This window comes from Diadema setosum, chromosome 2, assembly GCF_964275005.1.
Source record: "Diadema setosum chromosome 2, eeDiaSeto1, whole genome shotgun sequence".
NCBI lineage: Eukaryota > Metazoa > Echinodermata > Echinoidea > Diadematoida > Diadematidae > Diadema > Diadema setosum.
In genome coordinates this window covers 5,779,572-5,851,660 of record NC_092686.1, presented here as the reverse complement: position 1 = coordinate 5,851,660, position 72,089 = coordinate 5,779,572, and the positions used below count along the sequence as shown (strand labels likewise).

The 72,089-nt window shown below is 38.4% G+C and overlaps 2 protein-coding genes across 2 annotated transcripts; one reads left to right on the top strand and one right to left on the bottom strand.

The window, feature by feature from the left end:
- Positions 1-30,184: 30,184 nt before the first annotated feature.
- LOC140239255 (uncharacterized) lies at positions 30,185-61,613 on the top strand. Its single transcript, XM_072319134.1, has 31 exons — positions 30,185-30,348; positions 31,055-31,171; positions 32,031-32,172; positions 33,560-33,701; positions 34,453-34,652; positions 35,112-35,403; positions 36,135-36,446; positions 37,039-37,271; positions 38,293-38,319; positions 41,170-41,661; positions 42,544-42,707; positions 43,124-43,237; positions 44,517-44,658; positions 45,250-45,513; positions 45,843-46,134; positions 46,611-46,968; positions 47,271-47,457; positions 47,668-47,971; positions 48,652-48,716; positions 49,474-49,634; positions 50,561-50,671; positions 51,457-51,598; positions 52,245-52,505; positions 53,243-53,531; positions 54,103-54,353; positions 54,818-55,108; positions 55,622-55,791; positions 56,705-56,886; positions 58,254-58,352; positions 59,244-59,618; positions 60,784-61,613. The coding sequence occupies exons 1-31, from the start codon at positions 30,200-30,202 to the stop codon at positions 61,035-61,037; spliced, it is 6,582 nt and encodes a 2,193-aa protein (XP_072175235.1). The 5' UTR covers positions 30,185-30,199; the 3' UTR covers positions 61,038-61,613.
- Positions 61,614-63,413: 1,800 nt separating this feature from the next.
- LOC140237925 (uncharacterized) lies at positions 63,414-65,416 on the bottom strand. The gene is made up of 2 exons (XM_072317858.1): positions 64,989-65,416; positions 63,414-63,900 (listed from the first exon to the last, which is right to left on the bottom strand). Exons 1-2 carry the CDS (start codon positions 65,414-65,416, stop codon positions 63,414-63,416), a joined length of 915 nt encoding a protein of 304 aa, XP_072173959.1.
- Positions 65,417-72,089: the final 6,673 nt, after the last annotated feature.

Genomic DNA, 72,089 nt, shown 5'->3' with positions numbered 1-72,089 from the left:
CTGGAATGCATTCTACATGTACTAGTATTGTGTTACTTAATTTTTCTGCATTGCGTTGTATTGTGTTTCTCTTCCATGTCATTGAAGAATTATACATAAAAAAGATAATGTTTAATGTTATGTGAACAAAACGGTTTAAACTGTTCGACATCGCCATAAAAACTACAACATGATTATGAAAGGAATAAGTGCAATGAAATATAATAATAATGATGATGAAAAGTGATTATAATATTAATGATGATCATACACTCATGACATATAATATTATGCAACCACACTATTTACATGTATATCTGTAATGCTTCGTTACAGTGCACAACTATATTATGCACTAAGACCACGATGACCATGAATTCTTCCACAAGATATTCCAAGTTAACAAGTAATCAATGTTGTCAATGGCACTGCAGAATGGGATATTATGCACACTCTGTCTAACGCAATTTACAAAACTCAACCATGCTTTAATTCAATCTTCTTCTTCTTCTTTGTTACTGTCCCAACACCTCTAGTATGTAGTTGCCAACGGGATGCACAGGGGTGCGCTGATGTCGGCAGTGCAGAGAGAGAAGCTTAAAGGGATCGTACAGTATTGGTGGATATGAGAGCTGGATTTTTAATTTTTTGGGAAGTAACAAGAAAACACTTATGATATAGTACAGAGCATACCATTTTAAGAGGAATGCAAAGTTTATTTGATGAAAATCGGGTTTGGAATGATTGAAACTTCCAAAAACAAAGTAAAACAAAGCGATCGTAATAAAGTGTGAGTCCCACACTTTATTAGAATCGCCGTTTTTTTTTTCCCAGCCATTTCAAAACCAATTTTCATCAAATAAACGTTGAATCCCTCATAGAATTACATGCTCTTTCATATTTCATAAGAGGTTTCTCATTATCGCACCAAAAAATGTTAGAAACCTGAAATTAGGTCTCAACCAAAACTATACGATCCCTTTAAAAAGTAGTTGCTTTGCTCTTGGATGTAGTGGAGGGTTGCTGTTTTGAAGGAGTCTTCGTTTCTGATGCCAGAGACTATTGGTGGTAGTGCCATCAATCATTCATTTGGTCAGGCATATTATCATCCTATCTAGTGCATTCAAGTTCATGCAAGCTTGGAATGATATATCACAAGTTTACAATAAGTATCGCATGAAATGCATTTTACTAACTTGAACACCTGTAGTGCATACGTAAATAATGAGATTTCAAACCACAATACAGTAAATGACGTCGACTTACCGTATGAGGACTGCACGAACAGAGTGACAGCGAACATGCAGAGAAGCAATACCACGAACTTCTTCATCTGAAATTTAAAATGAAATACGATATGAAGATATCAGTAAGCAATGCATGTGATATGATAAGATAATCATCTCATCATATTATGGGTGCTAAACAGATATACATGTTACATTATAACTTACTTAAAACCGTGTGGGCGAAAATGTGTTAGATATTAGTCTATAGCAGAGATTGAGTCTTACGAAAGCTCCGAGCAGAAAACACAGTTTGCTTTAGTGTACGATATAAAGTATTTATTATTATCATCATTACTATTATTGTTATTATCATCATCATCATCATTATCATTGAATTTGTTTCTAACATTTCATGGAAAAATATATTTCATTGGACAAAAAAAAATAATCAGAATAAGATTCAAAACATTAAAAAAATTGTATCATCATCATTATCAACGTGATCAATGCATCTTTTTCTAACATTTCATGGAAAAAATGCATTTCACTGGACAAAAAAAAAAATGATCGGAATAAGATGCAAAATATTAAAAAAAAAATGTATTGCTGCTACCAAACTAAATGCCAGGATATCAGGGCATATCGAAAAGAAAATTAAACAAGGCCATAATTCTGAAAGTAGATGACGGATCTGACTATAAGCATAGCTGATGGTCAGTTCCTGAAGTTGAATGTATTTCACATATATAATAGCAGACAAATAGACATGAGGATGAAGATGCTCATATTTTTCCTGATATTTCTAATAAACCATTAAAAAAATTAAAAAGGAAAGAATTTAATGATATCGTTATCATAATAATGATTAGTATCATTACTATCATATAACAAAAATACATAGCAAGTATACTGAAAGGACAGGGCACTATTTGAAAAATGCAGTGACTCAAGTTCTGTGCTGAGACTGTTTCTCTGCGTTTTAATTCAGAAGGGCCCTGTTTGACATATGAACGCAGTAAAGAGCTTGGGTTAGAATAAACATTGTGAGTGAATAAATTTATGTCGATTTACCTTGAGACATCGTACACTATTTTTTCCCAACTGTGGACACCTGAGATTCTAAACACCACTCTCTGCGAGATGTCATGACAGATTTTTATCGCTAATGTTCTGCTTTCCTCGTAGTCGATATAAAATAGTTTGCATCGCACGATAGATTTCATTGATTTGATCTGATTTGATTTGATTTGGTTTGATTTCTGCTTACCTTTTTCATAAAAAAGTAATAGATTTTCAATTGAACAATTATTGAATGATAAACAGGGTAATAAATGAACAGTGGAAATACATGGAAAGAGGTGAATAATGTTATTGACTTAGATGTACAATGCTGTTTTTCTTCATAATACAAAATAAATGAATACAAGGAGGTGTCATTTACGTAGTTAAAAAAAAATGATAACTGTAATAGAAATTCCGGACACCAGCATCATTATAGAATAGTGGATATCGCATCAAGACTGAATGGGCTTTACAGTCGCACACTGGTGTTAAGCACCCGAGGAAACAATGGGGAGGAAGGTAGCTGGTATTTATGCTGCAAACGAAATGTAAATAGTGTTGACCGATGAGGTTAGACAAGACGTGTAATCCCAATTTCCCTCCAATATGTTAAACATGTATATATATATATATATATATATATATATATATATATACACATGTATCGGTTTCTCCTCCACTCACCTTGGCTTAGTTTGGAGTGTAGCGACGTCGACAAAATATTACGTGACGTAGCAGCGGCGGACGGTTCAAGAGCTTGGAGCAGGCTACAGATATAGATGAAGTTCGGGTCCCCTGTGACTAGACCTGATGTGCACCTGGGACTTATATAGTACACATACTCCTACGCAAAAAGAGAAAAGGTGAGGGTGGACGTGATAGGAGACCTTCAAAATTATAGTCACGTGATCACTTTCGATACAATCGAACCAGCCCGCAAATTTTGTTGTCGTTTGTTTTTTCATTACTTCTTTTGACAGGGTGCTATCGGAAATGGAGGAGGTATTGTTACCCTCATTTAGACGCAACGCCTGAAAACGATTAGGTTCGATATGACTCTTACTGGTAGATAGTACAATGACCAAAGCTTGTAAACGCGGGGGGGGGGGGGGGCTGGCATGATTGATTCTGATCTGGTACAGGTGAGTGGGCAGTTTAACAAACTGAGGTATCATCGAGGACCCCCCTAGTCGAGACAGCAGCTCAGGCAGATTTCATCTTTTTTAAGGCAAATTCGATTTGCCACTTGTTTATTGAACTGACTTGTCTTACCTGTGCCAATCAAACAGCTACTGCGTGATAATATTTCGCGTTTATTCCAGCAAGAGGAAAGTTATGCTAGAGAATATTAAGTAGAAGGGTCAAAGTTGAAGTAGTTGACAGGTTCGAGTCCCGTGGTTCATTTTTTCCCGACATGTTTGCTAAATTACAGATCAGCAGTTAGCCATCCTACAAACTTCATTTGTTAGAGGGAGACAAATTGAAGAAATTCAAACCTCAAGAGGAAAATTAATCATACATCTCGGCTAAACTAAGTAAAATGGTAAACTCAAACAAAAGTAGAACAGTATAAAAGCCACATCAAAACTAAAAACAAATTTAAAGGTACGAATCAGCGTGAGTTATCACTCATATGCACCAAATGGCGATCTATATGCGGTGACGATGTTATTGTCATTCAACACTCTCAATAATATGTATTCAAATAATCACACACTAATGCCTACGGGCAACCGCAAAATAGTTACTTTTGTGAGCCCTAGCCCATATGTCACTTCCCTGTACATTCTATTATTTACAAACGTCAACTGTGCCATTCCCATGTGAATGTACGTTACATGACTGTTATTGTCATTTTCATTTGGCTGAATAAAAAAAAATAATGATGATCTTCAGATTTCTCTCCATTAATGAAAATAGAATAAAATAAGGAGCACCCTTGGAGTTGACTTCATTAGGCATACAAGGGTGGATTTCTAATGGGGAATTGTTGTGATTGCTATATTACACACAAAAACATTTTTTTTTTATACCCTTTATGTAAACCGAAGGCTGAACTCTGAGGCGATGTCGTTATCACCTTATCAAATCATTCATTATATCTGATAGTGAGCGATTTTCAAAATAAAAAGACAATAAATCAAACAAATCTAGACGACGGTTGGTCTAAACCTTGCGAAAAATCTTGCATGGCATGCAACCCTTAGAATTCTGTACGACGGGATTTAAATTCTCTTCAAACCCTTGAAGATATTTTGAAAGGTCTGTTGAGGAACGCCATCCGTTGATTGGTTTATTGCGATACCTTTCAAAGGAAAAAAATGATATGTCATGCAAAAGTAAAGATTGAATGGTTCCAAAACCTTCATATCAAGTTCAGCATAACAAACAAACAAACGGAATGATGTGCAATCGCAGAAACAGCTAGGTGAAAGTTGTCACAGCCTTAAGTGGTTTTACGTTGCAATGCAACTCAGAGGCCGCGATAGAACCGCAAACGCTAAAAAAGGAAAGAAACCAAAAAACAAGAAACCGCAGGGTTTGGGCAGCATGTACCCATCTTGCGTAACTATAATACTTATCTTCATATCTAACTTTCATACGACAGGTAGGATACAAGATGTTGCCGTTTATTTGGAGGACTTCATTTGTTAAGAATGACATTAGCAACTTTTCAACAGAAACTACAAGCCTTCTAACACGATCACTTTGCGTAACTGGACTAGTAAACGAACAAGCTAAACGTATCGATAGATCAACAAAAACTGTAATAGAAATGCAATCGAAAGTACAGCAGATTCGATAAACACCATAATAAAGGAGTGACAACCAATTAAACAAGAGTCAGAGGAAATCAAAACTTGGTGACCTCATTCACAGTTTCATGGCAACGTAGCCTTCGTTCAAGATCATGTACTTTTTACCTTGACTGAACCGCCATGATGTCTCCAGCAGGTAAACATCAACTTTGCTCGTATCGTTCGACCTTCTCCTGACGTCACTGCAAAATGATTTGACGATGGGGATGCGCTGTATCTATGGAAACTCATAAGCTTGTATATCATACACTTAACACAACACAAATCAGATGACCTAGACGTTGTTGATGAAATTTTTGACTGCCAAACCAGGAGCTTGTCGAGCCTGTGTGCACTGGCGGTGTGAAACTGAAGTTTGGGCGAGTATAGAACTGAGACTTAATCTGTGCTCGATTTGTTTACAATCCTGTGACTACTTATAAATAAAAAAACCAATAAGAAATGATTTACAATCCAGTGAACGCAGAACTAAGTTACAATGAAAGGATTGCTCAAGTTAGTTTGATTTGAATGTCACTTTATTCTTTTACCGTGTAACTTCTAAACAGTACGTGGTAAAGGGACGCAGAAAGGCTTGTTTTTTTTTTTCTCTCTTCACACATGTCTCATGTATGTTTATGATTCACGAATACTGTATGCAAAATGTGTTTGGTTTTGTTTTTAAAGAAGAACATTATGAGAAATCTTGAAGGACACGAATATCTCGCAGTGTTACGGCACTTCAGATAAAATTAAGATTTTCTGGCTTAAAATGATGTGAAAAAAAAACATTGGCACTTAAAAAAAAAAGAATGATTAAAGAATGAAATTTTGGCTAATTAGATTCCCTTTGGGGAAAGTATTTTTTTTTTTTTTGTCAACGATTAAAGTGACAGGTTGTTGCACTTCTCACGTTGTTTTCCTGCCGCTTTACAAATAAGGGAGTCTACCACATTGGTTGAATGTATCGCCAGCGAGAATGAGAATTGCACAAAGTGAGAGTCTGTATACTTCCGTTTGAATGTTTTGTCGTACAGGGTACATATGACTGTAGTCAGTCTGTATCATTTCGCTTGAATGTATCACCACAGGAAATTTCCTTTTATTGCATGTTATTCTGATGAATGGTGTTTACTTTCCTTCTTTCTACAGAAAATGACAATAAAAAAAAACTCAAAAACAAACACACACACACCACAAAGCTGCAGAACGCAAGTAATGTATCGCTGCACCTTCCTTGAGTTGTTATAACAGAAATCTTCCATCACCTGCTTTGTGTGTGTGTGTGTGTGTGTGTGTGTGTGTGTGTGTGTGTGGGTGTGTGTGTGTGTGCGTGTTCTTTCTCACTTCTAATTTCGACTGGCAACCGTCCTTACAGCGGAAAGGAAATCTATTAAAATGATGAAAAGCTTGGTCTGTTCTTTAAATTCTAATGATGCATGCGCTGCTATTACAAACAGTTGGGCGTTAACAGTGTAAGCTAGAAGCACTTCATTGACTATACATTTTGAAATCATTTTGATGAACAATTTAACATACTGTAATTCCTACATGGGTTATATAAGTGTCGAGTTGCATTAATTTTATTCAGTAAATACAGAATATAACGCATTTTCATTGCCGATACAACAGGTCAAATACATATACCTGCATGTATTACTGTAATCGACAACAGCCAGGAAGGAGCTGGTTCATCGTTACGTAAAAGTGGCCCTGGCTACAATATGGTTTAAACATTTTTTTCACCATTCAGATGAAGGGAGGACAATACCCCATAAGATAATACATTCAAACCTATTCTCGGATATTTGATCTCACTTTCATTGTTGTCAAGAACAGTGCTTCTCGGTCTCGAAGGTGGACCGCAATGTCTTCCCAAAATAAAAACGAAAAAGATTTGTGTTCGATCTTCACCAAGTAACACGGCCGAAAAAAAAGTTGAAAAGGTATACAGACTGTAGCAATAGACTGCCATATTCGTTTATTTCAGAGGAAGGATGCTCAGAAACCTACCCTTTAAAGACCATTGGGCCTTATTAAATGCAGTGACGTCAGAATAGCTGGCAAATTAGAATTGCTTGTATTATTGTTATTATAAACTTACACATTACTGATACGTGTAAAAAAAAAAAAACTACGAGGAATGTCCGGGAGAATGTTGTTTAAGCACAAGTTCACGAATATACCACTCTGTAATACCACAACTATGTGCTTTTATGCGACGAAATGAATAATTGATAAGGTGTGGGTAAGAAAACTAACAATGTGAATCAATGTAAGACAATTTAATGTTTTTGTTGTTTAATCTTTATGCAACGAACACCTATATGAACCAGAAAAAAACAACAACTATAATGTATAGAAGCTGTCGAGGGTTTCAGTCTTAAAGGGTAACCCAATTCAAATATCCTGGTATTGTATGGTTTCTTTTTGTTTTTGTTTTCACGTTTACATTTTAATTATTGTTAGTTAAGTACGTTTTAGATGGATTTAAAGGAAACCAAAACCCGAAACCCAAATCCCACAAAAATTCACTTTTCTAGCATAATGAAAGAGCACTTGACTAACCGTTTTCAGAAAACAGTGGGAATAATTGTTACCCTTAACTGGACTATGTCGGTATCAATCTGATTGAAAGTGTAATTTTCATGAAAAATGTTTTTTTTTTTTTTTTTTTTTTTTTGGTGTGTGTGTGGAATTCCCGTTATATTTCTTTATATTGTTATCCACACATGACCTCATAACCTCTAGTAGTCTCCTCATCTAGAGGTTCCAACACCAAAATTGTAAAAATTCATAACTTTTGTATCGACTGTCCGATTTTCCTCAAACTTTCACTGATGTGTTCTACTAATGTTGCTGCTTTCACTCAATCCACATTTCTCTTTGGGTTTTGGTTTCCTTTAAAGCTGCACCTCTGCTATTTTTTTCAGCCTTTCTAATAGGAAATGCTATGTAATTGCCCAGGGTAATCAAGAAATTACCTAACAATTGTATTTGCATCGTCATCTCGTGGAGTAACGTTAACAATAAATATAATATTGTGTGTGCGCGTCTGTGTGTTATATCTCAAATTTCCTGTTTTGCTCAAGTTCCCCTGGATAAAATATTGCTTTGCAACTTTCACCATGGTGCTCACTGTGTGACATTTTCATACATTATCTTATGTATGTGCCATTAACTTATAAGATTTAAATCTTAATTTATTACATGTACGTTGCATATGCTAATTCTTATCTTTACAGTAAACCCATGTTAGCCAAGGTTTGCCTTTAGCCTTAGGTCAATTCTTACGTTTTTATGTTTCATCGAAGACGATTATAGAGATAATGCAATTATGCTTATTCAACACTCTTAAAACATCCGAGTCAGAACTGACCCGGAACTGGGTCTGTTGGCGTCATACACCGTTCCGGGTCAGAAATGACAGGGAATGTGGTCAGATATGACCCATTCAGAGTCATGAATCGGGTCAGGATGACCCCATTCGGGGTCTTCATGACCAAATTCCAAGTCATTTCTGACCCGGAACGGTGTATGACCCCAACGGACCCAGTTCCGGGTCAGTTCTGACTCGGGTCTTTTTAGAGTGAATCTTTACAGGAAATCATCATAACTCTAATCAGCGTCAATCTTGGACAAAACACCACTATTGCACTATACGTGGACCATTTTTGCTGAGTGTTGACTGTTTTTTCTGTATGGCTAATTGTTAAGAAAAATATCAATTTTAACATGATAAACAGATGCTTAATGAAACAGTGCGTTTTTCACATGACTCATCAGTATAAGTCTTCATTTGACGGCGCCATCTTTTATAATCTACCATTTTAGTTCTAGTCCTTATTTGCAACTATTTTTGGGGGGAGCTATAGGCTCGTACACAAGAAACATTAATACAAAAACTGAATACACATCTACTTTCATTTTCACTGCACTTGTATCATCTTTTTTTTTTTTCGTTTATGTGGAACAGTGCTGATGAATCTAGTTGGCGGCGTCGGACTGAAAACGCAAGAGATTTCTGTTATATAATTTACTTCCATATAAGGCGTACGCACAAGGATTGTCTGCTCCGAAAGGATCCTAGTGTTTTGGACCCCGTTGAGAGTCGGGTATTGTGCTTGCACTCTGTACGATAATCTCCTCCCGGGAAGTCCTTCAGAATCGCCCCTATCTTTCCGCCCTAATCTCACTCGAAAACCCTTGTTTGTGCTGATGTACCGAGCGGCTGTTCAAGTGTGTGGGTTGCGGGTTAGTTTTTAATCGGCAATCTACAATGTGAAAATCAAAATTAAAAAAAGTTCGAGCTCCCTTTTTGGTTTAACCATGACTTTTCCATCACCTTCTCTCACTCTCATAATGATATAACAAAAGAGAACGAAACTGGCTTTTAGTTGACCCTGTTTTTTATATCTACAAACAGGAAGTTTAATCCTTACCTGGTTATGTCATTAGTTAGTTCTTGTTTTGTTTTTATGTAATAGTCGACCAGGCTATAAAAAAAAAACAAAAACAAAAACAAAAAAAAAACAAAAAAAAACACCAAATTAATCTTCTTATTATCCAATTAGGTATAGATTAGGTTTTATGTATAGGTGTGTTTCATGGCTTTAAAAAGTTTTATTCTGTGCTACTGACACGTATAGAAACGGGTATTTTTTTTTGTTTTTTTTGTATAAAAGACTAACGATAGAAATTGAGCGGCTGCTAAATAGCAGTCCCCTCACTTATGGTACATTACTACAACACAATTACGCAAAAACTTATACAAAATAGCAAAAAGTGTAAATTAACAAAAGATGTAAAAATACACTTGTTATTACATCACTTGTAACATGACGCATAAATACACACATTGGCACACACTCTTACACAACACAAAATAACATTCACTGACAAGCTTCTTCTCATCTCCAGAATCCCCTCTTTTCTTTTGTTTTTAAGGTCTCACTCTCTAACTCTCCGACAAAGTAATTGTAAAGATCCTTTCCACCCACATCTTAGTTCATATCTGGTAGAAACCATTCCGAAGCACCCAGAACAGGAAGGGAAAAGTGAAAGACAATGAGTTATACAGAAGAACAACACTTATGTGTTGAATTACGGTCCGTATACAAAATGCCGCAGATTAGACTTATCGGAATCCAAAGTTTCTAGAATGAAGGAACGAAAGTGAACTCGTAGGAGATGGTATAGTATTTGTGGAGACGAGGATTGGGCTTTTAACTTTTTGTAAGATACCAAGAAATCACTTATGAAATAGTGCAGAGCATACCATTCTTAGAGGACTTCAAAGTTTATTTGATGAAAATCGGTTTTTGGAATGAGACATCCAAAAACAAAGTAAAACAAAGCGATCATGATAAAAGGTGGGTCCCACCTTTTATCAGCATAGCTCTGTTCTGAATATCTCGGCCATTTCAAAACCAATTTTCGTCAAATAAACGTTGAAAATTTCTTGAAATTACATGCATGCTCTTTCCACATTTTGGTAAGAGGTTTCTCATTATCTCACCGAAAAAATGTTAGAAACCTGAAGTAAGGTCTCAACCAAATTATATGCGATCCTTGTAACATATACGACAGTGCATCAGCTGAGAGGGTTCGCTCCCGAAGGGAAGTTGTATCTCACTCCGTATACATCCATGTGTTACGTCATAATATGGGTTAGTTTTGATACGACTCACAAGTATACTGAACGTATAATGATTAATCAATAGACTCGTCGTGGCAATCAGTGAGTCAGTTGGCAAAATATAAATGCCTGCTTGTTTTTCTCGAATCGAATCTATCTTCCTCTCTCCTCTTTAACCGTTTCTGTGCCGATGAGTCAAAGAGGCACAAAATAATCTCATACATAAAACTACACTGCAAAAAGTCCGGTGTTAAATAGTGAACACCGAGCTGGTGTTAAATTTTCGGTGCTCATTTATGGTGTTAAATTAATACCTCCGGGTGTCATTTTCAAATTTTAAACTGTTTTTTGAAGAGTTTCTTAGTAACTGCACTTCTTGTTGATTTTTAATTTAAACAAGACGATCAAGAATTTTACATTAAAATACTAGATTTTTGAAAAAATGTGAAAATAAATTTACACCAAAGTAACACCAGCTGGTGTGGTCTCTTATTGAAGATGGACGGGTGTTAAACCATTGATATTAAAACCAACAAATATCAAATCAACACCATGTGGTGTCATTTTTTAGATAACACCAGTACAGTGTCAAAATAACACCAGGTACAGTGTCAAATTAACACCACGAAGTGTCAGGTGAACACTTTTCAACACCATCACAGTGCATTTTTAACACCTGTGGGTGTGGTCCTTTATTGAAGTTTGATCGGTGTTAGATTTAACACCCGTGGTGTTAAATCTAACACCGATGTTTTTACAGTGTATAATGGGCAGGTAATAATAATGTGGCACGTAGAGGGTTAATACGTGTTTTGAATGCTGATAATGATATTCTTTGTGATTTACCACACTTGTGCAATAGTAGAATAGTAAGTACCATCGTTATGGTTTGTTTGTTTGTTTTTTTGTTTGGTTATTTCATCACGGCAAAGTATCCTGGCTTCAAATGTGAATCTTCTTCGAATAAAAATAAATCATTATCTTTACTATAACAATATTATCCTACTCAATGAGGGTCAATGATGAACAGAGAGGAGATGCACCTTTAAAAAAACAAAAAGAGATGTGATCACTTCTGGTCCTTTTATTTCCCCTGTAGATGTTCACTTTCATAAACCGATCCAGTGGTATTGGAAAATACAATTTTCGTAATGGATTTCAACGCAAATGAATGCCTGGGACCTTTCCATTTTTTTTTTTTTTTTACATTTTTCAATTAAATTCACGCTGTTTGTACCACATCGTCCCCACCCCATCATTTTTTTTTTTTATCAAATGTAATGTTGGACAACTTCAAGTAATGCAGTGGAGAAAGGACATAAGTGTACTCAATTTGGGAAAGGGCTTTGAAGACAGGGGGATGAAACATGTAAGGGAGGGAGGGGTGCATTGCTACACCACGACAAATCAGTCTTTTTTTTTCTTTTTTTTCTCTCTATCTCTTCTTTTTGAAAAGTCGATCCGATGTGATTGTACTATATTTGGGGTAATCCAGAGAGTGAGATTTATTGCAAGGCCTGAGATGAACTCGGTGTCACGTGACCGCGAAGTGCACAGCGAATCGCTTCCTTTGAGGGGAAAGTGTAGATGAATCATTAGTCTCCACAAAAGGCTGTTCAGTTGTTTCTTTTAAAAATCACCACCGATGTGCTGGCTGTATAGTCTCTTTATATTTTGCCGGGGCGGGGGGCTGGTAGTAAAGGGATGCAGGGGGGTTTGACATTTGCGCTTTGTGTGTGACTGCGTCTGTGGTTTTTTTTTTCTGTTTTTCTGTCTGTCTGTTTTCACGTAAGACAGTGTCTGCTTGCCGATGCGTTTATTTCCTTTTAATTTCCTTTATGTTGAGGCCTTCTCTAAAATCTCTTCATACACTAATAATAAAAAAAAAATGTAATACTGTTACCGAGGGAGACTATTAAACATCAATGTCAATCGACATTTCAAAACTAAGCAGTCATGTTTAAAAACCACGAATCTTCATGCTTCCTCTGAAGATCAAAACTAAAAGCCAAACTGAGAAACCAACAAAAAACAGCGGAAACTTGAGACAATGGCATTGGTGGTATATAACCAGAAAACATAGCCATGTCATGTTTCCGTGCAATACTTTCTCTACTAATAGGAAACATATAAAAACAACACTCTCACGTTTCACGACACTAACACGCCTACTATTAACCCTTTGAGCTCTGGTAAGTGCCGCTGGGCACATAAGACACCATAAACACTTTATACATTGCATAATGTCCCTGACACAGAAATGGTTTCACATATTATGCGTTAAAAAAAAAAAAGAAATCGCTCGCTTTGTATAATCATAAAATCCTTTCATATTTCCACTGACTGGGTTGATTTCTTTTTAAAATGAAATGTAATAAATTCAAACTGGTAGACTTAATGATGTCATCACTGTTGTTTTTATTATCATTATTGTAATTAACATCATCATCATCTGCTAATCTTTGTCTTTGTACTGGCACTACTATATTGAAAGCGATTATTGTTTTTTTTTTCTTCATAATAACGACATAGAGTGTAATATACTGGCGGTAAATTCAGCAAACCATCATTACTAAACATGAAACCAACTGCAACAGCGCAACTTCCCATTCGCATCGATAAGCATCTACTTCTATTCTATTGTGACAGTCCCTCCATTTGACTGTTTATCATTCGACATTATCTCTGTGGATGGGTGAAAGGGAAAATGAAATACTGCCCTCATCGATCATTTTTCACAGGTCTAATGACCGAGCTGACCCACCTGACCATGAACTTTTGTTCTATACCAGGTCGAAAGTAAAGTAGAGTGTACTTGTTCCGTTATATTTTATTCATTTTATTTTTAATTCTCTGGGTTTGTTTAGCTTGATTGCTATTTTGTTTTGGTTTTGTTTTGTTTTTTTCTCAAACGTAAAAAGCGGTCATTCTCACAATTAACCTTGACACTGTTTCAATTATCGATCGTACAGAACGGATAATTGTACTGAATTCGATGTAAATTATCCTTATAGGTAAATGTTACGCGGAGATTAGCCTCTTTTAAACACCCCTCCGGGAACCGATACAGAGTTCTGTGTTGTATATCCACAGGTGGATCATAACAGGGATCATGTTGACTATGTAATTTAAGTACATTGGACGCTCTCGGTTCAGCACCGATGAACTGCAGTGCAAGCAATTTAGTATTGGAAAGAATATGAAATTGTTTTGGAGCGCCCAGGGAATTTGCAAGAACGAAATCTAATATAATTTCTATTCAGAGCTATTGCAGACCTCTCTCCCAATCCGTCATACCGTCCTTTAGACCCTGTCACATCCACACACACACACACACACACACACACACAAAACACAAGCAAACAAACAAACAAAAAACATTGTGCGAAATAGAAATGAAAGCGGTTTGGAACACTTTTCGACAATGGTTCTGAAAGGGGTTAACCGCATCTCTTTCGCCGCCTCCTCTTTCTCCTCCTCCTTCCCCTCTCCTCTTCCCCACCAAGTTGCCCACACGTACTTCTCCTAAACCTTCACCGAATCTCTCCATCTCTCTCTCTCTCTTGCTCTCTCTGTACCTTGTGTCTATATATGTGTGTGTGTGTGTGTGTGTGTGTGTGTGCGTGTGTGTATGTATGTGGGTGGGAGTGGGGTGGAAGTGAAGATTCTGCGGACGTATAAAATGTCCAAGTCTTCACCTAATTGCTGCTACTTCCCGTTTAAAACATAAACAAACAAACACACACACACACACACACACACACACACACACGCACACACAAAGAAATATATAAATAAAATGATCATAAACCCTGACCATCTGTTGCTCTCAGACCCTTCGTGGGTGCATTCATTTGGCACTAGCTATCGAATAGTTTGGTTTCTGTGGTTACCTTTACATAATATCTCTGCAACAAAAAAATTAATAACAAAATAAAAACCAACGCTCTCGTTCGAGACAACAATAGGATTAACATGAAAGGTCAATAACAAATAAAGAATCCAAGTCAAATCCAGTAAAGGCTAAAGCAAACGTTTTATATGTAATGTCTTCTTAATCATAAGATTGCCGTACTACTAATCCATTTCCAATGACTGACATTTATTGCCCAAAGCGAATTTTGTATAAATACTGCTAAAATCCACTGCGCAAGTATTGTGACGTACATTCGTTCACAAAGACTGTGTCATAACTCAAGACCTGACCACTACCTTAACAGTCTACCTATCGTCTGGCAAAGGTAATTATTCTTCTGTAGGTTCGTTTTTATAGATCGTAGCATGAATCTGAAATGTTAGAAATAGATATATGCTCTGTATGATGTTATATAAAAGTATTTATCTATTGTGACACTATGTCTTGCCACATCACTTCAACATGCATTTTTTATTATGATTGAGACGTTATGTGTAGAAAGTAAGTCTGCACTCAAAGAATGCAAGCATAAACTCGATTTCATAAGCACCTATACATTACAAGCTCTACTTTTTAGTAGGTCTCCCGCATTTCATGTTTGTAAAATTGTCTTCTCTTGTATTCTTTGTAATTACGACGCTATATGTCCAGTCTCATGTTCAATTGATTATATCATGTTATTTGTGTTTGAGATGTTGAGTGCATTAAGATACATGCAAGAGACGAACTTCGCTCTTAAGTCAGTTGAAAGATACAAAAACTGGAATTTTGGTCACGTAGGTCAATGCATTTTTAGAAAATTTTTGAAGATGTTTAGACAACATTTTAATTTCAATCTTGTCAAATTTTATTCAAATAGCAACTGCTTATAAACCTGTTATTATCATTATAATTTTACAAAGGACAATCGTAACAAATTAGCAATTCTTTAAAGAGCATTCAATCTTTTTTTTTCCTGATTTTTTTTTTTTACCATTACTCTTCACCTAAGTTTGTGTGAGAGATGAAGAAAAAAAAAACATGAGTAAAGCAAATCTTTATAATTAGAAATTAGATTATACATTCGTAATTACAAGTTATTATATTAACTGGAATATTTTTTTTTTCCATTCCTTCATTCAGATGAAATCTTCAATCCTACTGGCACTCTGTCTCATTGCCTGCATGGCTTTGATCGTCCCTGCACAAGGTAAGTTATGATTATGATTCCACGTCTAGCGAAATGATTGATATTTAAGATATTGCTTGCCCTTGATAATAAATGCATACTTAGTTGCTGCTTAAGAAGACGATGACCCAAACGCGACAATTATGTTGATATTAATGGTAAGGATGACACTAACATTAATGATAATAATTACAGTACTACTACTTCTAACGCTATGAATAAAAATGGTAATGTCAACGATAATGATGATGATAATGATAATAATAATAACAATAGTAATGAGAAAGTAAAATGCGCCGGTTCCAACCAGTGAAATACTCAGGGAGCAGAGGAAATACTATAATGTACTGTAAAATGATCAGTAACAGAATGATTAAACATAAAACCCCCTTTTTATTGGTGTACGTTGCCGAGTTATTTCAAGTAGTTTCAAATGATGATATATAAACTTTTACTATTTACTTTGGAAAACGTACTGGAAAATATAATCGACTGGTGTTGTAGAATAGTGTATTTCACAAACTACCGTTGGTTGCATATTACGTCATTCACTCATGATTTCTGTTAATCAGTTGTGACTAGTTTCGAGCATTCTTGGGCAGTTGTCTATGGAAAGTGCGTGCTATAGGAATATCTGCTCGTCTTCAATGAGTTAAGATTTTTTTTTATGTTGTCACTAGATCGTAACTTTTTCTGTATTCCCCTCACTGTCTCTGTTTCTCTCTTTTCTCTCCTTATCTAATTACAATATTTTTCTCTATTGACATCAAATATCAATTCAATTCAATTCAATTCAAATCTTATCCAATTTATTAAACAAAATTTCATAAAAAGATGATGCCTATATAAAAAAATGATCACAGGGCAGCACTGAGTTGTCAGTCTTCTCTAACCTTGCTGCCTCTTCGGGCATGCAAAAAGTGTCAAGCTGTTAGAGAGACGAAAGTATGATAAACAATAATGAGAAATACTTTCAGGACTGAAAACTAGCGTTTTGTTCATGGAGAAGTGAACAAAATAAATGCGACTTACGGAGTAAGTCTCTATTTTGCTAGTTTGTTTAGGTTGTGTTTGTGTAACTTTTGTGTAATGCAAAATGCAACAGATATTTGTAATCAAAGCAAACCTAAGAGGATAGTCACAGGGAATAAATGTGTGCCCTTCGTCAATTGACACGCTTTAAAAGCTATTTGTCTTTTGCCGTTGGTGGGGTGCTACCTCAAGTACGGTTCGAGTGACTGGAACTTTGGTTCACAGCGTTTCTCACAAGTCTGATAATATTACGAAGTCACTACATCGCCTTTGTACGAAACCATGAAAGCAATTGACTCAGACGCCGGCATCGACATAGTTACTACATCATATGTATAGTTATATTGTATTTGTCAAATTTGTTATCCATCAACCCTCATATATTATGTAGATAACTGTGGTAATGTGATTTATACCTTGACTTTTTTTTTTGTTAGTATTATTCGTCTTCTCTCCGTTTTTGCAATGGTGGAATTTTTACATGAATTTAAACAGGCCACTAGTCTTTCAAGATTTCAAAACTCCTCATTATTATTCCTACCCTGATGTGAATTTTTACATAAACAATGATTCAAAACTTCGTTTTCATTGTTTTACTTATTTCATTACTCATTGTTGCAAATGATTACGGAGACAAGGGTTTCGAATAGCCCTTCGCAGTGGCCTTAAAGGAAATGTTCAAGATGACTTTGTTTTAAAAAGATGAAATTATACAAAACCATTTTTATTGAAATCGAAAATAGTTTGAAATATAATCATACAAAAGGCGCCCATTTTCATCATGCCTGCAAATGAGCAATTGTGTCGTCATAATCATTAAGGCACACTCTGTTTTCTATCAAAAAAAGTGAAAACCTGTTTAAGCAATAAATTGGCAACTATAGAAACACTCTAAAAATCATTATCGTTAAATCTTTTTAATTCATTCATTACGATCTCGAATAGATTAAACGCTTCTTTATTTTATTTTGATCAGAAATAATAGCTTTTGAAAAATTATCAACGTAAACAAAAAATATCATTTTTTCATCTTTGTTTAGGTATTCGCTAATCTATTACTTAAAATATGAATCATATATTTGTCGTATATCCTAATATATTTTACCTTCATTATGCTACATACATTTCATATCTTAGATATATGTGTTTTAGTCAATCGTCGATAATGATTGATATTTATTATCATGTCATATTTGTTTTATCACCATACTGTTATTGATGAATATAAACGCCTTATTTCACTCACAGGTCGAGTACTTCCGAATAAGGCTCGGGCTAGAAGGCAGGCGTCATCTGCAGCTAGTGCGGTAAGTGATTGAAATCATCTAAACCCTTTCCCTTTGCATGCATATAAAGCTTTTTTTTTTTTTTTTTGCCCATTCCAGTATGCATTTACTGTCTAATACGACTTGTTTCCTGAGCTAATACATGTATTGGTATAAAATGATACGCACGTGTGCCATGTAAAAAATGAAAATCAACTAAACGTGTCAGGTTAATCGCTTGATAGGTATTATCTCACATTTTCTAGACTTTTATAGATATTGATTAATGACTTACGTTTTAAGAGTTACTGCCAGACCATTTGCGCCGTCTCAATGATGTTAGTTTGGTTCTGAAAGCTTGCATATTGATTTCAAAATCAGGAAATTAATATACAGCATGCATGCAGTGTTGGCAAAATTTTAGTACGGAAAGAGAAAGAGGAAAAGGAGGGGAGGGAGAAGAAAGGAAATAAGGAGAGAAAAAGAAAGAGTGGAGCGAGAGAGACAGAGAGAGGGGGGATATGCACAGGCACACTGTATAGAATTCTGTGTTCAATGTTTTCATGTGGTATTAATATGATGTGACTTTTCTTTTTTTTTTTTCATCTATACAGGAGAGTGCTGATGAGGTGAGTGATATTTCTTCACTTGTGTGCTTGTCTGATAACAAAAATAATATCAAGAGTTTACCCCTTGCGTCATAACATCATAATAGTTGGTCTCCATCATGTCCGTGGAGCAATACTTATTTTTTTTTTTAATCAAAATTTTTTTAATCATTTGTGTGATAAAATATTGGAATTCATGAATAATAAAGAGCCACCTGTAATGTAATAAGAAGATGAAATGAAGATGTGATATGCGTCTGTGAATATTACAATAATGATGATGATGATGCTGTTGATAATAATAATGATAATTATAATAATAATAATAATAATAATAATAATAATAATAATAATAATAATAATAACAATAATAATAATAATAAATCAATTTATAAAGGACAGTCTTCAGTGTTGCAAGACCTCCTAATAAGTCTTGTCATTTTCATGTATGACGATGTATGATTTCAGTGGAAAAATGTAGAAATAAAATCAACTAAACTGAACTGAAATGAATTGAACTAATTGTGAGCAGAGAAATAAAGAGATGTGTTTTAAATCTTGTTTGAATGATGATATAAGTGGGGATTTCTTGATTTCTAATTTCAAGTTATTCAACAGCAAATCCTTGCTCACCTTCTATCATTTTTGTTCTACATGTTGGCATTTGTAGAAGAAGGCGATTTTGACAATGTAATATTGATAACAAAGATAACAAGAAAGAAGAGACACTATTATGTAACAATACTGTTCCTCTCTTGGGCAAATAAATGAATGAATGTGAAGAAGAAAAGATATGAAAAAAAAATGTGTACATACATGTATGTATGCCAACGCATGATGAAAGTGATGAAATGGCCGACCCGAAGAGCATTACTACTAACATGACTAATGAAGTGACTATATACCCTGTCCGGGATGAAAGAAATATATTCAATGCACATCCATTTCTTTTCTTTTTCTTTTTGTTTTGTTTTATGCAGACAAATGACACTGACACCGAACAGGACACATCGGATGAAGATGTAAGTAAACATACAAACAAAGCAACATACAAAGAGACAGAGAAAAAAACAACATCTAAACTGCCTTTATTGTCTTTCTTGCAGATATGCAGAGGCATGCATACTCGTGCATAGAAGATTCGATATCCATGTCACATTATTTTGGAACGTTATGGAATGCAATTGTATTTTTTTTTTGCGCACACATTACTTGTTTTGTGTTATTGGGCCTTGAATAATTATTATCATGTCTAAGTGAACATAATAAGGACAGCTCTCACATCATCACGCTTAACGTTTGATTATCTTTTGCATTCATCTCCTTGTATAGGTCAGAGAAGTGTGTTATGTAGCAATATTTATACTGAATGTTAAATGCATGCACTCACGCAAATGTCATCCCTAATCAGCAATTCCACGCAGGCCTATAACGATACGATAGCTTTCTTCAAACTCCTAATAGTCAGTCATTGTCATTAAATACGTTCCTATTGCCGTGTTGTCTGAAGATATTAAAAAGATAATAAGTTGTTTTAGAAGATGTATTCTACATTGTGAATTAGCTACATTTCTCTTCCCTTCATTTTTCATTTCATTCATTTCATTTGACTTTATTTCATTTTTAACAAAAGTGTAAAGAACAATAATTCATATAAAATATACAATAACATATAATTATTAGTATTGTTATATCGTTGCAAATTATTACGCTTTTACGCATGTATAAAAATATGAATCGATTCCTTCGATCTTTTCTCAAAAGGACTCTGACGATGACAGTGACGAAACTACCACCACCACCACCACGACTACAACCACTTCTACAACCACTGCTGCAACCACCACCGCCGACCTCACGACTGGAACCACCGTCACCGGCATGTAAAAAGAAGATCCATGGTTGTTATTTTTCACTTCACTTTTGGGGATGGTTTCCTACAACCTTCATTATTTGCAATTTGTTTTAAGAATAAGCTTGGACAACCGAGGAAAAGTGAATAATAAATGCCTCAAGGGACTTTAAAAAAATAATGACATAACAGAAAACTATAGAGTTATTGTTTTTTAGCCAAATCTGAGAAGTCTTAATACAGTCAGTCCAAGTATGATGCCATGCAGTAATCCATCTGCAGTCATTTGGAAATGGTATCCTTGATAGCATACATGGACATCGAATATCCTATTAGATTTGATTGCATGACTATGTTAAGACAATGAAACAAATAACCAATGGTTCTCTTTATCTAAAAGTATTTATGTTTATCTAATAGTATATTTTGTTTCATTGAAAAAAAATGGTGTGCATTCAAATCTCATTTGAATATGCAAAAGTCACGTTGTATTTTACTTTGTTTATATGTAATATTGTATACCTTCGTTGGAAATGAAATGAAATGAAATTAGTTATTCATCCACCATCTTAAACATAGCCTACTTGATAAAGCTTGAGCTGAGTAATGACCATATAACATGTATAATAACTTCCGAAAATTGTTAAGATAGTGAAATTTCAAGCAAAGTTTTTTTTTTTTTTTTTCAAAATGCCGATTTAAAACAATGTTTGGATCTCATCTTCTTTGTTCGAACGGTATAATTTTCTCCAAACTTTTTTTTCCCTATCTATTGCCTTTGCTTTTCAAGGCAGGTTGCTTTTAATGAGAAGAATATTAGATGTTACTCAAAACAAAGACGAGAGCTCTTACTTTATAACTTCTTTGCGAAATCTAAGAAGATAGTAGCATAGAAGGAGAGAACGAGGATGGGGGTGGAAGGGGGGAGGGGAGGAAGGGAGGTATGCAAGGAGGGATAGCGAGAGGAACAACAGCCTGTTGTGTGCGATGTTCACATATTATTATTGTGTTCTGTTCTTTTGTGTGTCAACCCTGCTGAGGTGTGAAACTCGGTAGATTCATGACAATCACAGACAATTAGTTTTCCGATATTTATTTGACCGGCAAGGATTGGGACCTTGGGAGGGACGAGGAGAGAGAGAAAAAAATAACTTCTTCTCATCGTATCATTAAAAGTTCACTGCTGTTTTTATTGTATCGTGAACAATATTGAATATACCTGTCATACCAATCATTTCATGTTTATATTTTTGATCGTCATAACGATCGATCGCTATGAAGATGGACTCACTACTCGTAATTATGATGCATTCGTGGCTTAATTTGCACTTTTTATTTTCATGCAAAAGTGAAACCGTCTTATGTCAATTGTTTGGCAGAAGTTACACTCAAATATGTATTCACAGTGCTCATTGCATTCAAGACCTCACAGTGTTATTCTGTATTGTAGTCTGTATGGCTGTATGGTGATTCTGTATGGTGATTTTGTATTACAATTTGTATTGATATGAAATAAACTTCTTTATGATATTATCATAAACTTCTTGCGTACACTTTTTCCCCTAAAAAGAAAGTGCAGGGGATCCACACACACATACACACACACACACATGCAGACACCATCATACATACACCATCACACACAGACCCAAACGTGTAACACAGAAAGATAAAGAACATGAAGCGAATCAATGTTTAGTTTGCGTGGGTTTTCTTTTATTTCTTCACCTTGTCTTACTTTGTTGTTGTTGCTTTGTTTGTCTTATCAATTCTAATTATACATTTATTGTTGTCACGTATTACTCATTTTCACACCCGTCATTTTTACATCTATTTCAACCTCTGATAGTTGAACTTCTGACATTTCTGTGGGTTGTACCCATGACGTTTTTACTTCTGAAATATTTACTTGTGATATCGTTACCTAATATAGTTTTACCTCTGACATTTAACCTTTGATATTTTGCCTCTGACAGACCAACCTGGCACTATGGTACACAGCAAATTCAAATCCAAATCAAATTTAATTTGCAATATCACAATATTTACTGGGTAATTCGTGTATATACTGACATTTATCGAAACTTTGACGATTACTCCCCCGCCTTTTTCTTACGGACAACGCAGAATGAATCAAAACGGATAACAAAGTAATTAAGCATGAAATATATATAACCCCCCTCCACATAAAAAAAAAGAAAAAAAAAGATACGATCCACTTTGTCAAATCATGTGTGATAAGATTGAAAAATCACCATTACGTATATGAATCGCAACAAGCCTAACAGTCTTGACGAAAGACTATCGAGCAAACCGAAAAAGACACAAAAAAATAACAACAATAAAGACTTATGTAGCATCAAAAGTAGTTTCTGAATCCAGTATTGGAGTAAATATTCTTTTTTAAATAATGATAAACGTCAAAAATATTCAATAAACAACAACATAGGGAGAATGAGAGAGGGAGAGTGAAGTATAAGAGGTATATTATGCATGGCTGCATGTATGACAGTTGCAAAAAGACGAGGATATTAAATGGTAGAGTTTCGATTGAGATAGGGTTTCAGGTTTACTATGTTTGTTTTTTTATGGTATTTTTTTTAGATAGTGAGAAACCTTGTATGAAATCATAAGATAATCATGAAATCAAATATCATATAATTCTAAGAGGAATTCAAAGTTTATTTGACGAAATTGGTTTTGAAATAGCAGAGATATCCAAAACAAAGCCATCCTAATAAAAGGTGGAGCCCATTAAAATTGCTTTGTTTTACTTTGTTTTTGGATCTCTCAGCCATCTAAAAACTGATTTTCATCAAATAAACTTTGAATTACTCTTCCAAGATCTGGAACATTTCATAAATTAGTTTTCTCAGTATTTCACACACACACAAAGAAGAGAAAAACCGACCCCCCACCTCAACCAATACAATATCGTCCTTAAAGGTAGAGTTTACCTTTGGGAGCAGTGATTTTTAAAATTATCGAGTTATCACATTTGATGCATATGTGTAGGTCAGTTGTATCACAAAACACACTATCACATAACAATTTCGCAATAAAACCTATAGGGAGATATCACTGTGTTTCTTATTAATCCATAACTGCAGACGGTTTAGTCTAGAAACAATTTTATGATAACTACTGTTCACATTTTGTACATTTAACAACGCTTAACATTGATTATCCTGATTAAAATTTGTATAATGGTTGTTTCTATGCCTAACTCACATTTTATACCTATTTTGAAGCACTAAATCTGGGTTTCTGTTTCACCCGCAAGTGATAAATAATGCCTTTCACGGAAGAGAACATTTGATTTGAGTAAGCGGTGTCAACATTGACATTTCTAGAGCATAGAATGAGAAAGACCAACATGAATAAAAACATCCGACGGCCTAATATCTTTCACAAAAAAGAGACAGCCAAAGGGGCTGTAGGAGGCTGATGAAAAATAGCAACAGAAGCGAAAAAGAGAGGGAAAGAGGGAGAGAGAGGGAGGGAGAAATGGAGACAGACACTGATAGACATAGACGGTTGTTATTGTTGTTGTTGTTTTGTGTTTAGTGGCGTTTTCCATTCTCTTCAGAATATTTACGCCAAACACTGCTCTATGAATTTCTTTTCCTTTTATCACTTTTTTTTTCTTTCACAAAAAAGAAAATATTGCGGAACGGATTACTGTCGTACCTAGCCTTTTGTCAAGGGCCCTCTCGCTGTATGGTAAAGAGAGCCCAGCAGAGTGGGGTTCGCTCTCTCGAGCTCGGCTGGTCTCGCTTCGCTCGCCCGTTATAGCCATCATACAGCGAGAGGGCCTTGACAAAAGGCTACGCTGTTCCTTGAATGGGTGTACAACATCGCACTTGCTGCTTGTTTTCCCTGAAGTCTCAAGAACACAGAGGGAACAATATGGCGGGGGGGGGGGGGTGAGGAATTCTCTAGGTCAAAAGTCAACTCAGTTGTCAGATGGAGAAACGTTCCTCATTTCCATCTTTGGCTCTGAACTTTATGACAACAATCATAACAATGATGGTCTGTCATCTTCACTGCTGGTCGAAGAAACATAACCGATGATTTTACTGTTCCTCATCCACGTTGTGACGAAGTTCGTTTCTCTATACTTTTCTCCATTTCATGAGGAACCTTTTTATTCTTTTTTGAAGTAAAGTGAGTTCTGGCGCTCCGAGTGCGACGATGGTATTCCTGGACATTTTCTCAGGGATTCGATTGTTTGGATTTATCTTGGCTCTCCTGGTCGTGCAGTGCGGGGCGTCGTCTGGCCCAACGACAAGAAAAAGATGGGTCGCAATGGCTGAGCATCAGAGACCATCATCTACAGCAGTAAGAATTTCTTGGCAAACGTTATGACTTTTAACGAGGAGAAGGGTCATGGCACGTTGTATTGCTATGGTTTATAGGCCCTACGTGTTACTGTATGTACTGACACTAGTTTCTTTCCACTGTCGTTTTCCCCGTTTGTTTCAGCTGTTGCTACAAAGTGTCGTAGCTGTTGCTATTGTCGCTTTCATGTGTTGCTGTGATTTTGTGGCAGTGGCGGCGGTGATGGGGGAGGGGGATGTTATTTATATTGTTCCTGGTTACATTGAGACACAATTCTAATGTGTTTTTTTCATTGTCAATAATGAATTTTGTTGCTGCAATACGTAAACGCAGTAACAAGGATATATACAATTATATTAACATACATAACATAATAATATGATGCTAATGAAGAAACACGTAAATCATCGGGCAGAGGGCTTGGCTCCATTGTATTTTACTTGATTTAATCGTTTGGTGTATTTGTTATTTATTTAGCAGTATTTCGCCAATCCTATAATCCTAAAATATTTTGACATTCGGTTAGGAGGGTATACTCACCGGTTTCCTGGGCCATAGTTCCACTTTTTGTGACGTTGAATATTATTAATTAAATTTTAACCGAGAAATCTGTCTCGTCTTATTGAGCAGAAGACTTTTTAATTTTAGAAAAGAATGATTATGGGTAAGTTTTCCCCTTATAATTTTTCTTTTCTACCAGCTGTAGGAAGACGTAATTTATCAAATGTCTTGAACATAGTATTCGTGATCTTGCTACGTACTTTTTTTGCGCACGAAATAGATTAGGCATTGAAATGGTACAAGCACAAGCTGCTTAGTGTACACGACACGTGTTACAGTTCCCGACTATTTCATTATTAATTTGTGTATAAATGTATCACATGTATAATGTTTGTATATGTGTTTGTGTGTGTAAACGCGAATGACAGTGATTTTTATCTTTAAATCGTGATGTTGCAAGGCTATGTACGTACATGCACTTATTTCATGTGACTGAGCACGCTTGGGGACGTCTACGGGTGGGTGCGTTGGTGTGTATTTTTTCCCCCTTTTTTGAATGGGGCTTATTATTGTTGTCACCACCTAACCCACCACCGCTGCCCTGACTTTCTGAGTCGCCTTCTCGCGGAGACACCCCGGCCGTGGCGGGCTAACAAAGACGGGGGCGTGGGAAGGTACACACCTTGTGGCGCGATCTCTCACCCCAGAGTGCGAAGCATGAGTTATGCTGGAGTACACAGTTCATAGTGCACACTCCTCTGGGGAGGGGCGGAGGCGAAGGCGTCTAGGAAGGGTTTGGGACGGGTAGGCTATGGGGCGGTTGGTGGGGCGACGAATAAGATCAGGGGGCTTTGGAGTGCCCAAACTTTCAACGAGAATGAGATATGTGCTATACAAGGCTCGTACTCCTTAGAGCGGACGAAATAAAACATTAACCACACTCCACACATGAATAGAAAAAAAAGTCAAGCAAGGGTTCTGATTCTCAACTCATTGCAATGATACTTCCACACATCCACGTATTGGTTTTTTTTTTTTTCTCTCTATTTCTCTTGATCGATCGATCGATTGATAATACATACATACATAATTTCTCAATTATTTGTTGAACCGCGTATACAAGTTTGTCATACAACATTGTGTTTTATATATGAGCCTACATGATTTGTGGGTTTAGGGCAATTACCTCCTGGATAATTACCCCAGACCCTTTCCCTGACCGTTTTCCGTTATGGGCCTGTTTCTCAAAAGAAATTTGATTTATGTATGAAATTATGTCAAAGAAAATAAAATCAAACAAAGAAACAAACAATTGTAAATCCAATGGAGACAAATTGCTTTGTGTAAGCAATGCATGTGTATATACATCATAGTTATTGATCATGTGTGTACATGTAGGCCTACAATGATAGCGCAGAAACCGATAAAGTCAAATCAAATCAAAATCTTGTCAACATAATTCTATCTGTCTTTGGTCTTCATCTGTGATTAGATAAATCGATCACCTATCGCATAGAATGTGGGAAGCTGACTGGACAACTAACCAGGAGTCTTTTTAGTTAGATTCCAGGCCAGTGACTCTATTATTTGGACCAAGTGTTTCGGCCACCAAATTCCTCTCGACTTTGGTGTGAAAACTGTTACCTAGCAATGTCAGAGAGCAAATAGTGGCAAGCGACAGTGGTGTATGAGGGCGTCATGGGTAGAAGACCACATTTCATTCAAACTATGAACAGAAAGAAAAAAGTACAAGATGTTGATTGAAATGCATGAGCCCATGGTAGTACTGATTCCCTCAACTGCTTTATGAGGATTCTTCACAGGTATTAGAAAACAAAGACATACCAAGACATTTCGAGGCGTAACTTGTTTTCGAAAGCGTTTCCTTGATGGCAATTCAATGGCGCCTTTGAATGTTTCTACAGATAAATGGCGCCATACAAATGCTGTTTCATCATCATCATCATCATCATCATCATCATCAGTCATTTTATTTTTATCGTACAAAAGGCGATGCATAATACAAAGTATACAATGAAGAAGTGCACGTTACAAACTGAAAGCCACAACAACAACAACAACAACAACAACAACAATAACAACAGCAACAACAACAACAACAACAACAACAACAACAACAACAACAAGAGTATCAAGTCATTGCTCTTTGTTGCCGACATTATTTTTTTTTTTCTTAATTACTTTAATTAGTATATACTCTGCCTTTTCAAAATTTGCAATAAACTGTGTCAATTCCCGATTTTTTACCCCGGAATGTCATTTTTAGTCTATGTTATAACAGAAAATCATTTTTTTTTAATATATGATTTTATACTCATATGTGTATATAAAATCATAGCGTTCATATCGTTCAGGTATGACCTTGAATTTTGTGTTACACATTATGTAGTTCCATGCGGTGTCCAATCATTCAGCTTTGTAAAGAGATCAATATTGTTGACTTTCTTCACTTCGAGACGATCTTTTGGGTCTTTCAAACACTTGAAGAACTTGTGCCTATACGTCTTGTTCTTCAATCACAGTGTTCCGACAGCTGCCTTTATATCTCATGTAAATAAAGGACAGTCCAAAGTTTTCGTTCCTTCTTATAGGTGATCCTCTTTGGTCTCGTCTGAAATGCCTTGAAATATGATGTTTTGAGATTGATATGAAAATTCCATAACCCTCAAGTACTAACTCTGCGTGGTTCGAGTAGGGATGCTCGTGTAATGACATTATGTAGATGGTTTTCGCACTCAACACTCTTGTAAGACTCATTGAAACATAATATTTCCACTCATCCACGTTGTACACTCTATTGCAGGGGTGCATAAGCATGGAATTAATTCGAATAGTAAGTTAAGGATTCCACTTAAAAGAATGCCCCTTCAAGTGCAATAAAAGTTTGATCCGTTTGATCAATGTTTTCATCTGTGCCAATTTAACTTTTGTACGTTCACCTCGGTTATTTCCCTCCAATAACCAAAGAGCAGGTTAGGAAATTGTGGGAAGGCTATAGGAAAGTTAAAAAAAAAAACAGCTCGTCAAATAAATTCAGAAGTGAAGTACTGAATAAGAGAAGCCCGCATTAGCTGGCAGTCTCAATGTCTGTCCGTATATCTGTACGACGGTCAAATTTGCCATTTAATCCTTGACATTGAGCCAGCCCTAAAACTCACCCGGCCCACGCTGTCAGCACTTCGGCTTGGTTGCTATGGATACCCGTACGTCCAGTAGAATGCAGATGACAGAGTAAGCTTGTTGAAATGGTCCTCTAATGACAGGGACACGAGATGAATAGATAAACAGTATTCCAAATATTTGTAGGTTTGCTTGATATCGGAAATGAAACATGCCAAACCTAAAACTTTCTCATCATGTCTGATCTTGAAGAAACTGAGCTCTTCCACCATGATTTTCGTTAGATTTTATTCTTTTAAGGTTTATCAAAGTCAACCTCAATGTGATGTGGGATTGTGATGTTAACGGCTAGGATTAATAGCTTCCTATCTCATTTCAAATATTGAGATTTCCACTCTGCGAAATTTTCTCTTTTATCACACATTGTTTTTCCAGCGAGACTTCATCAATCGCGCTCGGAGACAAGCGGTGCAGTTGGTGAGTATTAAATGAGAAGCTGGGAACAATTATAGGGCAAAAGTCTCTGAGGTAATGAAATTTGTAGTTAACTGTTTAATTCAGTGTTTGCTTGTTCATTTTTAGGCATATCTACTGAATCTAATTATCATTCCCCAAAAGATTTCTGAGGTACCCACACAGTGGAAACATAGTCTTTTGAGTAGGTACCTCCATTTGTTTTGCCACAATATTATATAAATGTGCCTGTATATAATATGCCTCTTTTTTTTTTTTTTTTTTGTATAGAGATCATTGAAATGAACGTGATGTTATTCTTTTCTTCGTGTGTATCATCCAAATACATGTCCAATTTCAGACATTGCTGTGTGTATATACTGTTGACAAAAACATGAAAATAAAGTTTCAATTGAATTGAATTGAATTGAAAACAACAAATTAAAAACCACCATCGCGGCAACCCTGCTGGTGAATGTTCTAAAAACATGGTTATAATCATTTTGTGAGTAGCACTCACTGACCAAGACTTTTGAGGGAAAAAAAATCTTGCTTTTGAAGGGGAAATAATGAAAGATATGCTTGCCTTCAAAAAGGCTGCTTCAAAAACATCACGTCTTTTTAGAAACACTTCATAGTAGCTTAAGATTACTTTCCGGAACAAAATCGGCAGTAGTAGCAGTGGGAGAATACGTACTGTTATATAGTTCTCACAGGCTTCAGCGACGTCTATACCATAGTGGTAGCACTGTGGTGCTGCAAGAGTTTTATAGTGTTCACGAAGTAAGAAGTAGTAGCAGCAGTTATACAGGAGGACGACGAGAGGGACAAATTGTAGTTGTGGCAATAGTATACTAATACTTTTTTTTTTTTATAGTAGAGAACTGGCGGTAGTGGTAAGCAACGTAATAGGAAAAGTAAAACAACCCAATGTATTGTAAAAGCATTCACAGTAACCTTTCCCAGTGATGTTACCATGGAAACCCCGTTTTGTCGACTTCGTTTTGACAGTCATCTTTTTAGAACTTATTCGCGCCTTTGATAGCAGCCGCTCGTTAATAAGCCACCTGAAGAGGCCCATCAATAGGCATATTGACAGCCGTAAATTAACATCAAAGTTTTTAAAACTATAGCTTTCGCCAGCACAATCATTGTACTAGACATACGGCGGCTTTCCCATTTTCTCCTACATACTTAGACCCCTGTCCCTCCGGAAATGGTCCGATTCCACGCTGAAACACGAATCGCGGTTCGCTTCGCCAGTACCATCATCAGGGCGTACATCCGGAACCCGGCCGGAGTGACGCAAAAGCTCTCGTTTGATCTCCTCTTACCCCTCAACTCTTACATATCCGACTTTGCTATGTAAGTATTGCGTGCAGTGACGGATCCAAAGGGGGCGTACAGGGCGCCCCCCCCCCAATATTTTTTTTAATCATTTATTTTAAAAACAAAAGAAATAAAAAGAAAAAAAATGAAATGAAACCCGGAAGTGGCACCACAAATATTAGTTGCCCCCTCCCCCTTTACAGAATTCCTGGATCCGCCCCTGGTGTGTGTATGTGCGTGTGCTTGTGCGTGTGTGTATGGGGAAATTTACAACAAGAATACCAGTTGTTAATAGGAAATGATTCATTATAACTAATCACTTCAAAAAGGTTGTCGATTTTAGTTCGTGAGTGTGGACTAATCTTTGAGGGAATTAATTTGCTATTAAAAAACAACATTGCGGACGTGATGATCTTGAGATTGAAGGACTCCGTGTATCACATCATTGCAAACTGAAAAAAAAAAAACGACAAAGATTTCCAATTTCAGTTCAATCATACTTTATTTCCATCAAACGTAAAGTGATACATAAGACAAAGTATACATTTATCAACTTAAATTGTTGAGAAGTTTCTTTTTGCTGTCAGTATAATAGGCAAATGCCCTTATCTATCAAAGTTAACAAACTTTACTCTTAGTAAAGTAAACTCACTTGAACAAGAATCGGTGTTTTACCTTAAGAAGTAATACATATTAGGCAGTGAAGGAAATGAATACAAATGATGTCTACTTTCATTTTTAGGACTGTCGATGGGGTTCGATATCAAGGTTTCGCCATCGATCGGTGTATCGTCAGCGATCTATCGCAGCCGTCCGACATTTCTATATCGAGTATCGACATGATGGAATATACAACAGGGTGAGTTTGAAACCTTGAAAAGAGGACCCCCACTTAAAAAAGGAAAGCTAAGAGAATCGATGACAAACACAAACAAACAAACAAACAAATACATAAAACATTAACAATCCGTAATGTTTCTACTATTCCATTTTTGTTTGTTTGTTTGTTTGTTTGCTTGTTTGTTTGTTTGTTTATTTGGTTTTATTTCATTATGCTTCAAATATGTTTTACTCCAGAATTTGTCTCCTGTTTTGTTCTGGGGAACTAATCAAAACTAAACGCCCACGCAAATTTTAATGAGATGCAATGTCATTAAGATGATTACATCAGCCCCTACTGGTTTTACAAACAAATTTGTAACTACTTTTCATTGCTGAATGATTAGATATTACTCTTGTAATTCATATCCATTGGCATTAATGTTGCTGAGTGTTTTCTTTTTTTTTAAGTTGTAATGATTTTACGAGATTTTACGTTGATAACTTCCCCTTCATCCCCTCCGGAAAATGAAATGTGTCTATACCAATAAATGTGTCACGATGTCAGGTGATGTCATCACCACTTTATTTCATGTGCACACTGCGATTGGTCTAAAATCACTACATGAAAGCTTTCACAGCTTTCAAAACTTTTGTCGAATGTTGGCCGCAAAATTCATATGTATATATATATATACATATATATATACATATATATATATATATATATATATATATATATATATATATATATATATATATGTATATATATATATATACATACATACATATATACATATACTTGGATCTGTTCATTTCAAAACGAAAGTAAACTACCACAAAGTGGAGATTTTTCCCTTAAACGAACCATCATTGTTTAATTCATTTCTGTCTTTAAGGGGGCAAGAGACGAGAAACCTGTTCACAGTGACTGTCAACACTATTCCACGTGGAAACGTGCAGATCTTTGTCCAGTACCAAGAACTTTTGGAGCGACAGGGCGGTTGGTATACCCAGCGCATTAGCATACGACCCGAGCAGGTACGTGAACAGTCAGATCATACACATGACAGCGCTATAACTGACTTTCATTACAAATTTATATACAATGTACATAATACATACATACATTAGGTATGCATACTCTAATACATACACACATACATACATTCATATACATGCGTACGTTTGTATTCTATAGCTATGTCTCTCTTGTTGTATGTTTGCTTACCCTCATACTCTCATTTTTGCGCGGATTAATTTCGGTACTCTTTATGATCTCTTTCTTGATGAACTTACAACTACTTTAATCTCTGCCCTCAATCTCTCTTTTTGTCTATTTCATTTTGTCTATCTATCTGTCCGTCTATCTTTCTATATACCTATCTATCTATCCATCTATCTATCTACCTTTATATCTTTCCATCCATCTGACTATCTATCTGTTTGACTTACGGCCTCTAACGATCGTTTTAAGTGTCAGAGATCATAGACCTACTGTAAAAGAAAGGAATTCGAAACTGAAGTTTCCACCCACTTGACTTCCATTGTTGATGACGTGTAAAGTGTGTAACGTGTAAAAGTATTCGTTGACATGGAGCAATATGCTTGATAAGAAATGTGCAAAATTATTGACGAGACATGATAAGGAGATGATAAGGAAATGTAACCATTAACCATTATGAGCCACAGACAGTTTGAAAAAGGTATCTGTAGGACCAGGGAGATGGGACAGAAAAAAAAACCCCAACAACTCCCTAGTAGGACACAGCAATCATGGCACTGTTAGATTCATCGACATCAATAATTGTTGAACGAAGTTGAAAGAGAAGACAAACAGGAGGAGGAGAAAGAAGAAGAAGAAGAAAAAAAAAGAGATAGTATAAAGGATAACAGTGTAGGGCTTTCGCGGACGTAAAAAAAAAACAAAAAAAACACTTACTTGATGAGGGGCACATAATAATACTTTCATCGTAAATGACGGGATCTCGCAGTGCCGTTTCCATCATGGATTATGTCTCTTTCACCGAAGCCTTAGGGGACTGTACAGTACTGGTTTCAGGTTTATAACATTCCGAAGTGAGATAATGAGAAACCTCAGCATGTAATTTTAAGAAGGATTCAACTTTTATTTGATGAAAATTGGTTTTCAAATGGCCGAGATATCCAAAAAAAAAAGTGATAATAATAAAAGGCGACAGGCCACGCCTTTTATTAGGGTCTCTTTGTTTCACTTTGTTTTGGATATCTCAACCATTTTAAAACCGATTTTCATCAAATAAACCTTTGATTCCCTGCATGCTCTTTGACATCTCATAGAGTGGTTTCTGAATATCTCGCAAAACATTAAAAGCTAAATCCTCACCTCAACCAGAACTGTACAGTCCCTTTAACATCACATCTGTTCGTGTTCTCTCTACCTTGAAAGAGCGTGTACGACTTCCGAATCTTCGCTGCCGTGACTGAGCCGCAAGGGATCGTGCGAGCGGAAGCTGGTATCGATACACGATCCTACACAGAATCGGTATCGACTCTTCTTCCTTACAGTATGGCTGAACTCGCGCTATCGAGTAGGTATTGAATTAATCTTACGCATGAAATCTTAATAACAAACTATTGATGACAGAAACGGATACGATTAAGGTCATAAAAACACACTTAGGCATTACATAATGCCAAAATGACTTACTTAGACCAATTAACTTGCCATCTTGATCGATTGGATGACGATCACAATAATCATTATTCAAATTCTAAAGAAATCAAGGGCAGGATGCAGATAATGTTCCCAAATGGGATAGTGAAATAGTTTCTATATATAACTTCTGTTCGGGTAAGTCTTAATTCATCACCTCGTATCAAGCATATTTCATCATTCACGCATTTAGTAACGGCTTATCTATCAGTCAGTTAAGTTCAATTCAATTCATTTCAAATTTATTTCGTTTTTCCACAGTTATTTATAGAACTGAAGAATGTTATCAAATGTAATCATTATCATAATCATATGAAAAATATTCTTCAATGAAATGCTCCTGAAAGTATACACAAGTTGTCTCTGGAGTATTTTTCCTTCAAATGATGCCCATTTTAGCAAACAGGTCGATTGTATATGAATTAAATAATACGTATTCTTCTCAAGCAATTAGATCATTAATTAAAAAGATGTTGCAGAACATTCTCCCGAAGCATGTCAATGGAAAAGAGAGCCAGGAAGTGAGAGAGGAAAAAATAAATCCGATGAACATTTGCAATAATAGACAAAATTAAAGGAAAACATAATTACAAGGTATCTATATGTTTTCTTTTCGATGAAATAAGCCGCTGCCAGCACTAGAGGGAAGGTGTACGATCTCGACGACCAACTGCGTGCGATCGGGTCGACAAAGGTGCGCCTCGATTACCGTCCGACTGAGCGGAAGCAGAACGAGTACGAGAACCGAGGAGACTCTGAAGGTATCTATGGAGACTTCATCATCCGGTACGACATCGCTCATCGACCGGGCGTCGGCGAGGTGCAGGTAGGAAAAATGTTCCATGACATTATTTTGCTCCTTCAATAATTGCCCCCATGAAATATCTACACGCAAAGCCAAACATAAATTCTACCCACAAACATAACCCTGAACTCTAATCCTAATCCTCACATCAAACTGAACCTAAAACCCCATCACAACCCTAACCCTAAGTCCGTGGAGAAAATAAGACCAGAGCAACTGTCACAGGAGCAAATGTCATGTCACCAGGAAAATGATAAAAGGACCTGTCCAAAAATTCTTCTAAACTTCACCCACACATACACACCATCATGATACTAAATGGTGCAAATTGGACGGCTGATGGTTATAAATTTGCGTATAAATTATACATTTGCTTTCCACAGGCTATCAATAGGCACTGTATCTATTGGTTTATAGCGTTATTCACCCTTGATGTTACATGCAGATCTCCTTTTTACGATCCAAATTTGCCTTCTGCAGACCGAAGGAGTCAACTTCGTGCACCGCTTCGCCCCTGTGACCTTCGACGCCGTCAACAAAAGAGTGGTGTTTGTCCTCGACTTTAGCGCCTCGATGTACGGCAACAAGATACGGCAAACCAAAGAAGCGATGAACACCATTCTGGACGAGATGAGTGACAGAGATTTCTTCAATATCCTACCCTTCTCCGACTACGTGTACAAGGATTGGCAACGTGACCGGATGGTGCAAGTCAACCCACACAACGTCGCAAACGCCAAAGAGTACATCAAGAGATTCAAGATTAAGAGGGGTAAAAACTAAGATGGAGAGCGTTAAACACTGTTTGTGAAAACGATATTTTAATGGGTATGAGAGTGGAAACCCGCTCCCATTTTTAAGATGACTATAATAATAGTTAAAATAAATGGATGGTGTTGATGTGATCATCCCGTCGTATTGCAGCTCTTAACTTTTAACGTTTTATGTATTCGACACTCTCACCCTCAGGATCGTCATTTTATGATTTAAAGAGAGTGTCTGTGGCTTTCTTCACAGTGGACAGCATGATAAGAGAATATATTGCTCCACTGGTCTCTAACCGCTTTAACCTGGTCCTTACGTATTGTAGAGCAATAGACACAGACAAAGCTAGTTGGTGGATTGTACTTCCAGGAGTGCACGCTTAGATGACCTTCAGAATACTTCTCCCTAACAATACCAAACAACTAACACTCCAAAGAACTATCTCAACACCTGGAGAAAAAAAAAATTCTCTCTAGAATGCTCTTGCCCTGCTGATTGGATAAGGAGAATCAATGAAGAAATGTAGAAGAATCTCAAGTCATACCTGGCTTAGTTAGATATGTATATGGGGCCTACATTTCTTTCTCTCCCTTCCTGTCTTCACCATTGCTCTAGTATCATTTTCCTCTTTGCTTCAGGATAGGACACTTGATCGATGCGCAGTAACCAAGCCTGTATTCATTGCCATCCCCCCCCCTCACACACACACTCACACAAAATAAAACTAAACAAATCCAGGAACCAACCTGAACGACGCCCTCTTGGATGGGTTTCGACTCCTGGAGACCACTGGCTCGATGAATTCCAGCATCAACAACCCGATGGTGTGCATCCTCTTCCTCCTCACCGATGGCAAACCCTCGGAAGGGGTAACCAGCTTGTCCGCCATCGAGCGCAATGCCCAGCGGGCAAACAATGACCGCTGCTCGCTGGTCACGCTGGGCTTCGGTAGATTGGTCAACTACAACTTCCTGGTCCGACTGGCTCTGCAGAACCGTGGGATGGCTCGCAGAATCTACGAGGATTCCTCTGCTGCTGGACAGCTACGAGGTGCGTAGAGATGATGCATGATTTTTGTACCGCTGTCTTTCAGTTTAATTTCTTTGCATTAACATCGTAATTTTGTTTGTTTGTTTGTTTCCTTTTCCATCTGAGAAAATGGCTGGATAGCTAACATTTAGCTGCACTTGCTGGTCTTCCATGGAGTCCACACAGATATGAAGCGGGACCACTTCACCGGATTATGCACCCTACCCTTTGCAATGAATAGATGAAGCGGGATCCTTTATGTGTATGAGTTGTGATTCTCTCACACATGAGACCTCCATTTTATGTCCTGTCCGAGCGACAGAGTGCTTTGCCTCTTATTAGAGGGAACGTTACATTCATACACAGCATTGCTCATTTAGACTCGGGAATCGAACCCACGTCCTTTGTATTTGGAGGCAGACGCGCTCCCGAATGAGCCAAATCACTGTGCACATTTCACAGCCTCGGAATATGACTTTCTGTACCCATCGAAGTACCTAACACGAATTCTTTACGAATTTTGTTCAAAACCAATGTACAAAACTTTGTAGGTACCTTTCCAGCATCAAATCTTCTTCCTCTCGATTCCATTCTCTTGTTTCCATTTTAACAGGTGTCTACAATGAAGTTGCAACACCCCTGCTCTTCAACATCGTCGTGGAGTACCTCAACAACGCGGTGGACCTGAATTCCGTCTCCACGCTGACCTTTCCGAATTACTTCAACGGGTCGGAGTTGGCCATCACTGGTCAGCTGACGTCGGATGACCTTCGATACTTGCCCATCAAGATTACGGCAGTGGGTGCCAACGGGGTCATCACATTCCAGGAGGACGTCAACCTAAGGGTATGTCTCCAATCACCAACGTTTCTAATCATTTTGTGAAGATATTGAGTTGAAGACTTAGTTAAGGTTGGGCGCAAAATACCTGGCACGTATTCCGTTAGAAGTGGATACGTGATTAAACAGCTTAACTTACTTTTTTGGGGGGGTTAAGTCCATTTCAAGCTCATTTGAGTCGAATAGCGTGAGTCATCCATTTTGAGTCAGTATCATTTTGTCTTGTGTATTATAATACCATTATCATCTTGTTTTTAAAAATGGTATCTCGATTTCGATCGAACCTAGCAAAATTCATCACTAGAGTTAGAAAGTCATAGTTATACAATGAAGGTGGTGCTTCATGCGGGGGCCCCTAGGTCCGAAATAAACAAAACTTAATTTTTCACACTCCGTAAATTCTTCTTGAAAAATAGTGACTAGAATCTGCGAAAACGTGGCAGAAATCACCTGGTGATGGTGTCCCCGTGGGGTCATCCGCATCCCCAAATTTCAAGATTATTGAAGTATCACAGTTTGCCTCACGTGGAGTGCCATAAATGTATAAGATGAATGTACGCTGCTCAGGTGAGCGCTAAACCCTCGGGTCTCTTGTCAACTTGTCCTGTTTACACATAGGTAAAAAGTACAGGGAAGAATGCTCCGACATGGCATTTCAGTTTCCTGGCAAAACCTAAATGAAGCGAAATGCAAAAATGTGTCAATTCTGTGATCATCTGGTATTTTACCGTTACGGTTTGAAACCAAAACAACGTCATGGGATTGAGGGCAACAGATTCGTTCTTAACAATAGCAATCAGTCATTTATAATGCCATAATGTATAATGTTCTGTAATCAAAATGCCTTCATAAGTGTGTTAATAATATTGATACTGCGCTGTAGACATTGTTTTTATAATACTTCACTTTTCATCATTATCATCTCACATATTTTTATTTGATTTGATTTAATTTGATCCGATATCCACTGCAATGCACTCTTTGCACATACTCACTATGCACCGTTCATTTTGCACAATCTAACAAGAATGCTCGAAGGTTAGAGATGCTTCAGGTACGTATTGATATCAGTTACACACCTTTGCACGCGGCGAAACTCTTGTTATTTTGGCTTTTTATCACACTCTGATATCTTAGTTTGCTATCATCCTTTTCAAAGCCTCAAGCACTTTCTATCTCTCGAATAGATGGAAGATTGAGCACTCTGCGTGTTCAACGTCAAATCTGTTTTCCTTTGGATTTTGTAATTTTGTGTCCGTGAAAACTGCACCTTTAGCAAATATGCGTCTGCCTTACTTCTTATGAACAGAGTTGGCCCACTATGTGGGATGTTCATTAACTTAGATCCGCGATAGATCGAATCTGAGCTTAAAATTTCATGGAATATTGTTGCTACTGCTACTGCTGCTGCTGCTGCCATTGCGTGGCTGATTTTTAGAGGATGACACTTTTTCTTCGTAGATAATTTGTATCTATCATTTGCCAGAACAGGTGATTTCATCTGCCATTCATAGAATGCATTCATAGAATGGATAGTGACAACTGCCCTGATGATGTTTCATCAACACAGTACAGTTGTATATCATGTATATGGCCATTCTGGACCTCAGTGAAGGTCTGTCAAATGTTACTATCCTTTTCAAGTGTACCAACTCTTCATGATCACAATACATCGCAAAATATGTCGGGAAGTAAACGTCTTTTGGACATCACCACTGAATATCATGCACATACCTATTCTATTGTAATTTCTTCTGCCTTGAGCCAAGTTCTGCATTTAGATTCTGCGTCGCCTAGTAAAAAAAAAGTCTACCAACATTTTAGCAAAAAATGAATAAAGAAAGAATATAGGTAATAGCATAGAAATATAAAACCCATAGCAAACGAAAACGTCCATCACTATTCCATATCTTATAGATTCTCTTCTTCTCATTTGCTTCATTCTTTTGGCTTTGAGTTCCTCTTTCAAATTCTTTTCCTATTTTTTTTTTCTTGCTGTTGCATCATAGCCGGTGTAATATCTAATCTTTCTTTATTCTGTCTCTCCTTGTACTAGTAGGGCAGATATGTAACAAAATTTGGTCGAGATGCTCACATCCGGCGGAAAGTATGAAATTTTGCATATAGGGGTATTTTGGGGCGCTGATTTCAAATATTGCAATATGTCAAAACGCTCATGTGTACCAAATTTTGGTGCCACAGGTCATTCAGAACTGAAGATAGGGATCTTTAAATTTGTTTTGTGATGGCGGCCATATTGGAATTCAAAATGGCGGCGGACCCCGTGGCCAGATCTCTTGGATCCGGCAATTGTTGAAATCAGCGCCCCAAAATACCCCTATATGCAAAATTTCATACTTTCCGCCGGATGTGAGCATCTTTTTCACATCTGCCCCACTATACCGTCTATAAAGATTTGTAGACGCTATTCTTCCTATTTCAGTAACATTTTCAATTCCGAAAAGAATTTCGTAACTGCATTGCTTCGCTTCTCAAACCATTGTCTGTTTTCCTCTTTGCTGTTCTTTGAGCTTTATAAAAAAAAAAGGTACGATAGAATAAATCCCAAGCTTTGTGTATGCTGCACTGAGCAATATTGCATGGTATCAATCAACCCACAAAATGAAAAAGAACACAAAATATCTTTTGAGGACATGGAGGAGGCAGGAGATTTTAAAAACAAACAGACGAATACAAACACACGAAATTCCCCTCTCCAGCCTGAGTGTCCAAAGTTGAAAGTTCTCAAAACTGTCAAAGTTCGCATTACTAGAAAGAGCAAGAAAGAAAAAAAGAAAGAAAACACTGTCTACTCTCTCGATATCGTTCAGTTCCTTTTTACTTTTATCGTGCTCGAAAAAGACTCCTCCTTAAGCAACGCAATTTCACGCGACTCTCAAAAACCATCTTCACTCCCAACACATCCAGACTAGTTAATTGTCCGTAAATCTACCTCAAGTTGTACACCACTGAGCTTTCTTCATCGATACCGTTCTCTCACCCGGAAGTTGTCCAGAGACCGGAAACGCATTTCATCGCTTCGCATTTTTCGCGACATCGTCGGTATGCTTCCGTCCAACCGAAGATTCGCGCTGTCGCTCATGAGAACAGCACTGCAGGTTATTTAGTTGTGTCTTTATGGCAAAGTAGTTGAACGTCAAACTTCACAACTCCTGAAGATGGGATTATAATACGGGTATATATAACCACTATACGCCCGCTTCTGTTTCTTTCTTTTTTTTTTCTCGTACCAGTGATCAATTCTTTGTCAAAGTCTCTGGCAATGTCCACTTTTAACTTTTAAGGCTCAAAATAATGTCCTCATCATGTAATTTGTACACAGTTCAATTTTAATTTGAAACCTACGCAGGGAATGGGTAACTAACATCTTTCAAACTAAACAACATAATGTGGGAAAGTTATTGCTCAAACTTGGAACTGCTCACAACGGGGCACAGCTAAACCCGATAGGACTATTTAAGCAGTAATTCATGGGATAATATTCCATAGTATAGTTGCACTTATTTCGTAAGCGTAAAGCAAAACCACTTTCTTCTTTTCTTCGTTACTGTTAACTTTGTGAAAAAAAAAATGTTGTGGTAAATAATACATGTATTTGTTGTTAACAATAATTGGAGGAAAGACAACTATGTCCCCAACAATACATTTTTTTAATTAGTGTAATGTAAAGTGTGCGTGAAAGCAGTTTCAGTTTGATTGGGGACGTGGAGATTAGTTTGAAGAGTCGAGAGGGTAAGCAATCAATATTGTTAAATTAGGGTGCAAAAATGTTGATTTCTTTACAAAATTTTAGATATGGTAATAACAATTCTTTTCTTGTAGATGAACATACATCACTCAATAACTCGACTTAACGATATCATGTTGTATCTTCATCAACCAGAATCCGCCATCTCTCAATGACGAAAATGTACCGCCTAACTTTGTGGAACGGACCTACGCATTCCTGACAATGCGCGAGCTCTTCGACCGTTATCGCCTGGCAGACGATCCGATGGACCGGCGCGCTATCGCACAGCGCGCGCGTGAACTCGCGCGTCGCTACAATCTCCTGACGCCATTGATGAACATGGTACTGTCACGCGTGCCCACGGGTAGTTCGGGGTCAGCAGGAGGCGACGGCACGGTGACCGTATCACGGATTACTGAAACACGCCCGAGCGGTTTTGAGTGGACAATCAACGGCCCGCTCTACGGACGGGTTGGGGAAGTGGCGGCTGGGATCGGTGGTGCTGCCTGCGCTCTACCGCCGAGGCAAATACAGACGACAGAGGCGCCTTCAACGACCAGGAGGACCACAACTACGGAAGCCCCTGACACGACCACGATAATGCCCACGGATCCCCCTGACGAGGAAGACGGGCAAGACGGCATTGTGAGTTGCATATTTCTTCAGAAATGGGAAGAGAAGGAAAAAATATCACGAATAGATAGGTAGATGAATAGATGGCTAGGTAGATTTAAAAGATAGATACATTTTGCTCACAGGGTAATGTGGAATCCTCCACATCTTCTACACTGTTGTTTGTGGGTTGTTTTTTTTTATCAGATATTGATATATCGAGAAAGAATGAATCTCAGGAAGAAAGTTGTGTCTAAGTTTAGGGAGTGAACCAAATGGAAATATACGGATAGATTTCGACGAATTAGACAAAAATGGAGACTGAGTTATGGTCAGTAAAGGGAAGAGACAAGACGCTTTAGATACTTATAATGTTGCGGGTTTTATTGTGTAGCGTCAGTTTGACATGGAGTTAGATGATTGGAAGATATTCAATTCAATATTCAATTTTGTATAAAAGTTTCCTACCTTTGCTCAAAATTTCCATAAATAATTGGTTATAATAACATCACTGTGGTGCTTTCACTAACAACCCTTTATTAATCTTTGAGATTACATAATCCTAGCCCAATTCGGGTGGTCTGCTTCGAAAATTAACTTTTACCGAGTCACTTAAACATAATAGGTGGTTTGATTGTAAAATGTTTGCCTAGATATCATGATTTTTTACCCAACAAAATTTAAAAAATGTGTAAGTCAGTTGACTTAATATATTAGTGGTAATGCATGGATTTTGAATATGTCGACTCAAAAGTAGTTCAAATCAGAAAATTATGCCACCTGATGATAATGATGTTAATGATACGGAATATCTTTACAGAAGCATAATGTTAATCACTTTGCCTATTGAGCCTACTGTAATTACCAAAGAATTAAAAAGTTTTTTATGAGGTGTTTACTGAAATTTATCATCAGGCAAATCCAGTGATTTTAAGGAGATACTACGTCGAATCGGACACAACCGAGCGCCTCGCAAGAACGAGGATCGAGGCTGAGTATGAAAACGTGGACACCCGAAATCATCCCATCGAGTTCAGTCAGCAGGTCCCGAGCGGGGCCTACATATCCGACTTTAATGTGTGAGTGTTTGAACGGATTTGTAATTCCATCAGATGGACCAGTTTCTGTGGAAAATGTATAATTCTTTACAACAAGGGACTTGAAAATCTATAAGCGAATCTTAAACCACTTAAAGAGCCATTGCAGGCGTCTCCTCTTTTTCTCTTTGCCTTTAAGCACTCTACAGAGTGAATTTAGATTGACGCAATATAAGTTACATTTTTTCATTATTTAGATCTTGTTTGAGCAAATATATTGATGAATGTGTGTTGAAATTATGTTTTGGAAACGCAAATGTAAGTCTGTAAGTAGAGAAATTATGCGTACAAAGGATATCTGTATAGCGCACATGGCACGGAAACACATCCATACTCCTTGCTTAATTCTTTGTGACCATTTCACCCATATATGGCTGCCGTCATTTGCTCCTATCCAGTAACGTTGGAGGGCAGATATACCGCGGTATAGTTCAGAATATTCGCGACGACAGATGGCGGAACGTCTTTGCGACCAGCACGAGTGGACAGGTTCTTGCCATGCTGGCAAGAAGGTAAGTAATTTCCTTTATTCTGTTCTTTTTCGTTGACTCTTCCTCTTCATCCCCGTCCTCCTTCTCCTCCTCCTCCTCCTTCGTCTTCCTCTTCGTCATCTTCTTCTTCTTCTTCCACCTTAGCATGTTGTTTCAATGATGGCGCTTTCCAAGATGATGTATTCTGGGATTAGATTTCTGCAGTACACCTAACCCCAGGCTCCTAAAAGAAAGCACTTGATGGTTGTTTCCCATTATTCTAGACCTAATTCTACCACTCTGGCCGGTACGCCTCTCTCTTTTCTTGAAAGAAACCAAAACCCATATTATCAATGTCCATTGAGTGAAAGGAGCAACATTAGAAGAACACGATAAATTTTAATTCATCAGTGAATGTTTGAGGAAAATCGGACAATCCGTTCAAAACTTACAAATTTTTAGAGTTTCGGTGCAGTCACCCTTTGGTAAGGAGACGACTGCTTTACTTCATGAAATCATTATGGACAACTTAAAAAATGAGGAAAATTCTAAAAATTTTCATTTTTCATGAAATGTTCACGTTCCATCGACTTCTTACTGACGTATGTTATGAGTAATATCATTTCTCTTGTCTTCTGAAAGACGTAAGTCTAGTGCTCTTTCGTGATGCGAGACAGAAAGTGAAAAATATGTTGAATTTTCTTTGTATATTCATTATATTGCTGGCCATAATGACTCCATGAATTATCCAACGATGACAGCACCGAAATATATATTTAAAAAAAAAATCATAACTGCTGCTTTCTCTCAATTCACATTTATATTTGGCCTTTGGTTTCCTGAAATGACAGCATGGGAATGTGGCCATGCTATGTAACGACTGTAATACTTTTGAAATAGTACGATATTTGTCCATACGTTTCAAGGAATGGTACAGTATTGGTGGAGATGAGAATTGGGCTTTTAACTTTTTGCAAGATACCAAGAAAACACTTATGATGTAGTACAGAGCATACCATTTTAAGAGGAATTCAAAGTTTATTTGATGAAAATCGGGTTTGGAATGACTGAAACATCCAAAAACAAGGTAAAACAAAGCATTCATAATAAAGTCCCACACTTTATGAGAATCACTCTTTTTTGGATATCTCAGCCATTTCAAAACCAATTTTCGTCAAATAAACGTTGAATTCCTCATAGAATTACATGTTCTTTTATATTTCATAAAGAGGTTCTCATTATCTCACCAAAAAATGTTAGAAACCTGAAATTAGGTCTCAACCAAAACTGTACGATCCCTTTCATTACTTCCACACTGTAGGGATCCAACAAAGGATGCTTTCGTGATGCGAGTTCCGAGTGTGAGACCAAACATACCTGTGACCTTTGCCCTGACCTACGACGAACTCTTGAAGCGCGTGCGCGGACAGTACGAGCAGCGGATCAGCGTGTCACCTCGCCAGGTAAGCAGGTGGCCCGCACGGATGAAGAGATGAATGTGTGGATAGATCTATAAATGGATGACCTTGTGAACGGATGAATGAAGGTAGGACTGGATAGATGGACGAATAGATGAGTGAATGAAGAAAGGATTAGCTGAATGCCGTATATTCGCTGATTTTAGAAAACCTTACATGCTTCATTACTGAAAAACAAACAAACAAACATGAAGACATTACTGCTATAATCATATCCATCTTGTGCTATGGTTGCTTTAAAAAATGGTCATTGCGCATCTTCATCCCTCTGCATTGATACTTTCTTTATTTCAATATCTGTCTTTATAATCGAATGTTTGACCGTGGGGGGGGGGGGATTTCATGAAGCATTTTGTCCGACAAGGTTGTCGGACAAATTTGGTCTCAGCCAATCAGATGCAAGGATTTCAGTACCTTGGAACAGTTTGTCAGAAAAATATCCAACCAAACTGCTTCATGAAATGCCTCCCTGGTCTTGTTATTCAAATGTCAAGCATTATGACATGGTTGATCACTATAGAGGAGAGGAACAGCGATACAGATGTCTTACTGTTGGAATTCTGCTTCTCCTGACAGCTCGTGGATGATTTTGGCATCGATGTCTTAGTGACCGAGCCGCAGCGTGTCGAGGAGATGACGGCATCCTACCAGGGGGACACCTCCCGCGGTCCGCAGACGATCAACCTCGCCACGGGAATCACGCGGGAAGGTCCCACACGATCGCGCTTCCAATTCTTTCCCACGGTCTACGACCAGGCCTTCTACTCCCACCGCGGCATCAATGGCGACATCGTCATCAAGTACGACGTCCGACACACACCCGCCGGTAGTCACACACAGGTGAGCAGCAAGAAGCTACACTGACCTCAATGTCTCATCTGGTCACGCGATCATTGAAAACCAAGAAAAAAACATTTTTTTTGGCTAGATTGAACACAAAGTTATTATCTTATCAGCATATATAATTTCGATCATGTCATGAAGTCACACACAGGTGGGCAGCATGTTCCATTGACCTAATGTATCAACTCGTCACGCTGGTCATTGAAATTCATTAAAAAAATATTTTCCGAAGCTAGAATAAACATAAAAGTTATCAATCGTTGTCAGCATCTGTAATATGGATCATGTCGATTTTTTTCCCATTTCTATCATCCTTTGATCGACAGGTTCAGGGAAATCACTTCGTCCACTTCTTCTCACCTTCTGAACTGAACGTGCTGAACAAGCAGATCGTCTTTGTCATCGACGTCAGCGCATCGATGTACGGCACCAAGCTGAGCCAGACCAAAGAGGCTCTGAAGACGATGCTGGACAACCTCAACCCCAGGGACTACTTCAGCATCATCACCTTCTCGGACGGAGTGAGGTATTGGAGGGCAAACAGCCGTCTGGCCCCCGCTAACGCCCGCTACATTACAGAGGCCAAGGCGTTTATCGACAGCTTGGTAGATGATTCTGGTGCGTTGAAGTTTATTCGTGTGTGTTTTTTTTAACGATTCTTTCCGTGTTTATTCAAACACCTATCTGTCATCTATTCATAAATTCAAATTTCTGAAACTCTGGGACATTTGTTCATTTGCCTCCTGTCCCGTCCATAAACACTCAAGTTTATAGACATTCATTGCTTTTGTTTTTATTTTCTTTTTTCTTTTGCGTTTCCTTTAGATGTCAATGTCATTTTAAAAACAAAGAGGTTCTGCGTTTCTCGTCTTGACATACTGAGTATAATGTAGGAAAAATAAAGGCAATTACCAGATAGAGGAGAATCAATGCGAGCTTTTAGATCATTTATCAAAAAAAAAATATCCTGTTTTGGCGAAGTAAATCGTTCTGCACATCTGCCTATTCTAACATCTCATAATATGCAGTGTATTGAATGCTAGGGTAGCTGGTGATCACGGATCAATAATTTTTGCTGTTTCTCTTGAATCAAGAAACTAACTTGAACGAGGCTATTCTGAAGGCTGACGAGCTACTAGACAGCGAGGCTGTATACAACCGGCCGGGTGACGAGTACCTGAGCATGATCGTTCTCCTCACCGACGGTATCCCGTCCGTGGGCGTCACTGACCCGCAGGAAATACTCGACAACGCCCGCGAAGCCATCGACGGCGATCACTCGCTCTACACCCTGGGCTTCGGGCGCCTCGCTGATTTCGATCTCCTGGTCAAACTTGCCTTCGAAAACGACGGCATCGCCCGGATGATTTACGAGGACGCCAGCGCCGCCGATCAGCTGCGCGACTTCTACTACGAGCTGTACCGTCCACTTCTTTTCGACGTCACTATGAAGTAATATTCTTGATTCTAACATCCAATTTATTGGGAATTGGTTTGGGTCCGTTTCAATGTCTAGATCGCGAAACTTTTAAGGTTTTTTTTTTTCTTTTAAAAAGGTTGTATTGTTGGTTTTACCCCAGCAGGAGTATTATACCCAGAAAATCTCATCAAATTCCGTCCATAACTTTTCAAGTAATATTGCCGACAGAAAAAACAACAACAAACAAACAGACAATCAAACGTCTGCCTAAGCAAACCCTCTTTGGCGGCTGTAAACCCCCGTTATCTTTCATCCTATCTTTACCACTTCCCAGGTACCCCGGTGACGTGGCCAATCCAGAGAGTCTCACAGACCGGCGATTCCCCGTCTACTTCGACGGTTCCGAGCTAGTGGTGGCAGGTCGGCTGTACGACAACCCGTCGTCGAGCAACCTTCGGGGCGTGGTCGATCTGACTTCGGCCGAGGGTCCTGGACAACGGCGCTGGAATACAGACATCAGGGTATGTAACTCCACATAATATATCTATCGCAGTGTACATGGTGTACACACGAGGCTTTCCTGTTCAGCGATATAATGAATACACTTGGAGGATATTCGATCGTGACAACGTGGTTTTTTGTTTGTTTGGGTTTTTTAAGTGGTAGTCAAAAATAACAAATGTAACATTTTCTTTTTCTTTCATATTATTTTGATGCCCATGTCATGTCAGAGGACGTCGCCGGAACTCAACTACGGGCGCACTGTGCCTAACGTGGTCCAGCGAATCTGGGTCCTGAAGAGGTTGGAAGACCTAATCCGGCAGTACGGCAAGAGCACGGACCACAGCCAGCGCAGCGCCATTGCCGACCGCATCATCACACTGGCCCGACAGCACAATCTCGTCACCCCGCTCACGCCCATGACGCTGTCGGACCCGCGGACCGGGGAACCGCTTGACGGCACGAGTGGCCGGTTTCCGCTTCCGGGTTACAGCATGGCGAACAGTCCCCGTGATCTCCTGAAGGACGCTATCAGTAAGATTCCTTGTCATAATCACGTGATATTCTGTTGACAAATTGGTAAAGGATCCTTTCGAGCACTTAACATAATATACCATGAAGGAAATTCAATTTGTCACTGCTTGCACAAAATTTGTTCAAAATGGCAAAACAAATCAAAATGCCAAAATGCGTTTTGTGTGAGTCGTAAGTGGACGTTTCTGGATCAATTTAAGTGCATGGCTTGCTTCAGAAAAGCATGTAACAATACGTTATCTTGTTGAAAGGCATGCCATTCCATCAATGAGTGAAGAAATGTTGGTTTAACGTCACTGGTTTACACAGCCAAAGGAACCTCCTTTAGAATACAGCAGCCCGTTTAGGGTACTGCAGTCATTGATCTATTTGGGAAATCCCTTGCAGTAAATTCAACTTTCGAAGCAGCTGCAACAGAATTAACAGCTCGTCAGCTGTTGGTGATTTTAAGTCTCTTACAATTCATTGTAGATTACAGAGTATGGCTCTTCTTTGCAAGTTGGAGGGAAGAGGGCATGAAGCACGCAACTTTGCATTGAGAATGCTCATACTCCTTGTGCAGACTATCATCGCTTCTTGTTGCTTCCTGGCTGATTATTGCCTAGTTTTTGCTTGACGATCCATACACAATTATCAAACTCAATCAATTTCAAACATGTACTTTTGCAATTATTATCTAGATTCTAATGGGCGAACTCAACCTCCTGTGAAGATCCAAGACGCGCCTCTCGCTATGGAAAATGATGTAAGTGCATGTGGGATACTCTTAAGAAGTGTATGCTTACACTTTGAAATGTTACACTTTGAAATCAAAATTTGATGAAAACTGTTTCCAAGCTAAGGACTACATTTTAACCATGGAAAACACACACAAATCAGGGATGATTTTCTGCAAATTGAACGGTCAAAGTTCATCTTGATTCGTAATGGAAACCTAACACACGTTGTAACAGTTTTACTTTGTGAATACTTGCAAAGAAAGTGACCGCTGTCTCCATGGACAGGATGGAGTAAGTAATATTCGATTTATTTTTTTTTTCTTAAAGGGGAAGGCTAGTACCTGATCAGTGGGAATCAGTGCGAATGCTGGGGGATGATTGTTCCAATCCTTGTGGGATTCATTTAAGAGTACATTGTATATCTACTGTTGTGTGAAAATCATTTGCTTCAGAACGGTCTCATATTCAAGTAATGTGCAGATTAATGCCCCGTCACTGACCAGGGACGCTTACCTGGAAACATTAAACTGCACATTACTTGAATATGAGACCATTCTGAAGCAAATAGTTTTCACACAACAATAGATATGATAATGTACTCTTGAATGAATCCCATAAGGATTGGAACAATCATCTCCCAGCATTTCCATTGATTTCCACTGATCAGTTACTAGCCTTCCCCTTTAACTCGATAGTTTAGTAATAATTCAATTGATACCGAGGTGCAAGGGATAACATCATTAGTCATGTCATGTCGTGCTCTCCCGTTTCGTGCCGGTTAAGGTCAACGTGAACATGGTTCGATTCGACGTCATGTCCGTGATCGTACTGCGCTACGCCGTGACCACCATCCAGGTCGAAATGCAGAACGAGGGCTCAACCCCGGGCCAGGCCGTCTTCAAGCAAAAGATTCCCGAGGACGCCTTTATCTCCAATCTTACCATGTAAGTCGCAAAACGACTACACAAATAATTACGGATTGTCCATATAAACTGGGATTTTGTTGCGACTCCTTTCTGAATCAGACTCTACAAAAAATGAGTTTGTCACTGCATGGAATAAAATCTTTCTAGAACCAGAGAGTAAAAAGAAAAAAAATGACAGCGTATAAACGGGAGTCTGTTCATTACAATACATTACTGAAGCAAATTGTGCCGTGTTGCATGAAAAAAAAAATCACTTGCATTTTAATAGATATGAACCAAAATGACACATAAAGTGGTGTTTGATTTTTTTTTTAATTGTTGTTTGGTATCTTTCACTTATGCTTAGTCTAAGGACCCTGCTGGAAGAAGAGTTGTTTTCGATGGTGTCAAAGTGTAATCGGTGTCATGACTTAGTCTTATTAATCCTGTCTTTCATCAAAGTTTGTTGTGTTTTTGTGTGTTGTGTTGTGTGTTGTGAGATAGAGACGTGTCCATCTCACAAAGATAATACATGGGAGAAACTGTGTCAGAACACAATTTGCGTAGTATAGGAACAAGTGCCTATGATACACTGTCGATATATGATATATTGATACCAACCAATACTGTGCCAGATACCATACCAGAGTTGGTTCACCTTTGCTTTTCGTAACATTGTGATGACATTATTATACTCATTCAAATCCTGACAAATTTGTCAGTGTTTGCGGTAATGATTAAGCTAGTTGTCGGTTGTTTTTTTTTAAATAATTCTCATAAAGGACCCTGACAATGCATTAAATCTTGGACTTATCCTTACCTTACCATTGCAATCTTTCTTTTTTATAATCTTGAAGACAACAATTATTCAGCCTTGAATGATTAGTATGTCATAAATTTTCTGTCTCTGAGGTTTTTTTTTGTGTGTGTGTTTTTTTTTTTTGTTTTTTTTTTGTATTTCGTAGAATTGTAAATGGACGTGAGTACAGCAGCGAAGTAACGAACCCGCAGGACACCGCCGGGCTGGGTCTGGGGAACCTCGAAATCGGTAGAAGTGGCGGCATTCTCTCTCCTCTGTAAGTTTTGTGCCACAGTACATCAGATATATCAGCCACATGCACATGATTTCAGAACAATAAAGCTATGGACTTTGTATTATTTTGCCTTTGAAATGGATGGCTATTTTGCATATGATAGCTCTTTCCATATCAAGTAACGCCTATAACTTGTAGTACGTATGGTGAGATTTGAAATCTCGTCCGAACCCCTTCACATGAATCCCCACTGGACATTCTTGCGTTTCAATCCTTTCTGTAAAACTCTGAAGGGACTTTTATCCATGTTCATAAGTTTCAAGGTATGATATTCCGCAACCACAATTACAGGATGACTGTTCTCCACTGACGTCATGTATAGCCTAAGATTTTTTGTATGCCTCAATCATGTCAATGCGATTATGTAAAAGAGAAGAATCGTGGTATTGTTATCTGTAAGGCGGTATTCTAAAAAAATAAACAGAAGTTCCCGTTTTTAGTGCTTTGACCTAATGTTCTGATTCTCTCTCAGTTTTTGCCAGGGATTTATTTGCAGGTTCTTTACTTCCCGATTTTAATGGATGATGAAATATAAAATATGTTAACTCCTCTTAGGCTGCTTTCAATATTATTACTATTATCAATATGATTTTGTTGTTTTATCAATGATTGCCAATAAATCGCTGTTGGTTTTTGTGAAGAAAGTGATAACAAATAGATAAGTAATGTAACAGGAGCACGCTCCATGCTATTGTCCAGAAAACAGTATAATTTCATAGTTGTTGTTGTTTTTATTTCTGTTTCATGTTCTTTTTGTGTATACCAAGGGGAGATCTTGAGAACAACCTGTTGGTGTTATCAGTACCTGTGGAGCCGATGGAGAGGGCGTACTTTAGGCTAACTTACGAAATGCTCCTGGCGAGACGACTTGGGCTTTACGAGCAGAAGATCGGCGTCTTCCCTGAACAGGTATCAAAATACTATTCTCAAGGGGTGTCATTTCGTAATGATATATGTATTTTTACACTATGCCCCTCTTTACGTACAAATATTTGTGTTTTATCAGTTCATGATAATATTCATACTTGACATGGCGCATTTTCGAGGACCAACAACATCGAAGACTGAAGACAATCGGGTAACGTATTGAACCTTTGCCTACACTTGGTAGCTGAACCGACTGAAACTTTCGTATGACATAATCCATTTATACATACTTTGTCTGCTTTGATCTGACTGGATGGTTCAATGTTGCAATGTTTCGTTTTCATGAAGTGGTTTTAAATTGATTGGTTTTCTCTTGATATTCATTTTCAGCTACACAAACATTTCCTAGGCAACTTTAATGGAGTCAGAGTATTATTACTACAAATTGTTATGCATTTTCATGTTGTCTGAATTCGTCTTACTTTTTAATCTAAAGTCATTTCCATTCGTGATATCCCCTAGACAAGACTACAAACTAATCTGATAGCTTTATATTCATCATAACATACAAGAAATTGCTGAACAGATTTTGGAGAGAAGTCATAATAATACGATGTAACAAGACACTTCGTGAGAGTTCCAGATTTATCGTGGTTATTATGTAATTTTCTATTGCTGTGTCGATCAGGTTGTCGAAGTAATGAATCTGCGAACGATCGTGATCGAGCCGCAGGGCATCGCCCACCTCGAGCCCTTTCTGCTCGACCAGTCCGACCCGACGAGTCCCATCCGACTCGATCGCAACGTTCTGCGACGCAATACCGGCCGATGGGAGGTAGGGTATTCCCCTCGGAGTCGCGAGCAGATGGGCGTGTCCCCTACTGGCATCATGGCCGACTACGTAGTCCGCTACGACGTGGTGCATGGTAACAACGCTGGATATATTGAAGTGAGTCAGGATTCTTTTTTTTTATTATTTGAAAAGCTCATTGGCGAGCCTCTGCAGCGTTTGCCCTAGACTTAGAGGGTTATTTTATCATAGTTGCTCCAACATCGTGGGACACCGTTTTTACTCCTGTTGTGGACCAAGGGGACTTATTAAACAATTATACTGTGGTCTTAAAGATGATTGCTAGTAAGTGATCAGTGGGAATCAGTGGGAATGCTGGGGGATGATTGTTCCAAATCTTGTGGGATTCATTTCAGAGTACATTATATATCTATTGTTGTGTGAAAATTATTTGCATCAGAATGGTCTCATATTCGAGTAATGTGCAGTTTAATGTTTCTAGGCTAGCATGCCTGTACAGTGACGGGGCATTAAACTGCACATTACTTGAATATGAGACCGTTCTGAAGCAAATAATTTTCACACAATACTAGATATATAATGTACTCTTAAATGAATCCCACAAGGATTGGAACAATCATGCCCCAGGATTCCCAGTGATTCCCACTGATCAGGTACCAGCCATCCCCTTTAATAACAGAAAATGGATAGAGAGTGATGAAAACGTATAAAACTGACGAGGAGCAAGCAAATGGTTTTTATGAACATGAAAGTAAGATCATTTTTTGATACTTTTGGTTGACTGCCAAAGCTCTGAGTTTTTCAACTGTTGATGATAATACAAGTGTAATGATCGCTTTGTTCACTTCCCACAAACATTGAAATACCACATGCAGGTGCTGAACGACCACTTCGTCCAATTCTTCTCCCCGTCCGGTCTCTCCGTTCTCCGCAAGAACATCGTCTTCGTCATCGATCTTAGCGGCTCGATGGCCGGCACGAAGCTGGCCCAGGTGAAGGACGCCCTCTCGACGATCTTGGACGACATGTCGGAGACGGACAAGTTCAACATCCTGCCCTTCTCCGACGACGTCCACTACCTGGACAGCGAAGGCATGCTGTACTCGACCAGGGAGAACGTTCGCAGAGCCAAACGCTTCGTCCGTAATCTACAGGAGATGGACAGTGAGTCTGTTTAACCACGTGATCGTTCGCTATAGGCTAAAAGAGACCTCATCAGCAAAATTGCGCTTTCGTAACAATACGTTTTCCTTTTTTTTTTTTAAATAATACTCATAGAAGTGGCAAAAATTATCATCGCATGACCCCTCCCCCCCCCCCAAAAAAAAAAAAAAAAAAATAAATAAAGGAACCCTGACCAAGTATTTTACCGTAGGAAATGGAGCATACTCTGAGCGGTGCCTCCAATTTTGTACATGGATTGCTCAAAGCATTCATTTCATGAGAGTTGTGCAATACCCTCTCATGTGATCAAAGCTTACGGTTATCAATTGAAATGGATGGAAATTGCCATTTTGCACATAAATTCAGGCCTAAACCTGCTTCTTTAAAAAAAAAAAAAAAAGAATCTATCATATTCACCTTGCAATGCTCCAAAGTGCTGTTGATTATGACCCCAAAGATATTCTGAAATGTGGATATGCGGAAAAAAGAGATGATATGATATGATCGGAATGATTATGCAGAACGGGTACAGTTTTCGGGTTGTCACTTGTGTACTCCATCCATCCACCAGACACCAACCTCCACAAGGCCATCATCTCGGGGGTGAGAATGCTACGAGCCGAGAGCGAGACGCACGCCCCCGACGAGGAGATCGTCTCCATGCTCATCGTTCTCACCGACGGCAACCCCAACCACGGGGAGACCGACAAGGCTATTATCGAGAGGAACGTCCACGAAGCCATCGGCGGCGACTTCTCTCTCTTCTGCCTCGGCTTCGGGGCCGACGTGGACTTCCCTTTCCTGACGCGTCTGGCGCTACAGGTTTGTGAAAGTCACAATTCTATGAGGTGACCCACCGTTGTTGTAAGGCAAGTCTGTAGTGCAGGAGGCACTGGTACTCCACGCCTTTGCCGCACATCAAACATGATCCTATTTCACAGAATGTGTGGTGAATGTGTAGTTGAAGAGTCACACCGTCGACGAGGTATAATCATTGGAACTGTCCTATTGACAACTGATTGACACATTCTTGGCCATGTTTGTACGTTTTGTGCCGTTTGACGTTTTGTAATTTTGTTACCCTTTGTGTCATGTTTGATGAATGTTCTACGAGAGCTGGCGCATGATTGTTCTTCCAATGTAAGAATGAAAAGTATGCAAAGTCAACTTTGGTGGATTCGCATCGCTCGGATTCTACTCATACACGGCGATACGATAATCGGAAATGTACTAATTCCTTGCGAAATAAAATATTATAACCGTGATCTGTATTTTTTTTTTAATAGAACCATGGAGTCGCTCGTCGCATTCCAGAGCGTGCGGACGCGAGGGAGCTACTTGAAAACTTTTACCTCGAGGTGGCCACGCCCCTTCTGCATGACGTGGAATTCCGGTATTCGCGCGGCGTCATGCCAAATACTCTCAGTGAGCGCGCATTTCCAAACTACTTCAACGGCTCCGAGTTGCTTGTAGTGGGACGACTGAACCCGGACCTCCCGTACAACACCCTCAACTCCTACGTGTACGCGCGGACGGCTTCCGATGACGTTACCTTAAGAAGTCGGGGTAATATACACGTAAGTTTAGGAGACTTAAATTTGTGCATTTCAAAGACTCTCAGATCGTCTTGTTTAAGGTAACTGCCGATGTCGATACTTTACTACAGATAATGTACGGTAATAGTTTAACAACAACGTTAATATGTACATTAACAAAAAGCAGAATAACTTGAATTGTATGTCGTTAGAGTTCGTTAGAATTCGCAATGTCAAGACTTGCATATATAAGCTTTTCACTTTTACAGCATAACAATGCATGAATATTATAGTTAAATTTTCACATCTCTTGTCATAACATTCTATTGCTCCGTTTATATGTGTTAAGATCGTAGGTGTGCATTATGCTGAAAGCAACTATTTCCTTTCGCGTGTAGGTCCAACATGTCAGTATGATTAAAAACCAACGACAAAGCAGTGACATAGTGATGCTCATGTGACTAAATTAGACTGTCTTGTTGCAAATTGTTCACAAATAAACAGTGAAGAGTAAAGTTGCAAAGTGATATTTACAATGCATGCTTCTTCTGCCAGATTCCATCGCGGTTTTTGCTAGACGACGACGTTCCTGATGACGTCATCAAGCGCATCTGGGCCTACCACATAATCCAGACTCTCCGCCGACAGAGGGCGCTCAGCGAAGACACGCCCGAATACAGCATGGTTGGTGAAGGGGAGATCCGGGACAAGTCGGTCCAGCACAGGTAGGCCTACGAGTGACGAGCGATCACAGATTGCCTCCGGATCACTATCCGAATGTATCCGAGCACTTCATTGTGTGCAGAAAAGGAACCACTGGGGTGCATTATGTTTTAAACTAATGTGAAGCAGTACTTTTTAGAAAGATATGAAATGCTTGATAAAAGATGTGCATAACATACATCTCTGTAGTGCCTACTTGATGTAATTGTCATACTGGTTTCAATCATATAAATGCTGTTGGATACACAAATTCGTCAGGGACTGTTACACGAGTTCCTCGGTCCACAATAATTTTGCGCATTTTTACTGGGAATCTAGGGGGATAGTATCAGATGTAATACTGCATTGTACCATATTTTATTGAAGTAAAAAATGACATCCTAGCTAGATTTGTCTCCAGACACTAAAATGAGTCATACACAGGTTGTTTCTAATTCACATCTTATTGTTTAGCGTAATGATATATGACCTTTAAAAAATTGTACTGCGTCTTCTCTCAATAGAATACTTGAACTGCCATGTATATGAATAGCTCCTTTTAAAAAAGCCCCCTTTGAGATTCCCTGACATTTTACTCCGACCTGCTACAATAGATCCCATAAAATATCTGCACGCTACACCAAACATAAATTATACCCACAAAATATTATATGACCCTAACCCTAATCCTAATCCTCAAACCGAACTAAATGTAAAACCCTGTCGCAACTCTAGCCCTTACCCTAAGTCCTTGGGAAAAAAAGACCAGAGCAATTGTCGCAGTAGCAAAAAAAATGTAGTGTCACTGCTTTCTAACACAGTGACAATACGATACTACAAAAGTGAACTTCTTAAAAAAAGAAATCAAATGTATATGACTACTAGCATTGCTGAGAAAAAAAGAGAAATAACATTCGTCCAATCGTCAACATACAGATTCTTCAATCCTTACACTGCACTGGTCTTTCGCCGAGAGGGAGGCCACTCCAGCGAAGTTAATCCCTTCGCCCTACGACTCATTAACTCTCCGCTACCCCGCACGGCCCGACAGTCTCTAGCGAGAAATCTAACGGTCGTCTCACCGCCTCCTGCCCCGGTCCCCAGCCCATTACCGGCAGGTATGAGAGGCGCAGAACTTGTTCCCTTCTTTGGGTTTGATGCCCTATACCTTATTTTGGTTTTCTTTTCTTTTTTTTTTTAAGATTGCTGAGGTGTTTTGTCTATTTCACTGAGTTGGTCTTGCGTGATTTCGTCGAGGATCTACGCAAGCTCGTTTTAGATGGCTTAGGTTTTCACAAAGTAATCTTCTTTTCTTTGATTTTGCTGTCCTTCATTAAATTTTACAAGGGAAATAAATTTACCTTCACTTTCGTCAAAATTTACCTTCAATTCCGTCATATAATTGTTATACCGTATTTAGTTGGTCCGACGATGAAAGAAAATATATATAACCTATTGTCACCCGTTGGCCTTTGCTAAAAACAATTACCATAAATAGTTGAGTTTACATTTTATTCTTACCATAAATTCAAAGTTAAGGGGAGGAATTGCCTATATTTTTTGATAAGGAGACAAAGATTTTTTTCCTTCAATCTTCTTGGGTTATCATCCAATAACATGAGACACATAAGACGGGTTGCATAGTTTTATGGTCATTCACATTAATTTTCTATTTCTTCAATGCACACATCTATCAGGGAATTCAAACAATAAATGGTGACGTAAGGAAGACACTCTTTAAGGCTCAATTAGACCGGATAATTATTACCGTCACCATGTACCTTCGCCTTTCTAGTAGAAGGCTACACGTATCTATGTTTCAATATTTTATTGATGTGTCCGGCGAAAGTTTGCATCGACACTAGAATTAAACCGCACATTTATTTTCTGTAAAATAAATTTGTTTTAATCGGTTGAAGATGGAAAAAGAAATAAGGTAATGGAGTAATTAATCAAAGAACAAATGAATGAGTGGATGTTGATTTCCTCTCCTTGCTTTGATAACTAAATCTATTGATTTTGAAAACTGAATGAATGGATCTGTCTCGAGTTACCAGCTGCACTCCAGTCATTTTTTTTTTTTAAATGAAGTGCGTAGATTATGAACGATTATCGACAATCTTTGTTACTATACTTGAGATAATTGCGGAGCTTCTACAAAATGCACAACTTTTTCCTCTGTTGTGACCTAGTTTGTTTTACCCATCTTCATTCTCCACTTTGTTGTTCATGAATTTTATATCTTCAACCACGAACGTTTTCGTTTGAATAACCTAAAACAAATAATATGAAATGCAAATATTTTTTTTTGTATAAAAAAAAAATTGTCAGACTGTGAAGCGCACATTTCCTTCTAAGGATCATGAAAAGACTCTATTGATTTTGATTAACATTGTAAAAATCAAGACGTTTGCTTTACCGTGACATGTCACAATCATAACCCAGTGACGTCAATTACTCGTTATATCCATGACTCGCTATAAAGGATTCAACATCGCAGTGCCGCGTGTTGAGGTGACCGTGTGTCTTGACGAAGACCCGCAGATCGATGACGTCATCAGGCTCCTGGAAGACCGTCTGAAAGGTAGATGATAGGGAGCTTTAGAATTTTCGCGACGCGGACTTTCAGAGAAAAATAAAACTTCTGCGCATGCGCAAAATCGCTTATCAAATTCATCGATCTACAATGTATTTATATCTCGTGTCGTCTGAGTTTTTACAATGCTTTCTCTGCTTCTGGGCTATTTCAGCAGAGAGCTCTCTGATGCACTGATCATGGGGGAGCCATTTTGCTTTCTATAGGTTGTGTCTTCTAGTAATCACCTCGACGCAGGGAGAGAGGCGAACGGCCAGCGCAATCGTCGTCTTAATAACCCGTTGTGGACGGACTGATTTTGCTACAACACGCATTTCCCATAGACACCTGCCCGAGTATACTCGGGACTCGTCCTCAACGGGGTTAAATCTAAAACTCCCTAATGTCACTGAGGAGCGAAAGCTCCACGTGGAGGTATGCGTTGTTTTCCATTTGGTATTCGACCTGTGTGTCCATGTGTTGAAGATGCCAATAGATTATTGGTCATGCTACCTCCATCCAACTCGTGCAGTCGCCTAGTTACATGTCACGACCACACGGCGACAGTTAAACTCTTTGGAATAATTTTCGGTACAATCATATGAACTGGAATCCCAGTACCACAAGAATATATAAAAGGACATGACATTTTGTAAATCTAATGATCTCTTTTTATTATTGTTTTACTGATGATAATACAATTGGTTGTTATTCTACTGACAACACTAATGTTATCCATGACCAGGTATGATGCACACAAACACAAAAACGGTATAGTAAAGAGTTAAAAGTTATAAAAGATGAGCTGTTATACGATCCCCTGTGAAATTATTCGTGTAGTTCTTCAGCTTGTCATTACTGCAGAAAAGTTTGTATCAGTGCGTCATTTTGTGATCACAGGCATATACGTGAACGGAAGAATAACGGGAGAGTCCAGCCAGTTCGGGCATGGACTCGACCGCACATTCATCGGCGAGATCGTAGTCCTGCTCAACCGTCCTCAGCGCACTCAACATCGCCTCCAGTTCAACCCCATCGGTATCGATGTGGATTCCGTGCGCCAGCTGCGTTGGGGGATACCGGCCACGTACAGCTTCGGAGCTAACAGGCTGGAGAACACTGGACGCTCGGTTGCGGTGACGCTGGCCGACGGAACGTCGTTCGAGGTGGTGAACGAGAGGCTGGCGGCGACTTCTGACGGAAGTCGGCCTCACGCCTTCAAGTTCAATGTTCTCGATAACAGGGGCTTGTCTTCTGCAGTCGACGGAATCATTGGTAAAAACTTGTTCTTCCAATCATCAAAGCTTCCATTATTTTAACGTTGCCGTTTTTTTAATCTTCATCTCGTTGTTCTTTTCGAAACCGGTCATAGCCCATGGATGCTACATCCTTCCAACAATAACAAAGTCGGCTGTACCAACTGCGGAAACACATACAAATATTGTAATAGTAATTTATATTATTTTTTCATGACGACAAGTGAAACGCCAACACTGCTTACCGTTCATTTTTGTTTATGCCATCAGCAAACCTTGGCTTTCTGTTGAAACGGCCTTCATACCCTCTTAAACTTGCCCGAATCAACCTGAAGAGTTTAATTCCCATTTAAACATTTCTGCACGCACGCTCCAGGAAAGTTCAATGCCTTTGTAACACCTACGCACTGGAAACATAAAAATGAATACATTTCAAATCGACATGTTTCGTATTGTTTTAAAATTGCAAATTTAATTTTTATGAGAGAACTAGAAACGCTGACCTTCATACCTCGATAAACACGCTTTGATACAAGTTTACCATTACCACTACCCATATTATGTTTGTGCATCATGTTGGATATCCCCCCCCCCTCCCCATGAGTGGTGTTTCTTAAGACATTGTGTAAGAGTTCTGACAAAACCCAAAGTGTGTAGATGATGAGCCGCTACAATGTGAAGGAGAATGTCTGATAAAGTTTCGACGAATAGAGGGATGATGATGATGACGTCTACGACGACGACGATACTGCTGCTGATGATGGTACTGATATAAATGATAAAGAAATAACAACAATTATCATTGAATTTAAAGTTGGGGTTAAAGAATTAACAGTTCAGTCAGTTCGTTTATATCACAAGTAGTCATGGTTATGGGGCTTACCTGATTGTTTAATTTGACTATGAAATTTATATCCATTTTTTTTTTCCAATGAGTAAAAGAAACAACAAGCAAAATTACAATCAACTGTTCTGGGCACCGTTTTTATGAAAGTTGTCAGCCTGACAAGTTGGCAGAGTCTGACAATTTCAGTAAAATCCTTGGTTTTGATTGCCTGAAATGCTCTGGTCACTGACTGTTACTATGGTGATTGTCAGAGACTGATAACTTGTCAGGGCTTACAACTTTCATGAAACGGTCCCCTGGTGTCAACTGCTTTCTCCTGTTATTTGAATCATTAAAGGTCGTTTCCAGCACACTAGCATTGTGCTCGAGCAGCCGAGTTCTCAGCTCTCCGCCACCGCTGGAAGTGGCGCCCAGGGCTGCAACCAGCCGGTCACCCGCAGTCAGGCGGTGACTGTCACGCTGACCTGGCGTCGTAACGGCTCCGCTGACGCCAACAATGTTTGCGACGAACTCGATGATGAACTCCTCAGCAACAATTTGAACCTACAGTACCACGACTTCAGAAGGTCAAGTCTTTTCACTACAGTCTGAAAGCAATCATTTGAAGAAAAGAAACCAGCGGACAAAACATAACAAAACAATACTACGGCTTTACCATGGTAACCATGGCAGTTTCGTTGTTCAATATACAATTTCTGAAATGAAGAGAGACAATCTCCTGTACAGTATGAAAGCAGGAAATACGTTTTCTGCCTATATTTGTGCACCAAAAGTAAGCACTTGTCATAGTGATAGGCTAAGCGTAGAAATGTTCCTTTTAAAAGTTGTAGTAAGTTGCTACAGTAGTAACACAAACGCAGTGTTGGTTGGCATTTTCTCAAGTTTTCAGTTGGCCGTTAACATGTTCAATGTATGTACTGTGTTTGCAATGATGTATTCATATAGTGACAAAACATCGAGCATTTCACCTGAGAGAGATTCTTTTCGAAAAGAATTTAGTTTGATATGCACTGAAAGTGCTGGCAATGATTGATAAGGTAGGAAATGCATCACCTGTAGCAAAGTAGAATGAAAAAGATTTTTTAAAAAATACTTTCAAAATGAGCATATCATTATAATCACATGAGGAGTATAAAGCCCGCCGCACACTACACGACTCACGACCTTACGACTGACAGACTTTGGATAAGAATAAACAAGCGGTGTTTATTCTGAGATACTAAGATTTATTTCGGATCCAAAGTCTGTCAGTCGTAAGATCGTGAGTCGTATAGTGTGCGGGGTGCTTAAGCCTAGCGGTGGAAGTAAAATCCTTAAAACACATCAAAGTGTTTGTGTCTAGGTCAGATGGAAAGGTTGGACAATCTTTGAATCTGTCTATATATACATTTTTTTTTTTTGCTTAAAAAACTGAGCGATTGAATAAAAAAAAAAAACAACAGAGCCGTTTTCTCAACTACAAATACGATATTTAGGTAAGAACCATACAGATCACCAACAGGGAGAACATCACAACCTATATAAAGGAAAACTTATAGTAAGAATATTATGCCTCCAGAAGTTAGGGTAAATTGTTTGTTTGTTTGTTGTCGTTCTTGTTTAACATTTTTACACACTGTCTAGTTAGTGTTCATAATAGTTTTGTTTGACGTGAATGAGAAATGGATGTTTCAAACAGATTCGACAAATTTGCATGTACAAATTATAGATTAACATTTCTTCTGCATAATGCTTTGTGCAGCGCGTGAATTTTGCAATAGCTTTTAATGTCAGATAGTTTTATTCTTAAAGAGACACACAGACTAAATATAATGTTTATAATAGAATATTCTATCACAAATCTTGTACCTGTCGTTCCCGTAATCAACACAAGAAGTCATGATATATTTTGATATCTGTCTGTGTTTGTAGCAATAAAGAGTCATGAGGTGAAAGGAAAGAAAGATGCCGAGGCAATTTTTTTTTTCTATTCGTCTTACTTTACCGCTTGCTTTGTAACGGCATGAAATGAGAATGGTCATGTGTTACTACTAACTTAGTGAAAGCTTGGAAGATGAGTTCACTGATTGATGTGTATTGATGTGTATTCACACCTACCCTTTAATGGTGGATACACAAAGTTGCATACACAATGCACATGCATACACACATACATATTATGCAGTCATTCTCACAAACGCACACACGTCCACATTAATTTTATACGTACGTACGCACTCAAGCACACAGATCCACATTCACATACACGTATTAAGGCCTAAGTAGTTTGTAACTATCATGACAGATGTAATCATGAATTCACAATATAACAATACAATATTCATCAGAAAATGAGACCAAGGCTTTGATTTATCTCGTTGTGGTGAAATTTTATGCATTGATTGCATCGTTTATTTGGTTAAGAAATTAAAAAGAAATTTAAACGTGTGAATTGATGAAATTGCACTGAACTACCCTAAACTACTATGAATTAAGTCAACTATGATTGAAGAGAACATTGTTTCCACTGTCTTCAAATCATGCCTGCCCTAATGTAAGAAGGCCCAGTAGGATCAAGGTGAGCTCATTTCAAATACAACATTGTGTTGACTTACCTAATTTACCCACCAATTGCGTAACATACAGCGAGTGGTGAAATCACATGATACCCCCCTTTTAACGCTTTTCCTCGGAATTCATTCACCAGCATACCTCACTGACATTTTGCATAGTTATGGGATTAGATTTTTGCATACTATAACGAGGAGTCACTAGATCCACATAAATCAAAATTAGCTTTTTGAAGCGGAAAAATCTCGGTCTACTTTCAAAAATAAGGGGGCAAGTGCGTGAAAACATGCCGAAGGAAATACTTAAAAGTGAATGAAAATCACTTTAACTCGAACTACTCTTGCACACGTGCAAACTTATGTGCGATAAAGTGGAGTATGTCGAAAATAGTCTGGTAAGCGGCTGACATATCTTCCCCTAAAAGATGTTAGCGGAACGACGAGAGGAACGGGAGCGACGAGTACGACGCGCCGGTCGTCTGGTGCGGGTCCTAGTTCGTCGGCGTGTCGTCGGGATGGGCACGGTGGTGGGTGCCGTCGTGGTTGTTGCTGGTGCCGCTGTGGTTGTGATTGAGACACTCTGGACGCGTGCGCTTCCCACGTTGCCATAGGCGTCCGCTTCTGATGCCTTGAAGCATTTCGTGCTGCGTTTGTTCACTCCCTGAGGCGTTCCCTTGTAGCAGCCGAGGATGTAAGGGAAATCGGCCGTGGTGTGATACTGGTAGACACCGTCGCTGTTGTACCGCCCGTGACACTCGTCGAGATCGTCCGAAGTCAGCAAGTTGCCGCTCTCGTCGACGGGTCCGTAGATGGCAAAACCGTCGAAGGCGACGCCGATCATCGGAGATGGAACGCCGGGAGTTATGGAGAATAAACAACCAGATGGTTGGCGGTGATAATGATACCTGAACACAACAAGAATTGTTTCTTCAGAAAGGGATGTTTTCAGTATATCGTAAACTTTAACCCATTCTCTGTGACCTGTGTATTAAATCTTTAGGGATTTCAGAATTCAGTATGGAACGGGTTAATCAGGTTTCAAGAATCTTGTCCAGTAAGCGCTGATTCTCCAATCTCCTCTGACTTTTTATTGTCTTTTTCTCATTGTCCTTTTTCCAGTTGTGGATTTCAACAGTCCCACCATATGCATGTATTTACCAAATTGCAAATTTTGCTTTAATCATGTATGTCATATTGATAGCAGTGTGAGGCAAACATATTATATAGTAAATCTAATACACAAAAAGTAAAGCAAAGAAATGGAGCAAAATACTACTTTACTTTGCTTTGTTTCAGAATATCTCAGTTATCTCAAAACCAATTTTCATCGAATATGCTTTGAATTCCTCTTATGATTGTATGCTTTTGAAAATTTCAAACAAGTGGTTTCTTATTACCATACAAAAAGATAAAGTACACATGCAGCTGAAGAATTTCGACTGGAGTTGACCGTTACCAAAGAGGGGACGCTTCAAGGCATTATTCGCTGACGGGTGCTATTCTAGGCCGAAAGGAAATGAAGATTAATTCAGTCGGATAACCTGTGTCTCTCAAAGCTATTAGGTCTTTAAAGCATAAATGTCAACTGTAAACGCCGTCACATTAACTTAAGTCGTATTCATTATTGCTATCAAAGAAAACGTTGTGTAATTTTCGATTTAGGCTCTGCAGAATTTTGTCACTTTTCCCAATGACACAGGTTGTCAGAATCTATAAAAATCTCAAAGTTCGCAGAATTTTATTGAACGAAGGCTAATTCATTCCACTTTGACGGTTATCGACAAATTAACTTGTGTTGAACAATGATTTCATATGATCCACAAAATTATGTTTACTGAATTTTCAAAGAAAATTAATGTCTTTGATTGGCAAGGGCCGAGATAGCTGAGAAGTCACTAATTGCATGCTGGTTTTTCTTTTGTTAAGGACAAATCAGATTGGTTTGTAAAAACAAACAAACAAATACGAAAGAAACTAACCTACAAATCCTTACCGTCCATTCCCATCTGGATGGCCATCACAGCTATCGAATATCTCCGCGCCATCGCCTTCCACCGCGTTCTCCTGGTCGCTGTCCCACGGGTTGTAGATAACGATGCCGTTAGTGGCGATGGCGATGGGACCCGGAGGTAGGCAGGTGCTATCCGATGCCACTTGTGGATTCTTCGCCACGTAGAAGTCGAAATCTTGCTCCTGAATAGCGTTCGGGTTTCCCCTGCCAGGAAAGTCGCCAGTGGCGTGGTCGGGGATGTTGTTGGATTCAATAAGCCAATCATCACCGCTTGAGGAGACCCGCACCCACCCGACAAGCTGTGTGTTCCGCTCGGGTTCCCCCGAAGTAACGAATAAGGCTGCCTGCTCATCGGTTAGGCCGTGCGACACGGTCAGATACAAGCTCAAAACCCAAATCGCTGCCCACATCATGGCTGATAGCTTAAGACAAGTGATAGAATGCATAAAAGGAGTCGTGGTGAGATCACGATGAAGTTCGGAATACTATGACCCGTCAGTCAGCAACCATAATAAATTACCTCAAATCATGATGCCCATGTAACTGTCAATCCAATACATTATAATCATTCCCAAACCAACGGGAAGATGTAAGACTCAACAGTGGGGTGGAGTTGTTTTTATTGTAACTGACTGACGAATTGTCCTGCAATCCCAGTGTGACATGAAAGGCAATTTTTAGGAAAAACGTGCCTCAATTTGTAACCTGCATCAAAATTTGATATTTCATATCAAGCAAATATCAAGCAAAGCATGGCACTTGTAGGTTATATCATTCTGGTAGACTACAGGTCATCATTACCCTTAAGCTTAGACTGTGTGTCTGTTTATGAAACAGAAGCCGGCGATTTTTTGTTAAGATATACTAACCTTCTTACTTATAGCAAAACAAACAAAACAAAACACAAATAAGGAAGTGAAATCTGAGCAGACATGAAACAGAAGACATTTCACCTCTCTGACAAGAATATCCTGCTCAATTACTGACACTTTATAGACTTCTGTACTGTGGTGAAATGGAAGTATTTACAATCTTGTTTGTTGTGATCGGAATAATGATACGAGATAACGTGTAAAAAAGAACACGAATCTTGATATAACGATGCGCAATATTCATCTCAAAACTCTGGAATCCGAAACCGATTAAATATACACACGAACAAGAAGATTTTATAAATACGATCAGTATTATGATTAATTAAGGCTAGGAAACTCGTCAGTCAGGGAAGTAAACTTTTGGTCGAAATGTGGTTGACACGAGAAATAAAATGTTTGAAACCTTTTCGTACAGTGTAGGGTTATACCAGGTAATGAGTAGGACAACAATATAACTTCACCGTATACGTGGTTAACATGAACAAGCGAAAAAAAAAATACAACTCTGTAGAAACAACCTGAACAGAGTACACATTACCATGAATAAACGGAAACATAGCCGGAAACGGAAACACAGCACACACGCTCACAAAACAAATCAATAAAAAAAACAACAACAACACTTATTGGGGTTTAGGAACAGCCTTGAAACGAGACAGGAAGTGTTGAGGTTGTTTTGTTTTGGTTTATTCGGTTTTTGTTTTTGTTTGTTTGTTTGTTTTTTGCTCTGTTTAGCTTGTTGGTATGACCAGCCACTGTAGGGTAGGGAGTGGATCGGTAGTGGTCGTGATACGCTGTGACTGTGAGAGGAATGACGAAAAATATAAAGAGCATGATTTACTTCTATAAGAAATCCATTTCAAACACAAGGTAGATATTGCAGATAATGCAGAAAGCAGCATCAGATAGCGAGAAACAAACAAACAAACAAACAAACAAACAAACAAACAAACAATTTAGTGCACTCACCGTTGTGTCTGAAGTCAGAAATCCCAGATCGACAACACAGGTGATAATCTTGGCCCAAATGCTAGCAGTTGTGATCAGGTTAGAGTTAAATGCAGGAAAAAGAGGGCGATGTATAGAAACTGCGACCTTCACTAAGCCTACTTCGGCTTGACGTATGGATAGAAAGCAATTCACTCTCTGGTATCATCTTTCAAACGCACTTAATAATAGGTTAAAGAAAATCTTCATGGGTCCCGGATTTGATAGGTAAAGGAATATAAAGGCAAAGCGTGGAAGGGTGAAGGACTGTTATTCTATAACCCTCCTATCACCATGACCATTGGTCAACAGTGCTACATGAGTGTCCCTGTCCAGCTTACTAGTATTTTGATATGAAACTTTTGTTTACCAGCAATACGTGTATTTACAAATGTCAAACACTGATGGATCAAGGATACTAAAGTACACAGTCCTTTAGAATGTTACCCGCAACAATTTTGTAAATATCAAAGCAAAACAGTGGGCACTGAAGTAAAATGCGAACGTAATGTCTATTGTGTTTCTCATAATATGACTTGTAAAAAATAGACTTTCGTAACTTACTTTTATTATACAGGTTGAGGTGACTTTCTCAGACAAAAAAAAAGCAAAAAAAAAAAAAGAAGAAGAAGAAGAAATGCGTCTTCATCTGTCTCTTAAAGCGTCCGTAAAAATTTGGATTTCCTTAATCTTTTTATCTGCCAAACATTTTAAGTCACTGCGCAGACACAATGATATTTCGATGCTATTATATCAACTGCTACCTGTCTGATTGTTTTTACCCATCTTCCCCTTAATTGTCTCTCTCCAAGTTTACACAAACACCTTGTTGCCATCACACAACTATATACTACAATAGCACCATATTCATTCACATTCCACGCAAAGTATAATACCGTGTTCCAAACACTTTTTCCTCCTATTAGCACATGTACATTATTCCCTTTCCTCACCTCTATAGCAGGGCTCGACACTAACGGTGGCCCGATGGTCCGGGGCCACCAAAAACGCACGTCGGGCCACCAAAATTTCAGAAATGAAGAATTTGGTGGCCTGATCGGGCCACCAAAAAAGGTCGGATGTTTGCCTTTGGGCCACCAAAAATAAAAGTTAGTGTGGAGCCCTGTCTATAGACTTCACCAACATTCCTCCACACTTAACACCAACACATTTCAAAATTTTCTGAGGCTCACACTCCCTTACAGAAACATATAATTATAGACATCACACACTGGTATCTGCTTCCCTCTGCACTAGTGTAACTTCGTGTTTTAACACTCGACTCTCAAACAAAGATCGGTTGTGATTCATACGTCTACGAGAGTTCCAAAGACGTTATAAAGTAGATTGGTATTTCTACGTTAGCTTCTTCGATAGCATATGAACTTATGGCCGCACCTTAAAGGACAAGTTCACCTTCATAGACATTTGGGTTGAGTGAATGCAGCAATATTAGTAGAGCTCATCATTGACAGTTTGAGGAAAATCGGACAATCCGTTCAAAAGTTATGAATTTTTGAAGTTTCTGCTCACTCAAGGCTGGATGAGAAGACTACTATAGCTTGTGATGTCACATGAGTACGACAGTTTAAAGAAAGAATAAAGAAAATTCAACATTATTTTCACTTTTCTCGCATAACAAAAGAACACTTGACTTCTCTCTTTCAGAAGGCAGGGGGAATAATATTACCTTTAACATATGTCAGTAACAAGTCGAAGAAATGTGCACTTTATTCAAAATGTAAAGTTTTGTGAAATTCTCTTTTTATTTTCTTTATATGGTTGTATGCATATGACATCATACACTGTAGTAGTCTTCTCATCCAGCAGTGACTACGCAGATACTTTAAAAATTCATAACTTTTGAACGGATTGTCCGATTTCCCCCAAACTTTCACTGATAATAAGTTCTACTAAAATTGCTGCATTCACTCAATCCACATGTCTATGAAGGTGGACTTGTCCTTTAAGCCTATCGCAATTTGCAATGTCGCTTTTGTTCAATATTGTATTCACCAGCATCAGATAGGTATCTGGAAGAAACTAAAATTAGAATTTTGTGGTATATCAGCATTTTCATGAAGAAGTTGCAGTCAGTGTAGCTGCAACAATAAAGCTCATGAGATCGACGGTACTGTTGACTGCCATAGCATAGTTATGTAAATCATTATCATTTTCTTCCTACCTGCATGTTTTGTTGGAAAGTGCTTTGACCTCGAAATTGATAAGCATCATATTATATCATTTGCCTTGGGTCGCCTGTTTGTTTATACTCGTTTATATCAATAATGTTCATAAACCTTTTTTTGGCGTTGGCAATGATTTCTCAAAAGCATATACACCAGATGCATAGCCCTAGGTATGTTAGCTCCGAGGGCACGTACTCAATTCAAGGAGATGAAATCACGGCTACAGGGTAATTGAAATCCTAAACTTCAGAAAAAAATGTTTCTTTAACATAGTTAGGAAAAAGGGGGAGAGAGAAAGAGAAGGAGGGCGGGAGAGAGGGAGAGAGAGAGAGGAGTAGGATGTAAAGGAGAGAGGGAAAAAGATGAGAGAGGGAAGGGAGCTTGAGAGAATAAGCGAGGAGCATAACGGAGGGATGAGAGAGAATGTTTGTGAGAGTGCAACTAACGACTTCTTTTGTTGTGTATCATCGAAGGAAATATAGAAGTATAGGAGGATATATAAATGATTTTTACAAGCACTGCCGGTGATTGATTCCAGGACTTCAAGTGACTGATAACACGTGATCATAATAGTCACTGCGTAATCACGGCTCGATGTGTACGTTCATTTATAAGCGGATCAGCTGTGGCCAGGGGTCAGTTGATGTTGGACCATCAAACTTCCAAGAAGTTTGACCTTTGGTGGCCCGATGGAGCAATGAAACCAACTATTTACTATTTGCAGATAAAAAAAAACAACAAAGCCTTAGAACTTCAAAATAATCTTTAAAAACCAACAACAAACGTGAAAATGTTATTCAGAATAATCAATGTTAAGTATTGTTAAATACACACCATGTGAACAATAGTTTTATCAAAATCCTTTCTAGAATAAACCGCCTGCATTTTTGGTTTGTTGAGAAAATAAGTGATATGTATATATATTTTGTTTTAATTTTGAGGCTTCATTGCCAAGTTTTATATTTGATGGTAGGATGTTTTGTGGTTATGCATCAAAAGCGATAAGTTATACATTTTCTAATCACTTCTCCCAATGGTAAACAGTCCCTTTAATATTAAAAAGGGATTTCGTATATTTCCTTTTGTTTCGGCTTCTGCATTTCTTTTTCAGACCGTCAAAATTTCAAAGTTAAAGATTTTAGTGAATAGTAACTCCAAGGTCAGGCAACCCTAACCTGAACAGACCACCAGAGAAAAGTGTGTGAGTATGTGAGTGTGTGAGTGTGTGAGTGTGTGAGTGTGTGAGTGTGTGAGTGTGTGAGTGTGTGAGTGTGTGAGTGTGTGAGTGTGGGAGTGTGGAAGTGTGTGAGTGTGTGAGTGTGAGAGTGTGTGAGTGCGGGAGTGCGTGAGTGCGTGAGTGTGGGAGTGTGTGTGAGTGTGTGAGTGTGTGAGTGTGGGAGCGTGTGAGTGTGTGAGTGTGGGTGTGTGTGAGTGTGTGTGTGTGTGTGTGGGTGTGTGTGTGTGTGTGTGTGTGTATGGGGGGGGGCTTGACATAATACACGAAGAGATGGCTCAGAGGTAAATTTCATAACAAAAGTTAATTAAAACGAACGACATTTAAGTTGCCTCTTGTCCATAATTATGTTTATGTTTATGTTTAAAAGTGGAATGAAAATATATGAAATGAAAAAGAAATTACATGAATTGAATGAATTTTGTTTATAGAAACGACCACGTTATGAACCCAACAGAGCTTACTAGAAAGATAAAGCTTGCCAAAACTCTGAATCTTTTGAGCAGTGCATTCAGTATTTGCAGCTGATCCTGTAATAAATATGTAGCCTCCACTCGAGACTCTCCTCTGAAAACAGGAATCAGTCTGACAATACTCTCTTTGCATCATGGGTAATCGATGTACTTCCGGTTAATACTTGGACATTGTGTATAAACATGATAAAAGTGGGTTGACGTCTTGCAACTCGCAGGAGGGCCACGCGTTTCAACCCCGAGTGTTGTTGTTTGACTGGATTAATAACTGAAGGGGGAAAACGGGGCTGAGATCCTTAAGCGAATCAGGTCATGGCTGATCCACTTCATTTTGTTCAAGCTCCCCTCTCAACGGATCGTTCTTCAGGGATAGGACGGCGTCAAATTACTATAACTGATGTCACAATACATATCCCAACAGATCGTCGCTGGGAGAGCTGACACCTCTTAAAAATCTGCCCTTAATTTCGTTGAGAACCAGGATGCTGCCGCATGCCCGGTGCATCATCAACAAAATGACCAGTTGACGGCGTATACACTGGTATAACTTTAATCAGAACGGTCATTTTTTTTTTTTTTTTTTTTTTTTTTTTGGTGGTGGTGGTGGTCTTCCATGGAATCCGTCGAAAATATCAACTCACTATGGAAAGGACCCATTAAGCGCCCCCATTGGTGGTGGAACATACTAACAATAAGATATGATAGAAAATAAAACAAAACAAAAATACGCAATAATTAGTGAATAGTGTGATTACTTACTACATTGTGGTACACAATAGCTCATAATTACTCACTATAGTAGCGATATGATTACCAGTACCCTACAGTCTTTCAGTAGGCCTATAAAGTCTTTATTGTTCCATGTTAAGAAAAAGAAAAGTATGTAGTTCCGGTTTATTTAAGGCGCTGATATCACCACCTTATGTATCTGGACCAAGAGGATATCATGAAAGCAAGCGAAAGTCCAATGTCCCTTAAGGTTTTTACTTTATGTTCCATTGTTAACACTTTTGTCTGTCCGATTTTATTCATGGAATGGAATTGTTGCACCACACTCCCAGTAAGGATGAATTTACAATGAAGTGAGACCAGTAAAAATATGCATCTAAAAATCGATACACCAACACAAAACAACAATCACAAGCTGTTTTTGGGTAATGATCCCACGAATGAAGACTCATTAAAGACGTAAAAGAATTCTTTATTCTGCCAGTTTTGTGGCTCAAACCGGAAATTATCTCAAGTACCATAACTATACATAGGCTCTGAAGCTTACCTGGCTTTTCCTCAGAGGCACATAATATAACTTCCTGATTTTTTATGAA

Coding starts and splice junctions, on each gene's coding strand:
- LOC140239255 (XM_072319134.1), top strand. CDS start 30,200: ATGGTCCGATTCCACGCTGAAACACGAATCGCGGTTCGCTTCGCCAGT. Junction 50,672..51,456: donor GGCGGCATTCTCTCTCCTCT/GTAAGTTTTGTG, acceptor GTGTATACCAAG/GGGAGATCTTGAGAACAACC. Junction 55,109..55,621: donor GAAGTCGGGGTAATATACAC/GTAAGTTTAGGA, acceptor TTCTTCTGCCAG/ATTCCATCGCGGTTTTTGCT.
- LOC140237925 (XM_072317858.1), bottom strand. CDS start 65,416: ATGTGGGCAGCGATTTGGGTTTTGAGCTTGTATCTGACCGTGTCGCAC. Junction 63,901..64,988: donor CATCCAGATGGGAATGGACG/GTAAGGATTTGT, acceptor TGTTGTGTTCAG/GTATCATTATCACCGCCAAC.